A 69,024-nucleotide genomic window follows, 5' to 3' on the forward strand; every position below is an offset into this window, starting at 1 on the left:
GTTTTGGTTTCGGTATTGTTGGTAATTCGGGGCTTTGGTAGTTCACGAAGTAGCGGCAATTCGACTTTCGACAGTGATGGCAATTCCAACTTTGGCAGGCTCGGAATATTAGGAAGTTGAGGCAATCCAGACTTAGGCAGTTCGGGCACTTCGGGCAACGTTGCCTCTGAAAGTCGGTAATGCATGGAAAGGATTTTCATAAAAAAGAAAAATATATATTTGATGTCCACGCGCGCAAATAACGCAAAACATAATGCTGAACGAAATTCATGAAATGATGTATAGAACTTATTAGCTGATCTAGAAATACTCAAATACAAAAAGGAAATCATTAAAGTGGAAAGAGCTAAGCCTTGTCCAAAGGAGAGGAGTCATTGAACAAAAGAGTCATGAGATGACCGTAATGAGACTCGCGAATTGTCACTGCGCCTAAAGCTTCTTCTTGAGCTCCAACATGAAGTCATAGACCTTGTGCTGGTCGGGCAACGACTTGGCCACGCTCTCCCTCTACATGCAACGCTCGGCCCATCCCACCAACTTGGGGCACTCCTCCTCGGTGCTAAAGTCGGCCGATGTCTCGAAAGCATAGAACTAGCTATAGAACGGTTTTAGCGACACATCCACGTACCCAAACCTCTCACCTCCAAAGTAAGCCTCGTCACCGAGCTCTCCCTCCAGCACCTTCAAGTACTCGATGTACTCCTTCTTCGCTGCCTCCTGGGCCTCCCCCGTTGACGTCCACACCGCTCGCACCACTGTCCTCTACACCATCGTTTTATGTTTTGACATTAAGCACACTTAATAAGGAAATGTTTGAAAGATTGGGCGTCATCGTCTTACCTTCTTGTTCACGTGGTCAGCCCAGAACTTGGCCAGCGCCCGCTCATGAGGATCGGAAGGCAAGAGAGGGGACTCACGACCCCAGGTCTCGTCGATGTACTGGATGATGACGAGGGACTCGCAAACCGGCTTGCTGTTGTGGCTGAGGAGAAGGATTTTCTTGTGGACCGGGTTCATCTCCAAGAGCAGGGGGCTCTTGTTGCTCAGAACATCCTCCTCCCTCAGATCAAAGTCCACGCCCTTCTCTCTCAGGGCAATCTTGGCCCTCATCCCGAGCGGGCTCGGCCAGAAGTCCAACAATATCACTTCCTCCGCCATTGAAGCTATGGTAATCTGAACTCAAGAATGCTTTGTTTTATGTGGTGAAATGAGGTTAAAAGCAGGAGCCACTTTTATAGAGCAAAAGAGAAGATGGATGAGGCTTTTCATTCGCTGCAGTGCTCGGGGACTAGGAGAGAGGCTGCTTAAAGCTGTCACTGCTCGCGTCACTGTCAGCTCCAAATCTAGTCTCCATGCCCGGCCCGGCCGATTAGCTAATGGCTTAGGTTGTAACATGAACGAGAAATACATATCTTATTATTAGTTCGACTGGCAGTTGCTTCCTTCTTTCTAGTGCTTCCAGTTCTTCCCTACTGCATTATGTTCCATTTCTCATTATTCCTGAACTTAGACGGAATCATCTCGTTCTTGACTTTAAGCCAAGCTTTCATCTGTAAATAAACCGTAGTTTAAAGGCGCGAAAGTAAACAATTGTACATAATTATGGAATATAATATTATTTCTTGCTGATGAAGAAAAGAACAATCATATTTCTGTTGCCCGACTAGTGGTAATCGACGTGGCATTGTAGGAGTCTTTGGTCATGGTGATCTTTTTAAATTAGGGTTTTTGATTATTTGGAAGGCTAATGTCACGTAAAAACCCCACCTTTTATCTCATTTTTCCAATTTATCCCATGTTTCACGGTTGGCATAACAATACCCAACCTTTTTGTTTTCACTTCAAAAAATACCTTGCAGTGAAGCTCCTTTTCAAATCTCAAACATCTTTTTAAGTATTTACAGAATTTCCATTAAGGCCATAGTTCTTGAAAAAGCTTAACCTTTCGTTTGTTTATAAAAATCCAAAAAAATATATATTCTTAATAAGTAAGGATAGTTATATTTTATTGAGAAAACCTAGTTTTCCATTTTTTTCTTTTCACGCAAGATTGAAAAAATATTAAAAAAAAATTTAATAAAGGCCGGTAGAAGGCTAGATCTTTCTTCCTTACGTTATAACTCACATAGTGGGTTCAATACTCTGTTAACGAAATTCTTTGCTAGGGATGAAAGCAACGTTGCGACAGTAGGGGAAAATGCTCTTGCAAAAGAGATGGACATATTGTAAATGAAAGGCTTGATTCTGTCGTGAGAGGAAAGTAATTCAAATAGACCTAAAAAAGTTAGGAGTCAAGCTCCTAAAGCCAACTACTGGAATTTACCCTAATGGCCACCCTTCTTATTTGGGAAAGGAAAGGTGGGGAGTTCGATTCCTCACCTTCTCAGGAGGGGGTTAGAAGTGGAAATGTTTAGTATCGGATGTAGGTTTCGACTCCTGGCAAAAGTTTGAGAGTGAGTTGAGAGTTAGAATGAGAAAAATAAAAAGCCCCTAAAGCCAAAAAGTTATGGCAAGAAATGGCTGCACCATTTGTCCTTGATCTTGCGAAAAAAGTGGTTAACCTTAATGGCAATTACACCAAATCGTTACACCCAAGTTGTAGGACAATCCTTAGCACTGGCTGAGGAAGCATAAATACGTTTGGAAAACTCACTACTTATTTGAAGATAACAAAGCATTTTGCATGAAGTGGTATGTGTATATGCATGAGCAAACGAAATATCCAAGTGGTGAAGTACGCGATAAGGAAAGCGTGTACTAAATGTGCGCGCATAACAATCTGAGTGAGGAGTGCTAGTTCAAGACTTCGGGGCTCGCCCTCGCCCAGGCAGGGCCCGCCAAATCTGGCGAGGCCGCCATGGCTTGGGTGAGGACCAGCCTCGCCAGATCTAGCGAGGGGAGCCCTCGCTGGGGAACGCCCTCGCCCAGGCGAGAGTTGGCCGAGCCTTGCCTATGGCGGGTGACGGCGGCGTCCGAGTGATGGCGGCCTCGCCCAGGTGAGGCCTCAGCCATGGCCGGTCGCCAGTGTCCGGTCACCGGCTAAAGGTAGAACAAAGGGAAAGAAAAAAGGAAAAGAAGGAAAAAAATAATAAAAATCAGAAAAAATAATATTAAATCGAAAAAATATTAAAATATTATTAAAAATTATTTATGTCATCGCCGGCGGTATCATGTAGGCCAGCCAGCATCCACGTTAGCAGTATCCAGCCAAAATTAGCAGGAAGAACTGAATTGACACAAAGACAAAATATTTAGGACTAAATTGGCATCAACACAAAAGGTTTAGAACTTTTCTAATATTTTTCCCTACAAACCTGTGATAGTTTGCCATTGTGGAATTGACGCGCAAATTGAAAAGCTTTGATGAAGATGGTGAAGAAGCTGTGAATTTCCTGGAAAGGGTCGTGGCGTGTTTGGGGAATGGCTTGATTAAGAGGGGGGCGTGGAGATTGGGGAGATTGCATGTATTGTTTGGTAGGAAAATTAGCGAAGTGAAGTTCAACTTCTTGTCCAATTTCATTTTCATGTGTTCAACAAGATTTGAGCAAATTAATAATTCCAAAGGATCTAGCCAACTCTAGGCTTTTTAAGTTTGTCATGTAATCATCAGCTGTATCGTTTTAATTTAGAAGTATGTGTTATCTTCACTTTTATCCCTCTCATGTGACAAAATAGATTCGTAACCCAACTTAATCTTTGACTTACATCGGTTGGACCCAGTTGAAGCGGGTCGTCTAAACTTTTCACCAGATAGTTCGAAAAGCAAAACCCAACTAAATATGGTTCTTAAGAATTCAGAATAAATCCATTTTAGTCAAAGTAGAAATACATCGGCAATCAAAAGGACAAGGAAGGACATCTTGAGTTTTAATGGGTTTGGATCTAACCCATTTTAATCAAATGAAAAAAAATGTTAGTAATTAAACCTATTGTCCATGCTATCGCCAGCCATACCACTTAGGAAGGTCGGCATTTACATTAGAAATTTCTGACTAAAATTGGCCGGGTGGACTCAATTCGCAAAATGCGAAAATGTTTAGGACTGAATTAGTAAAAGTGTAATAGGTTTGGAACTTTTTGGATAATTTTCCTAAAGAACAAGCAAGAGGACTGAATGCCAAAAGCAGAGAGCAGCTCGTGAGCTTCTTCGATGCCAAACACCACTCAACTCAAAGGAGTAACCATCTTCAACCAGCAAAACGTTCTTCTACAACATCTAAATGGCAGCTTACCCAATTTGATCATTTCTTGCCCTATAGTTTATTCACCATTTGGAAGGTCGTTCCAAATTTCGACAGTTTCTCCATCGACTTATACTTGTTTTCCTTCCACAGTTGCAAGGTCCGATCCCCACGAAAGCAAGTGTAAACAATGCCATCGTTTGAGCCCCTCACTTGGATTTGGGCTCGCGTCTTATTCAGTCAATAAGGTAAGTAAGCCATTACATGGGAGTAGCCTTCAATCACTTTATTAATGTCGAAAAAACCTTACAAGGAGCTTTCCAAACATTGCCTCGCCCCTAGAGTGCAACGAGAATAGGTCGATAAGAGCAATCCTCACTCGACAGCTCAAAGCTGACCAATACAAAACCATGCGATCCGTCCTCGTGTACGGTACCCCACTGGCTTCCTCGTACCCTTTACTTACTACTCCCTCGTTCACTGGCTTCTATTATATTTGACTACCTCACTTCAGTGTCCCCTTAACTGGCTAGCTACCGTGAAGCACCTCATGGCCACACTCAATCCGATCTCCTCTCTCCTCCTCCTCCTCCTCCTCCTCCTCCTCCTCTCCTCAGCCATCCCGACGCTCGCCTCTGGCTTCGCGACCACCCTCGACCCGAGCCTCATGGGCCTTGACCTCGGGAAGGAGAAGCTCAGCCACTTCCGCTTCTACTGGCACGACGTCATGAGCGGCCCCCACCCCAGCTCCGTCACCGTCGTGCCCCCGCCGTCCAATGCCTTGGCCACCTTCTTCGGTCTCGTCAACATGATCGACAACCCCCTGACCCTCCGCCCCGACCCGGGGTCCAAGCTCGTCGGCCGCGCCCAGGGCCTGTACTCGTCGGCGTCGCAGGAGGAGGTGGGCCTGCTGATGATCATGAACTTCGCCTTCGTGGCGGGGAAGTACAATGGCAGCGGCATCACCGTGCTGGGGCGGAACCCGGTGCTCCAGAAGGTGCGGGAGATGCCGGTGATCAACGGCTGCGGGCTGTTTCGGTTCGCCCGCGGGTATGCCCGGGCGACCACCCACACGTTCGACCGGAAGACCGGCGACGCCGTCGTCGAGTACAACGTCTACGTGTTGCACTATTGACGTTCGGTGACGTGAATGATGATCGGGTTGTTTACTGTTTGGGCCTTTTCTTGTTCCTTTTCGCTTTCTCTTTTCACTGTTACCACCTTTTCTCTTTTAAATTTCTAGGATTCTAGTGATGGCAATCATAGAGTCTACGTGTTGCGCTATTGACGTTCGGTGACATGAATGATGATCGGGTATTTTAGCGTATGAATGATAATATTTCTCTTTCCCGATTCTATTTCTAGCTAAAAATTAAAAAATTTATTTCTCTTTTTTTGACGAATTTCTAAACAAAAAGTAGCATTTGATAATGATACAAAATTTCTATTCTCGAAATATAAATTCGTTTAATAACGACGTAAAATTTCTATTCCACCGACTGCGGCGGACAGCCGGCGAGCGGTGGTGGCGATGGGCGCCGGTGGATGGGCGGCGAACAGGTGGCGAGTGGCGGTGGCAACGGGCGATGGTGGATGGCCGGCGGACGGCTAGCGAGTGGCGGTGGCGACGGGCGACAACGAATGGCCGGTGAGTGGCAAGTGGCTAACAAGCAATGGTGGGGGGCAACGGGCAGCGGCGGCAGACAGCCGGCTAGCAGTAGGCGACAGCAGACGATCGGCAAAAGGCGACGGCCGCCGACTACCGGCTGACGAGCGGCGGTAGGCAACGGCGGTGGACAGCCGGCCAGCAAGCGGCGACGAGCGATGGCGGCGGACGGCTGGCCGATGAGCGGCGGCGGGTGGTAGCGAGTGGGCGGCGGTGAGCGGCAAGGGTAAGCAATAAAATAGAGTTGTTATTTCTATTTCAAATCTATTTATGAACCAAATTTATCTTAGAAATAAAAAAAATGAAATTATTTTATCAAACGGATTTATGTTCTAAACCTGTTTTTGAAAATAAAAAAATAAAAAAATAGGAAAACACAATAATTATCATTCGCGCCCTTACTTTATGGGCCTTTTCTTGTTCCTTTTCACTCTCTTTTCACTGTTACCACCTTTTCTCTTTTAAATTTCTAGGATTCTAGTGATGGCAATCATAGAGGCCACTCTTGATTTCCGGGTTTGCTTATGGTCTAAGCAAAATGGGGTTGGTAGGTGAGAAGTATTAGCCTATTTACTTCTTTAATAATTGTCGAGTATCCGATCCTAATCCGGAAACATCGATCATGCCATATTTTGAATAAGACTCTATTCACAGGTACGAGTGATCTCAATATTACTTTCGAAAAAAGACGGTATGATCGCACGACACACTTTACCACCTTCTGTTTGAACATTAACCCTCACATGGGAGCGGAGCAAGTTGAACCCGTGATATTACAAAGCCGAGCCCAAAATTAGTCAGTGCTCTTTTTGCCATCTCCTACTTAGAACTTCGTTAAAAAGGGTCTTCTGGCACTAATTAGGAAACTAAACAAAGAAAATCTGTAAATTTTCAATACACTAGCTATTTTCATGGTGTGCAAAATCAATGCTTTGAAAGCCTCGAGGGCATTTGTACACAAGACCACTTCTTTATTGTCTCATGGTAAATCCTAGAAAAAGTTGGTTCAACTAGAATGTGGAATTTTTGTTTGGAGTTATAAATTGGCCCTTGACAGAGTATATTGTCTCAACAAAATAATCGCATCTACTTGAGCATTCTCTTTTATAACTAATAATGTTCTTAAGTACCCAAAGCTGATTTACAGAACAAGGAATTGACTTGTGTGTGAATTAGGCAAACAATTTAGAAACACCCATTTAAGATTTGGCTCGCACCTTACCTGATTAATGAGGTCCGTAAGTTACTCTAGTGGACTCTTAAGTTTACTTATTTAGAAGTGAACTATCTTATCAGAAAAATAAAATCAAAAATAAAGAGAATGTGTGTGTTGAAGAATGACTGAGATGTAATCGATCTTCATAAAGGAAACAGCTACCTATATTTCCTCCCGAAGCATTTGGTGTGCGTAGCAGTCTGATTTGAAAGTCTCAATTTTGCATACTCAAAAGATGAAGGAGAAAATCGCAGACCACTCGAATCATGTCATAGGATTTACATGCACTTTCATTCACTGTTGTTTTGATAATTGGCAACTTTGTATATGGAATTTGCCTAGATTGTTTTTTCGTATTCTAGTTAGTTGTGTTCGGAGCTCTTTGACTACCAAACTAATCCCGTCCCACCCACCGGAATTGCGCCGGGATTATTAGAGACAAACAATTTATATTCCTGAAGATATCCCCAAAGAATACGCAAGTGTAGTGCTTTGACCCAAACCTTGGGGGGGAAATTGAGTTTGCCATTGGGCATCATTGGTATGAAGTTACCCCCATACTTTACTGCAAGACTAGTCAGTACAAAGAAAGAAAAGCAGTACATCGAATCAAAATTGAATACCAAACAAATACCAACTTTGGATAGAATCATTCAAATCAACTTGATTAGACATTTTGAGATATCAATATAAATTAATGTGCCGATTAAGAGTTAATATTGTCGGCCCAGCAACCAGTATCTTGCTAGATCTAGATCCGTTTAGAATTGTTTCCCATCCATATGATGAGGTGAGGCAAGTAAGAAGGGAAAAGAGAAGGACGGTGGAGATCACCAAACTACTTTGTCAAAGAAAATGATCTGCAAATGACATTGTGACAGTACACTCATGCAGTCATCTGCATTTATTTTGAAGTATGCGGAGCTTTGCCATCACTCCCAGTAACATATACAAAATGTCCATGTCTGTTCTCTACCGAAAAAAACAGGGAGAAACATAAACTCCTTAAGTACTTGGTTGGCTGTAGATCATGAAAAGACCTAAAACCAATAAATAAACGTTCTCTCGACTTGAAACCGAAAGCATTTTACCATTTAAAGTCGAAACGTTTTAATTTGTTCCTAGTACTGGAGCATGCAAAACAAGCACCACCGGAGATGCGCGAAATACTTAATAACGGCATAGAGATTGGAATGTATTCAACCTGGAAAGAATCAAAAGCGCTGCAGGATTACTCCTTGGTCAAAACACATCGTCTATTTATCTCTCATGTTCCCAGTGGCATCCACTATATCGAAAAAAAGCTGCAGACGAAAGAAAAGGCAGCATTACCATGAAAATCTTCGACTGTTTAAACATGACTGGTAGTTGCAAATTACATTATAAGATACCAAAATGCTACGATATTATGGTTCTTCAGTTGCTTCTGCATCTTGTTATCACTATAGAATAAAAACCATTGTGAACTGGACTACAATATTAGATTGGTCTTCATTGATGGATTAATTAACATGTAGAAGCCAGACTTGTAGGTGGATCATCTCATCAAAAGGTACCATCGAAATAGGATCCACACAAGGGACTTTGAATAGAATTGGTTTCTCACGTACTCCCTTTGTAAAAAAGATCAATACACCAAGCACTGCACATATATTTATTGGATTTGTTGCTAAAAAATCAGTATTAAATCCGAAACTCCTGTCCGTATGGAGCAGAAAAACTAAAAGATGATTTTAAACAGGAAGTAATAAGCGTGAGACAGGAGAAAATTAAACTCACAGTAAGCTAGTTTCCATATCCTCCCACGTTGACCTCTACCCTTGATTCCTCATGCTTGGAGCTGTCGTCAGTGTCAGCATATCTCGAGCTTCCATTAGACCCTCCATAAGATTCCACGACTTCAGAAATCTCAGCTGTCAGCTCTTCATGCTTCTTTCTAAGTTCGGGAGAATTCATTGCCTCGAAAAGCCTCTGCTTTATCTGCTGCTGCAGAGCATCGATCTTATTTTTTGACGACAAATCGGGCGTTTTTCCTGCTTTTACAATCTCCATCTTCAGCATCTCCATCATATTCTTTAGGTCAGATGAGTTGACCACTTCTTCGATTTTGCTATTTATTTCTTTATTTAGATTCCCCATTTTAGCACTAACTTCCGAGACTGAAGTTTGCGAACTAGTATCAATGCTGGCAGGTTTAATGGCCTCAACGTGCAGTCCGAAAGATTCAATGACACTGGCCATTTCCATGTCTATCTCTTTCTTCAAATTGACAATTTTCTCCATCAGGCCTTCATCTACATCCTCAGGAGCAGTTGCCCCAGATTCTTCAATTTCTGCATTCAGAGCTTCAACCTTCTCCTTCAGATCAGGACGTTCTAATACCTCTTTCAGTTTCCTATTGAGTTCTTCCTTCTGTGAAGCAACCCTTTCAGCACTCTTCACTTTAGACAACTCATTCAACATGTCAAGCTTACTCTTGAGGCTCTCGTAATTGGGAGCTCCTGACAAGCCTTGGTTGAACTCCTTCTTTAGCTTATCAATTTTATCCATTAAAATAGGATGCAAGGGTTGCTCCTGCTGCTTAGCTTTCACAAATTCTTCTCGTATCGTTGACATTCTTTCATCCAAGCCCATGGCCTTAATTGCCTCGGAGTACTCATGATCCACTTCCTTTTTGAGTTTTTCTATTAATTCATCCAAACCACTATCAGAAACTTCAGTGGATGATTCCTTAGCATTTACTATCTTCTGTTTCAGCTTTTCAACTTCACTCTCCAGTTCTGCTTCAGAAATCATTCCAAGTAGAGGTTCTTCTTTTATCTTCATGTTGACCTTCCTCTTGGGATCCACAGGGATTCCTTCTTGAAATCCACCAATTTTTCGGAACTTAACCGTGCGATGCTTCAGGAGTTCTTGTGTGTCCATTTTCTTAAGCTCCTGAAAAGATCAAGGACTCTGTCAGTAATGGTTCAGAATTCTATGGTGAAAACAAACTAAGTAATACTGACATTCATTGCTTCAACAACTGCAGCTTTTATCTGTTGGGAGGTCCAAGAGGGATCTGCATGGGCACCTCCAAGTGGCTCCTGTTGAACCATATACAAGAATGAAATCCAAATGGTCACAACATGCAACTAAAAATGCCAAGTTCGTAAAGTTACTGTCAAGATTTTACGATCGCAACAGCGCATAAAGAGAGCCAAAAACCTACATGATTACTCAAATAGCTTACATAATTGTCTCTAGGGAATATCACGTATGTCTTGATAGTCACTTCACTCGGGTGAGATTAATCTCACACAACTGATCCCAAGTGCGGATAAAGGAGTAAGGGAGGGGTGGTCTAGTCGACAGCTGGCACGTGTTTTCCTACCAAGTGTAAGTTCAACAAGAACAGAGCTCGAATGGTTTTACACCTTGACGCGATTTAAAGACCAAGAAGTCCACGATAGGGAGTGCTTTCCATCTATTGGGTCTATTTTGCAAAAGGATGGACAAAATGAATTGACATGTCACCCGTAAAGCACAAACAGGATGGTTCAGAGAAGAAGGTATTTTGTGCAAATGCCAAATGTCACTCAAGGGACAATTCTGTTGGACGGCAATAATTTATGGCACTGAATGTCCGGCAGTCAAACACCAACATCTGCACTCAATGAGTTTAGCAGAGATAAGAATGCTCCATTGGATGTGCAAACACACAAGAAAAGGCAGTACAAATTAATCTATCCGAGGAAAGTGGGTGTGGCTCCAGTCGAGAACAAGACGAGAAAAACTCATTTGAGATGGTTTGGACTTGTCAAGCAAAGGCCTTCAAATGCTCAACTAGGAAAAGCAATTGAGGGATGGAGACTTGGCTTAATAGAGGCACAGCACATAAAAAAAGTGAACGAAGCACTCAGAGCTTTCAGAAGACATGACACAGAATTAGATGCAATGGTAAAAGGGTTTATCTATCCAATCCCAATCAATGGGGTAAGGCTTCGTTTTTCCTTTTTTTTTTGTTGTATCTATCTTTTATTATATCTATCTCAATACTCGTGGTCCATATGAGATTATAGCAACTATTCTCCCTGCTACAGAATTATTTAAAGCATAGCTCATAATACCTAAAACACACTGGTATGACACACAAAAGCAGAGAGACGTGAAAAACTTACCGGGATGATCCCATCACAAATTTGTAACTTGCATAACTCTGTGGCTGTAATTTTCAGTTTTTCAGCTGCCTGCGAGGATAAGGGAGATTTAAGTGTCAACTAATAAAAAAATCTGCTCACAGAAAACTTAAGAATCAGAATTGTCATAATTGTTCTCACCTTTGGAGAAGCTTTTGCAGTCTTCCACAATATTGCAGCACAAGCTTCAGGACTAAAAATGAAAGCAGAGATAAAGATAAAAATCAGTAAACGCAAGGACTGGAAATAATCACACAACAAACAAGGCATGGCAAAGTCAATTTAACAAAATCAACTTGATAAGCTTCAATAGGAATGTGGTTACACTTATGAGGTACTACTCTCGCTAATTGTAGTTGCCTACTCTCGCGTTGGCCATCTACATGAGCTTTCTGATCAGATACCAATGAGGAAAACAAAATAAATGGTGCATACCTCAGCTGAGTGTGGTTACCTAATCTCATTATTTTGTGGGTTTTGAATTTGATGACCATAAACAATTAAGATTACAACTTGACCCTAAAATTTGGAAAGTGGAAATTACTAGAGAGGAGGCCCATCAATTGCTTGGTCCCCTATATGAGAATGATGTTTCAAAGAAAGTTGATGATAAAACAATTATGCAACATTTTAAAAATATGAAAACATGTATCGAACCATGAAAGAGGAAATAATTTTGTTTCTAACAATTTATGAAAAAAAAATACTAATTTTACTACTAATACTACCAAGATGCACCGGTGTAAGAATGTATTTGTTCTATCATTCCCAAATATTGGTGTCGACATGAATTTTTTTGCAAGAGCAATAATATGTAGAAAATAATAACAAAATAAATATTTAGACCAATCAAAAATACTCCACTAGAGTTTACGTGGAATTGCGTTTAACACGGATTTGAACCCCATAATGTAGATATATTCTCCGATTAACAGAAATCACCACATGGCTCAACCTTGTGCGAGCTTTACCCACTTTTATGTATAGGATGTTGTTAATTAAGGAAAGTCTGTCATTTCAATGCACTCTCTATCTCATGTTATGTGTAATCAGTGCATTGAAAATGAAAATATTTCTTTAATGAGTATGGTCAACAAGTGCCTTATGGGTCTCATTATGGTTAGTCATGGTGTTGCCATTGTACTTTGTTTACAGTATTTTCACATAGAAGTGTGATACAAGCACTACAGAAAATGTGCGAAAACTTAATTCCATTCTTACTTACTGCCCCCTACAGACAAAATATTCAAGCTCCAAACATATGATGATTTAAGACAAGAGACACCACATATACCATATCTAGCACATATTCTACAAAAAATGCACATGATATTGTGAAAACTTGGATGAAAGCAACTTCTTATATCAAAGTTTAAGCAGTAAGAAATAGATCTGAGAAAATTTGACTTAAGCACAACCTTTGATTTCTTAACCACCAATAAGACAAAGGAGGAAGAGGACATCCGACAAAGTAATTTGACACAATTGAAATGGAAGTGACGGCACTTAAATTACCTGGCGACATAGAAGACAGAATTTTCAAGCATTAACAATTTATTTGCACAGCCAATAGCAAGAGCGCCGCCGGAACCACCTTCCCCAATAACAATCGAAACAATGGGTACTTTCAGACCAAACATGGTCCTCAAATTGTGAGCAATTGCTTCACCCTAGAAATATATAAAGCAAATACATCATTGCAAAGATCAGGAAGTGCATAATGCAAATTGCAGCTAACATTAGGTGTTTTGCTTACTTGGCCAAGTTCCTCAGATTTCAGGTCTGCAAAGGCCCCAGGTGTATCAATAAAAGTGATGATTGGGAAGCCATGGTGGTCAGCATAATACATCATTCGTAGAGCCTTCCTGTAACTGAATTACAAAATGAACTAAAACTTAGGCAGTTGCTGAACTTTTGTTAACGGCACCATTCATATGCGAAATCGATAGTTGGTGTTTTGAAGATATTATTTATAATATTGTGCATACCCATGGGGAGTTGGCATCCCAAAGTTGCGCTGAATGTTCTCCTTTGTGTTTCGTCCCTTCTGGTGGCCCATGAACATGTATCTCTCACCGTCAATAGTTCCAATCCCAGTGACAATAGCGGGATCATCATAACCAGCCCTATCTCCGTGAAGCTCCACAAACTAGTGGACAACATGATGCAGAAGGCATATATTTTGCAAATCGTGTCAGCTGCCCATGATAGAATTAAGCAAGCAATAAACAGAAGCAAAAAGGCAAATTGAATTCGGCAAGTCAAAGTGAGCACCTTGTCAGTAATGTTAAATACATGGTCGAGAAATGTAGGCCGATTCGGATGTCGGGCAATATTCACACGCTGGATAGGAGTCAGATGCGTATACAAATCCTTCAAAGCCTGTGAATGCAAGGAAATACACCAAGACTAGAACATGTTAATAGCAAGAAAAAAATAAAATCTTACAAAGTATCGCAATTCTTAATGCAACTGAAAGTATCAAAAGATTGGCATAAAAGCGGCAGTGCTGATTGTACCAATATGAAAACCAGGGTTCAATCAAGTTGTCTTATACGTCAGATTCTAAATAAATTCACTATCATTATTTGTAAGGCAAGTAGACAAAAAGTATTGCATATGATTTGCAAGAGTCTATTAAACGTGTTTCCAATTCGTCTAATATACTGAACAGGTAAAAATCACCCAGACGAATGAAAGATGCTTTTTGAAGTGTGCCCTATCAAGATAAAAATAGTAACCAGTCAAGAAAATAAGTTATCTAAGGTCTAGCCTGTAGCAAACAACTTATCATCTATCTCGCCTTGAAAGTTCATATTGCATTAGACTAAGGTCTGATCAGAGAAACGTCCAATCTGAGCTTTTAGTAGGATTGATGATTTCATAGAGATGTCTGATATACTGCAAGCGCAAAGACAAAGAATGGCACCGTTTGCAGGATCCATTGCCAACTTTTATCTTTTATAAGAAAAGAGAGATAAGTCAACCTCCAAATAAAGGAGAACGACTTTTTTCGTCAACCAAAGTGCCAATTTGCTTTGGAGAAATACAAGCCATGCCCGTAATAGTGACAGTCGGTCTCAAAATTAACGAGACCTGTTATTACTATGAAGTGCTTATGGTCATATGCGCAGTAAGCTTTGCAACACCGGCACTTGAAATGACATTCAGGACAGGAACTGAACCGAAAGAACCGGCAAAAAAGATACCAATGCGCCAATTTGCAAAAGTTCTTTTTTCTATTTACCTTATGTGTGCAGCCGCCATGGAAGTAGAGAAAGATTAGACAAATCCCCTAGTTTTCTTTTAACATCACTGCATGTTCCAGTACCGATGATCACATCGATCATTTGCATCCCCCAGAGTTTTCCAGCTTAAGAACATAATTTCTTTTCGACGAGATACTAATATCCTATTGCAGTGTTATCTCTAGAGGTTCTACGAGAGAGAGAGAGAGAGAGAGACCGATTTGGTATAACTTGGTCATTAGCGAAGTTTAGGATGTTAAAAATAGGGGAATAGGGGAAAAGCTCCTCTAGGAATGGATACGGGCTTGCAAGATAATCTAATTCACGACCATTATCACCAGAGGTCCAGAACCAATTAACATGAGAGAGAGAGACGCAAAATACATGATTCGATGTAGAGAATTAGCAAAAGATTCTGCGAACTTAGCTACCATTTACTGCTAGAAAAAGCAATGATGCTAAAACCTGCTGATACTTGGTCTCCAATGAAATGATCTGATCACTGAAGTCCAAGCCAGTTTCATCGGCCATCTTTCTCACCTGAACAGGAAATAAAGAAAAAATTTTACATTTTCGAGCAATTAGAGAGGCACATTCCCGAAATCAAAAACCTCATTTTTAAAACCCGCCCACAACAACAAGACACGACAAGAACAGCAACTCACATCCATGATCTTCTTCTGGAACAACATGAGCGGCTTCTCGAACTCCAGCGTGACGGGCTTCGGCTTCTCCCTGAGCGGCTTGAAGGGCGAGAGGTGGCTGAGGACGCCGCCCTTCACGTTGGGATCCGGATCCTCGGGCCACGGGTACTCGTGCTTCTTCACCTTCCTGAGCTTGGCGGCCACCGCGAAGCCGCCCCGCCTCCCCCGAGCCCCCAGCCGCGCCCTCCCGAGGGCCCTCAGCGAAATGTCCCCGCCGCCGCCGCCGTTACCGCCGCCGCCCCCGAAAAGGTCGGAAGCCGCAGCCCCGGCCAGGGACACCGGCGGCCGAATCAGAGAAGCCATCATTCCCCCCCACCCCCGCGCGAGAGCTCAACTCAAGAACCAAATCAAGAACTCACCCAGGAAACTGCCGAGGCAGACAAAGCAAAACCCGCATTCACGTTAGCACGGCCCGCAAAGAAGACGAGGACGCTTGCAGGCAGGACCCTGCAAGCGAAGGAGGAAGCAGAAAGAAAATTTCCTGGGAAGAGGGAAGAGGGGAGAGGGAGTTAAAATGAGAGGGAGTACCGAGGTGGTGGGGAGGTGTCGTTATGGGAGAAGACGAAGTGGGTACGCTGGGGGAGAGAGAATTACAAAGGGGGGAGAGAGCATTGGAGAGATCGTCGCGGAGAAAATGAATCTTCGGGGGGTGTGTCGTTGGGCGGTTGGCGATACTTCTTATGCGAAGTGGGTCGTGCGAGGGAGAGAGAGAGAAACAGAGACGGAGGAGGGAGTTGGCGTTGGTCGTGTTAAAGGCGCGCATGAAATCCATTCTTTTTTAACGAACGCATTTATGTCGTGAACATAAATGCGTTTGTTAAAAAATTTTCGAAATGCATTCTGGAACAATTTTTGTAATCTGAAATAAAAATGCATTTAGTAAAAATACTTTCTCTTTCAGGTTCCAGAATCAAATTTTGATTCCAAAATGAGTTTTTACCAAAAAAGAGAAGCTACTTTTTATAGCTTCTCTCTTCCCGGAACTCATTATGGCCCTAATTTCTTTTTCTTTATCTTCCATCCCGTTCTCTCTTTCGAAATTCATTCTGGCCCTAATTTCTTTCTTTCTCTTCCATCTCGTTCAACTCTTCAGTTTCGTGCCCTTCCCTTCCCTCCTCGCGACTGCACCGGAACCGCCATTGCACGCGGCGGCGATCGATTTGGCCCTCCCTATATCCCCGCCTCTTCAGTTTCGTGCCCTCCATCCCTCCTCGCGATTGCACCGGACCCGTCACCTCACACAGCGGCGATCGATTTGGCTCTCCCTATATCTCCGGTGCTTCCGTTTTTTCATGCGTAGCTGGTGAGTCTTCGATTCCTCCAACTGTTTCACCTCCTCTCGTTAGCTTTTTCCTTCGGTGCAATCCGCGGTGTGCGACGCGGCCGTTTAGGGCACGCGGCCCGCGCGAATCTCGTTCGATCGAGTCGGAACGAGGGAATGAGACGCCGCGGAGTGGTATGGCGAGAACTTGATTAGCATGTTGCGGATTGAGGTTGAGGTTGAAGTTGAGCCGCGGGATTTCGGTTTCGAAAGGGCTATGATGTGTGGGTTGTGTGGCTAAATCGGTTTGTTTCGTTATTCGTGTTTGGCTCTGCGGTTCGCAACGAATTGCCGCAAGTAGTTGGCGCTTTTGTCTCGTTTTTATCTGGGTTATCATTTTTGAGCGGCATCTCGAGCACTGGCTTTGGTTTTAGCACAGGCACTAGATGATGGGTTTACCCCGGGAAGGTTAAATTTTATGGATTAGGAGGACGGCCTACAAGTGAAAGATAGCTTATCGACCTGAGATAGGTTAAGATAAATAATATTTTGCAATTGAGTTCGAACTATCTTTGTTGCGGAAATAGAACTGATGCGCCGTTATCAAATGTATTTCTCATCCAGAAGTAGAAATTTCCTCTTATTTTATCAAACAAATTTCTCTTCCAGAAATCAATTTCTGGAGCAGAATCAGTCATGTTTTATCAAACAAATTTCTCCTCCAGAAATCAATTTCTGGCAAGAATTTGATTTCTTGAGCAGAATGGTTACAATTCGCACCCCAAGGTGCCACAAGCACACGCACGTCCAGCTTCGTCCGAGTTGGCCGCTACCACATAGTTGAAGAGAGAGAGAGAGAGAGAGAGAGAGAGAGAGGTGTTTGAGAGGGGTGATGGTCGGCCCAACCAGAAGATGACAATCAATGAGCACGAGGTCTCGGGTTCGAGTCTAGGACGGGTCAGACCGTGTCGAGAAGAACGGAAAAAAAAAGAAAAGAACGGAATATGCATCGGACTCCTCCGTGTGGACGTTTCTCTTGACTCCCGGAGACCGGTGGCTCGGTCCGCAGAGACGATTCGATGATCGATAACATCCTCCTCGGCCGACACTCATCCCCGGTCATCCGAACGGCTCGTAAAAGGGCTTAGCGGCTGTGCCGTGATTTTAGCCATGATGTTATAGAAAAGAACTCTTTGACTTGTTAAGGGTTCGTATTTCATCAACCGATCGATTGGTATCTTATCGGAAATTATCATGGGGCCGACTTAGAAAGGCTCGCTTTTAATGTAAAGTGGGCATAAAAAATGGTACGGGTAGCCTTGACTTTGCATTTAATTTCCTCCCTAGATCACACGACTATAGAGGACTCCCATTCTAAATTATACGGCGGCTTTAAATAACTTCCGTTGTAGATTGATTCAACATCATTGCACTTAAGACGACCTTCCTTCTGACTCTTCTCTGTCTATTACCGGTCTCACAACATCTCATTTTTGTCGGTTCTTCTCTTTTTAAAATCAGTTTCGCATACCCTGATGGCACGGAGCCAATTCGTTCCGCTTTGTATATCTCTCGACACTCCTCGATCGTAATCCTTTTAGATGTTACGCTGCGGTAACTTGATTCTGAAACACGGAATGCTGTCGTAGTTAAACAATGGAAGGGGAAATTCAAATAGGATTTCGCATTAGCGACGTTGGAGAAAAGTTCTTGAGCACCATGCAGCATTTGGGGGTCGGTACGACAATGATGGCAGTCTTGCCCACGTTATGTTTTGGCTACAAAGTTCACGGAAAAGGATAGTCAAATGAAGAAAACAGTCAAACGTAACAGGTAAGGTGTAGCTCAACTAATGAGATTTTGTTTAAACCATGTCCCGGTCCACTACGTTATATGACCATATTTTGTGAGCCAGATGCAGGATAAACAAAGGCAAAAACTGCTAAATTATTTCTCCATCCCCCCCGTGTGTTCACCTATTTTCTGAACAAGCATTGAGGAAAAATGTCGGAAATTTCTAAGGTACATTAGTGTATTCATTCTGTATACGATTCAACATGTCGACTATTAGACAACTCAAGACACATGAGGACCCTAACCATATTTCGACTCGTAATACATCCAATTTTGTGTGCAACTATTTTCACACTTGGTTGTGACAATTTTTCCTGAAAACTACAATATTATTGTACTTAATCACGTCGTGATGTCGTACGGTACATCTGAAACACCGCAGCAGTGCCCAAGACAAGTCTACGTCGAGTTTAGTTCGTTCATGCATCGAGACCCTTTTTAAGCACGTTTGCACTCATTATTTTACTAGGGTAAGTTCTCTTTTTCTTCTTTTATTTCTCAATGCCTTGTGCATTTTCATGTCATCAATTGACAAAAATCTGAGATGAGGTCACGAAGCCGCAAGAAATATCGCTGATGAAATTTGATGTACCCTTAAACAGAGTCAAAACCGTGCAGTTTAAACAATGCCAAGTTCCCAAGTAATTGGGGGAAAAACCATTGTCAGTTAGGAATTTGATTTGGTTTGGTTTGGTTTGGTTTCATATCGAGTGGGAAATTGACTGGGCTTTGGGCGGGCCAACCCCAAGAAGGAGAATGTTTAGCCCAAGATGGCCCATTTTTTGCCCTTTTATCCGATTGGGCCTGGGCGGGCCCATCAAGCAGACCGTCAAGTGTCGCCTAAAGTTTATACACACTGCTTTCTTGAATTTCCTGACCGACAATATAGTACTTGAACGGGTATGATGCGTTTCAATCGTGGAAATAATGTCGTTCCTAGACTTTCAACTTATCTAATGCGGCCCGCTAAACTATTCTCGAATGTTCAATGTAATCCTATTAAATGAAGCCACAAATGAAGAACCCTGATTGATGAGCCGGATTATCATAAATCAGGTAGGATGTGACTGCGATATGCTCCTGCTTTTCTTCTGGGCCATCTTCTTCAATTCTTCAGTAGACAAAAAAGTTAGGGGTTTTAAGAAGAAACAAAATCCATTGCTCATAAACCAAGGCTTCATCTTCTTCCTCAAAATCAAACATTCAATATGGGATGATTGGCCATGACCGCGGAGCCGAGACTCGGACATGGATTGCTCGTAGCCTCATGAAAGCGGGAAGAGGAGTTTATGTATCGAGGCCGATGGCCACGACGGTGATGATCTAGGCGTCAGCGAGCATGTCTGTAATGCTATGTTGCACTTAGGGCCTAAGTGTACTGGCGTCGGCATCGATGAGAATGCCATGGGAGGTGCTCCAAGAAGGAGATCAGAGACGGACCTCATCTGATAATGAAATGCCACTTTTCTTTTTTCCGTTTTTTGTACTGGCGTCGGCATCGATGAGAATGCCATGGGAGGTGCTCCAAGAAGGAGATCAGAGACGGACCTCATCTGATAATGAAATGCCACTTTTCTTTTTTCCGTTTTTTTTTTCTCCTTCTGTCATGAAAGAGAGATACATCCATGTGTATCAAAGTTTTCCAAAATAAACTGATAATATGACACCTAAAACGGTCCACACGTTTTATTTCGACGTCCATCGTTAGAACTCAACAGATTGGAGTCCACATCAGCAAACTCTTTAAACTCGATGTTACATTGAAAAGATTAAAATAGTTTAAGGACAGTATTGACTATAGATCCGAGACCACATATTTGTGTCATTGTCCCTGTACATCATTATCCACTATGCGCATACCTTCCATCTCATAAAAAAAAATAAGACTACATTTTCAAAGCCAAACGAACCAAAACGAAAAAGAAAGACACAACTCTATATATAAGGCAACTCACAAGAATTTTATTGAATCGAGCGCAGTGTTTTTAAGTTATCACCATCACTCAGCACAACATATACAAATGTTCTCTATCTGTCATCTCATGGAAAGGAAAATTAAGTTCTCGATTGCTCGATTTCAGGTAGAAGGTGAATGGACTCTTTGCCGATAAACCGAAAATACTCTCAACATAAAAAGGGGAAGTATTTGAGCAGATAAAATAAGAAAGCCCAATCTGTCCCTGGTACTTGTGCGTGTGTAAGTGCAGTGGCAGGACTGAGATGCATCAAATGCTTAATAAGGGAGTGAAAATTTGAACGCATTTCAACCTGGAAATAAGTGCTGCGTTACTGCCCGGGTGAAAACGGGTGTCCGTTCCTTTCTCACTTTCCCAGTTGCATCCGGAGGAAGGAGACAATGCTGCACAGAAACATTATTGCAATGACAACTAGAGAACAGGGAAGCTATCCGCTGTCATCAAGGAGTTCGAACAGTGAATAGAAATAGCAAAGCCCTTCCACTATCGAACTTTGCAACTGGTTGTTGCTACGACACAATAAGATACTGAAACGGTAGCAGTTTATGACTTCAAGCCATGCCAAATTATTTTTATTTCCATTTGCAAAAAAAAAAATCAGAATAATTACACAATTATTCTATTTAAAAGATAAAAATGCAGCACCGCAGGTAAAAAATGAATAAACAATTTTTGAAAGGGAAGAAGTAAATTGAGACCGGAGAAACTTAAACTCACCCTAACTAGTTGCCATTTCCTCCCACATTGGCCCCTATTCTTGATTCCTCAGGCTTGGGACTTTCTTCACCGCTAGAATTTTTCAAACTTCCATTAGATACTCCAGAAGATTCCAAAACCTCAGAAATCTCAGCTGTCAGCTCTTCATGTTTCTTTCTCAGTTCTGTAGAATTTATTGCCTCAAAAAGCCTCTGCTTAATTTGCTGCTGTAGAGCATCGATCTTACTTTTCGACGACGAATCAGGCGCCTTTCCTGCATTCACGATCTCCATCTTCAGCATCTCCATCAAATTTTTCAGGTCTGTTGAGTGGACAACTTCTTCGATTTTGTTGTTTATTTCTTTATTTAGATTACCCAACTTAGCACTAAATTCTGAGACTGAAGTTTGTGGACTAATATCTCTGCTGGTAGGTTTAATGGCCTCAACATGCAGTCCAAAAGATTCAAGGACGTTGGCCATTTCCATGTCTATCTCTTTCTTCAAATTGATAATTTTCAACATCAGGCCTTCATCTACATCCTCAGGAGAAGTTGCCTCGGAGTCTTCAATTTCAGCATTCAGAGCTTCAACCTTCTCCTTCAAATCAGGACGTTCTAATACCTCTTTCAGTTTCCTATTGATTTCTTCCTTCTGTGAAGCAACCTTTTCAGCATTCTTCACCTTAGATAACTCATTCAACATGTCAAGCTTACTCTTGAGGCTCTCATAATTGGGAGCTCCTGGCAAACCTTCATTGAACTCTTTCTTTAGCTTATCAATCTTATCCATTAAAATAGGATGCAGGGGTTGCTCCTGTTGCTTAGCTTTCACCAATTCTTCTCGCAATGTTGACATTCTTTCATCCAAGCCCAAGGCCTTAATTGCCTCGGAGTACTCATGATCCACTTCCTTTTTGAGTTTTTCCATCAATTCATCCAGACCACTATCAGAAGCTTCAGCCGATGATTCCTTAGCTTTTACAATCTTCTGTTTCAGCTTTTCCACTTCACTCTCCAGTTCAGCATCAGAAATCTTTCCTAATAAAGGTTCTTCTTTCATCTTCATGTTCACCTTCCTCTTGGGATCCACCGGAATTCCTTCTTGAAATCCACCAATTTTTCGGAACTTAAGCATGCGATGCTTTAGGAGCTCTTGTGTGTCCATCTTCTTGAGCTCCTGAACAAATCAAGGAGTCAGTACTCATTCAGATAATGATGCAAACAGACTAAGAGATACTGACATTCATAGCTTCAACCACTGCAATTTTAATCTGTTGCGAGGTCCAAGATGGATCTGCATGGGCACCTCCAAGAGGCTCCTGTTAAACCACACACAAGAGTAAAACGTTCTTGTCATGACATCCAAACAAAAAAAATTAATGATGTCCCAACAACACAAGGTGATGACTTCAATAATTTTCTTCCTCATCAAATGTCTGCAAGAGAATATGACAGTATTCATTAAATTAGAAAATGACTCCGTGGCGTGAATATTAAAGCTTGACTGTTTGCTTTTAATGTGACATTCTACTAAACTATTTTATGAGTCTCACTTTGAGAAGCATTTTTCCATCATATTTACTTTCAACTTTTGTTCATTAGGGTCTCTGTCTCTGTAAGCTGTTATTTTCCATGCAAGAGTGACATTATTCACTCAGAGTTCAACTTATCAGTGAAAAAGCTCTCCGCCCAATAATTTTAAACTATTGACCAACTTCTTATTTAATTCATAATGATTTTGGAATACAAAAATGATCAACAAAATTATTACGAAAAATGGTAGCAAAATGGTACGTATAACTGTTGAAATTTTTTATCACATTGATTAATGCATCAATCACCATCATCAAATAAAGCGAAATCGCAAAGTATCATGACATTCAAATAATTTCTGCTAATAAAACATAAAATAAAATCTGCTATCTTCCATTTTCCGCTTGGTCTAAATCTCTCTGGCACTGACTATTAGATCAATATTAAGCATGCCAGAAAAGGAGTGGAATTTTTTCTTTCTTTTCTACATTATGAAAGTAAAAAATCCCTACAGAAAAATGGTATGTTCCAACCATGTTCTTTTAATCGAACAGCCATGTTGAGCAAATTCAAGAGCACCAAGAGGATAACAATTGCAATTGAAAAGGAGTAATCACATTATCCAAATTTAAAGTTGTGGATATATGCTTGTTTTTATTTTTTGTGTATACAGGGACGGACCTATGTTCATAAGACGGGGCTCTTGTCCCCACTCATTTTTTTCAAAACAATAAAAATACATTAAAGTTTCAAAGGTTATACTAAATGATTTTGACCAAGAAAACAACTTTTGCCTCCATTACATTTATCAAATAATAGACAACTAAGTCAATAGTAAATACTTTTATTTCAATTTGCCCCCACTAGTTGATGAAATTTTATAAAAAATCGTAGAATCATGAATATGTAGTTCCTATATATCTAGAGAAAACCTATATATAGTATTAATTTTAGCATATTTTTTAAGGGTAAAAACTATATTACTTACTAAATTATCAACCCAATTTTGCCCCAATTAAGAAATATTTCTAGATCCGTCCCCCCGTGTGCGTTTATACAAATTCTGGACCCCACTGTAGTGGCTCACAGAAGCAGAATATATAGGGTAAAGAAACATACTGGAATGATCCCATCAGCAACTTGTAATTTGCATAACTCCGTAGCTGTAATCTTCAGCTTCTCAGCAGCCTGAAGGATAGGGGATAGTTAAGTGTTCATCTATAAAACCTTTTCTTGCAGAGAAAATCAGCACTAAAAACATTGTGATCACCTTCGGAGAAGCTTTGGCAGTCTTCCACAAGATTGCAGCACAAGCTTCAGGACTAAAGAGAAAAGCAGAGAGAGGGAGAGACAGACAGACAGAGAAAGAGATAAAACCATTATTTTTAGGAAAAAAAATCACTTAGGTGCAAGAGATAGACATAATTGCAAAAAAGAAATGGGAATACAGCTTCGGCATTTCGAAAAATCAACAGCATACTGTAGCAACTTAGACTCAAACACTGGTAGGAAAATACTGGCATTCAGGAACAAAGACAAACAGAATGATCTAGGGCATTGATCATGCATGAGCATTAGGCAACCGTCTTGGTGATAATAAACGCATCAAAGTCCTTGTCATTGATCATGCTAATGGTGGTTATGAGCATCCTACTCTCTCTGCGTATGCATGTGTACATACACTTATATGCATCCATATATTTGCATAGGATTACACACACGCCCATGTGCAATTTACATTTTGCACAAATCTGTCTCTATGAATACATAGATAATGCGAGTACATGGTGAATGAAGGAAAAACTTTTGCCTGTTTTCTGCCTTTCCATGACTGAAGAAACAGAACAGCACTGTACGAATGGAAATCTACGACACCAAGACGAAATTCCGACAATTTCCTTACTTAACCAGAAAATATGTTCTTCGGGGAGACTGAAAGAAACAACTCTTAACAGTTTCTCAAGTTTACTTCTGAGTTCACTACAAGGAATTAGCCATCCCAAAAGTCTAGAAGTCATATCTCAAAAAAGCATACATATAGTGAATAATGTTTGCTACACGATCTAATCTCATCTTCAGGATTGAACAGAAAGAAGTGTAGGGAAAATCGACTGGAATGACATCTCTTATGCTAATCTTGGGAACTTAGTAGAGGAGGAAAGAAAGTCGAGGTGGTGAAGAAGAGAGAAATGAATGAAGAGGGACAGACACCTGCTTGCTCAATTTGTGTCCGGATAAAAATGATAGAAGAATGAAAAGTGAAGAAAAAGTTATAAAGGAACAGAACCAAAAGGAAAATTACGATGTCAGTTACAGTCATACTTCCAAGAGAGTAATCTGTGCAAGCATATATTACGCGTAATTTCTAAATCAGTAGTGGGCGAAATGGGCGAATGGAATTTCTTTCCATTTTGTTAGGGAACAAAACTGGTGTGCCCACTAGACAATATTTCTCCCAGAATCATCTATTTCATTTTCCGCTCTTATCCTGAGAATTGGGAAACGACTCTTTCATCTAACTTTCCCTTCTCCACATACTGTCCCCTCTCTTTTCCCTCCTCCCACCAAAACATGCCTTCCATGCTCATAACAGCATAAATAGAATTTTGAAAATAAAAAAAGACACTTAGCATTCATTTGCCCGAAGCCAAAGCATATTCGTTATTGGCAAAATGTAGAGTTCCCCTATGTGTAGATGAAAAACAGAAGCAAACAGGAGAACAGCACAAGTTGAATGACTAAAATATGGGACACCAAATCTGCCCCATATAGCACATGATCACCAACTCATGCACATGATAATATGATGAACATACTTCCAAAAGAAAATTCTGTCATAGATTAAGCTGCAAAAAACAGAAGTATGCGTGTTTAAATTGACATAACAACCCACTAACATTTCTTAGCCATCTATCCATATGGAAAAGTGAAGCAGGAAAAGGACATCTAGTGATGGAATTTATTCCCCATTTGCAACGGAAGCAATGATACTCAAATTACCTGGCAACATAGAAAACTGCATTTTCAAGCATTAACAATTTATTTGCACAGCCAATGGCAAGAGCACCACCAGAGCCACCTTCTCCAATAACAATAGAAACAATAGGTACTTTCAGACCAAACATAGTCCTGAGATTGTGAGCAATGGCTTCACCCTGCACATAAATGAAGCAAACAGAACTTTGCAGTTATATTTGGAAGTGAACAGTGCAAATTGGGATAAAAGTGTATTGTTTCACCTACTTGGCCAAGTTCCTCAGATTTAAGATCTGCATAGGCCCCAGGTGTATCAATGAAAGTAATGATGGGGAATCCATGGTGATCAGCATAATACATCATGCGTAGAGCCTTCCTGTAACTGTAGTAAAAGAACAACTTGATTTAGCATAAAAACGTTAGTTTCTGAACTTTTAGAAATGTAAAACACAAGTAAGTGACACTGCACTGTCCAGATGCCAAATCTACTCTAAGGTTGGTGGTCTATTGAAGGTATATCCATCTTATTGGCATTACCCATGAGGAGTTGGCATTCCAAAATTGCGCTGAATATTTTCTTTTGTGTTTCTCCCCTTCTGGTGGCCCATGAACATGTACCTCTCCCCATCAATGGTTCCTATACCAGTAACAATGGCAGGATCATCATATCCAGCTCTATCTCCATGAAGCTCCACAAACTGCAGAACACATAAATCTTGAGTAGTATGTAAGCATCGCAGGAAAGAATCAAGCAACATATAAACAGAAGCATGAGGCCAATTTCCAATCGATAAGCCAGAGCATGGACACCTTGTCAGTAATGCTAAATACATGGTCAAGAAAGGTTGGCCGATTGGGATGTCGGGCAATATTCACACGCTGGATAGGAGTCAGATGAGTATACAAATCCTTCAAAGCCTGTATACAAGACAATAAACCAAGAAAAGAACATTTTAGTAGCATCCAAAAGATTAACAAGTTGAAAAAAATCAACTTTTAATGAAACTTAAAATTCTAAAAATTGGCAAAAACTGGGGTATATGTCATAATCATCTGAATCTATGTCACACAAGAATTGTAGGGCATTCGACCCGAAAGAGTCTTTTCATGTCTTTTGGGTTTCCCCCAACCCGTCAAATACAATATCACTTAACTGTATGAAACAAGAAATCCAACAAGCACCCCATCTGAAAAAGTAATCTAAGGTGCGGCCTATAGGTAATGCAAAAGAACTTAGTTTTTCTCCTTCCCTCGAAAGTTCATGAAGAGGAAAACAGTATGCTTCCAAAGTCATTCATAGTCATGTCAAGACAAGTCGAAAACTCATCAGGGTATATATCTAAGCTAGGTCATAGAAATACGCGTTCATTTTCAAGCCAAGGTGACTGGTTAGGTTTACGCTCAGGTCGATAATTTTCAGAAAATCTCAATGTAAGGCACTAGAAACAAGCACAAGTCCCAGTTTTTGTGGGAAGTTTGGTTCGCCTCCATGTTTTTTTCCCCTCTATGTTCATAATGTATGCTTTAGGTGAGTCACTCTCCAGATCCTTCTGTTAAGTTTTCTAACCATGTCATTTCGAATTTTAGATCCTTCGTGGCCCATTGCCAATAAGTTTCAGTTCAAAAGACTCCATTTCATGTCCATCACACTCTAACTGAGTTTTTAGAATCTATTATCGATCTAGGCAAGATTACTCCATCCATGATAAACCATTAGCAACAGCAACCATATTCCTTTTTAACTCTACAAATCCACTTTTACAGCACTAAACATGGGAGGAAAAAGTTTTGACAAGTCTGCTAATATTTCTTCGCACCAATTCATGTTCACATACCAATAATTCGCATCAAGCATTTGCATCCTCGAGCCAGGTTGCTACTTTATAAGATACAAATAAGTTGATTGGTGGTGCAAATTTAAAGTGCAAGAGAGAGACCAAACTGGTAAAACGTTGATGTTATTGGCCAAGTTTTAGGAGCCAAAAACGGGGAATATCTAATCCAGAATTGTAATTGGTTTGTCCAGGGAAGCTCTCTATTTGTTTCAGATTAGCTGGCCATTGTTCCGGCATGTCAAGACGAGGACAATTTAATTTTAATTCAGATTGTGAGCATCAGATTCTACTTGTTAACCTGCAAAGCCATAAGCAGTAGAAATAAAAAAAAGATTCTGGGTCAGGAAGTGGCAGAAGCACCCTAGGCTATATAACTGGTTCCTAACCAGTTATAATTCATTGCCATTAATCGTATGATGATTGATACTAGTGAGTGAATCTAATATATGGCCATACTCCCAGAGCACATTAACATAGTGATGCGAATTACATGTTACCGTGTGGAAAAGGTTCTACACAAGAGCAGCGATGCCAAACCTGTTGATATTTGCTCTCTAATAAAGCAATCTGATCGCTGAAGTCCAAGCCAGTTTCATTTGCCATTTTCCTCACCTGCAAAGAGACCGAAATTCGCGATTTTCCAAAGCAATCAGCTCACGGCAAGGGCGGTCACCGATGATCAAAATCACACGCCCCACAAGATACACAGAAGCAAACTCACATCCATGATCTTCTTCTCCAGCGCCAGGAGCGGCTTCTCGAACTCCAGCGTGACGGGCTTCGGCTTCTCCTTGAGCGGCTTGAAGGGCGAGAGGTGGCTGAGCACCCCGCCCTTCACGTTCGGATCCGGATCGTCGGGCCAGGGATACTCGTGCTTCTTCACCTTCCTGAGCTTCGCCACCACCGCCCCCGCGGCGCCGCCGCCCCCGCCCCTCCTCGTCGTCGTCCCGCCGCCGCCGCCGCCCAGCCGCGCCCTCCCCAGGGCCCTCAGCGAGAGGCCGCGGGCGCCGCCGCCGCCGCCGCCGGGGCTTCCGAAGAGATCGGAGGCCGCGGCCCCGGGGAGCGACGCCGGCGGCCGGGTCAGGGAAGCCATTATTCTCCCAAGGGCTAGAGAGAGAGAGAGAGAGAGAGAGTAGAACTAAGCGACGGGTGAGGAAGAGAACATCGGGGAGATCGTCGGATTGCTGAGGACGATTTTGGAACTGCGAGAGGAGAGAGATAGAGAGAGTGTGTGTGTGTGTGTGTCGATACTTCTTATGTTGTGGGTGGATTTGATTGGAGCGGGGGGCGAAATTCGAGTCGGCTCGCGAGCTCGAGCTGTGGGTTCCGATTCGGCCGTTAACAACGGGGATTGCTAGTGGCAAGGTCGAGGGACCTTGGGTTCGGGCTCGAGTTGCGGGTAGGTGGTGCTGGCGCTCGGGTCAGAAACTCTGCGTTTGGATGTAGGAATCCTGACCCTCGTTCCCAAGTCTAAAGGTCGGGCCAGGTCTGCTAGGATCTATCGAGGGCAAGCTCGGGTCTATCGAGGCCAGGCCCGAGACCCCAGCGTCCAAAACCGAAGCCACGACACTCAAGTCACGGTGACTCATTGTAGAATAAAAACCCAATTTTAAATTGACAATACTATTTATTACTTTTCTTTGTGCGGCATGTTCCTGTATAGCTTATGCGCATCCAGTGGTGCCAGTCTCGTATGACATTGAACATCCAACGGTGTCGTGCCTATGTATAATTGCGAAGTTAAGAGCTTGCTTTTCTTTATAGCATTAAACATAGAATTTGGATCGTTTTAGTAGATGAATTAAATTATTAAAATCTAAACTTAAGAGATTTACAAAATTACACTCACGGTTATCTTTAGCATACCTAACTTGCAATTTCGTCTATTTTGCAATAGAATCCCATTAAAATTCGCCTTAACATGGAGGGCGAGTTTTAATGATTCTTTTTGGAAAGTGTAAAATTTAAATTTTGCCTTACCCAGGGCACATTAGTCTTCGAGTACAATCAAATTTTCCCATCAAATACCCTTACCCAAGCTCGTCCAAAGGATACCTTCAAGTCGAGCCTGCCGGGCTCGCGAGGCCATCAAGCTCATGATCAGGTCTGCCTTTTGTGCTTTGATTACTCTGATTACGAGAGTTTTCTCGCCTTTCTTGGTTAATCAACCATTAGAACAAAACCTATTAATATTTACGAGCTACTTTCATATACAATATAGAACACGAATAAATCTGAGAGAGATTTCGAAAATCTTGAAGGAAATTAAATTCTGAGCAATGACAAAAGAAATACCAACTAAACAGAGATATATATATATCACAAATTGATGAACCATGTCTTTACACGTTAGAACTGACTCATGAGTGGAAAATTTGAAACTAACAAAAGCATTAAAAAAATATCAAAATAAAAAAAATAGAGTGATGAAAAATAAAAAGAGAAAATTAAAAAAAAAAGGATGCCATTATATTATAGTAGAAGAGTCTTTTTTTTAAAAAGGGTAAATACCACGTAAAACTCCAAATTAGTACATCTATGACAAATTTACTCCAAACTAATTTTTTGATAATGAAAAACCCCAAACTAGTACACGCATGACAAATTTACCCGTACTAATTTTTTTGATCACCAAAAACTCCACAGTTACCCTTTGTTAAATTGAATTAATACCACGAAAAATGACAAAGTGGTACATATGTGATAAACGGAGGGTGAAACCCCAAACTGGCACAAATGTCATCCAATTCAGGATTTTAATGGAAACTAACGGATGGCAAAATTATCACAGATGTATCAGTTTTGAGTTTTTTGTAGTTAGCAATGAGGGGATCTATGCTGAGAGCCAGGGAAAACCGGGTCAGCTTAAAGCAGGTGTGCTATTCCACATGGGCGAACCTCTTGTTCAAGCCCTTCAGGAACTGCCTTTTAGCTGCAAAACTACCCGGAGATTTAGCTCAGAGCATAGAGACACTCAGAGTGACCAGGATGATGTTATGCCCAACTGACCGAGTTGCATTTTTTAGAGGATCATGCCAAGCTTTGAAGAAATAGATTTTTAGAAAGGCATGGAAAGTGAGAGGATTTAGATTTCACAACTTTTCCTCCTATTCCAAACCGAAGGATTACATGGCCTTATATAGGCGTTAGGGAATACATGCTGGACGACGGTCCAGATAAGACAAAACACACTTAGAATGAGTACATTATTGGACTTCTGTCCGCATAAAACAAAACTCACCTAAACTAAGTACATTATTTGGCACACCTACAACACACTCGTAGAACACTTAAAGCCTATTCATAGGTGAAACAGGACCCGGCTATGATATGCTAGAATGATGCCGGTTAGGTGGAATAGTACAAGCTTATCTCCATCCAGAGTTATAGTCATAATCCGAGCTGTCTGAACTGTTTGCACGTTCGTATTCTGCTATCTGTCTCTGTGTCAGAATGTGTTCGAAATTATCTTCAGTGATGACTGGCGTTGGGTTCGAGGAAGAGGATGCATGTGTCGAAAGGTCTGGAAAAGCAGTATTTGGAGTGTTTTGTGATAACAGGAGGTCATTCCACATTCTGATGCCAAGGCTTGGTTGTGGATTTGGTTCAGGTAAGACTGGCTGAGGCAAAACTGGCTGGGGCCAATTTCCTAGTTGTGTGTAATGAGAGGAAGAGCTGGCATCAAGTCCGACGGATAAGGACAATGGTCCATAGTCATAGGGGTCTTGAGAGAGTGGTCCACCCCATGGATCCTGAGATGACTGCACCGGATCTTGAGATGACTGTGCTGGATCTCCTATATCTGACATTTTGTGATCTTGTGATAATCCAAGCTGTGCCTGTGCTTGTCCGTGCTCGTATTCTCTGAGTGCTTGTCTTGTTGTAGAGGAAGATCCTTCGTGATCCCATGAGACGGGTGTGAAGTAATCCCATGCTTCTTCTGGAATAATGCGATTTTCTTGACATAAGATCCTTTGGAGTTCCCTGTAATTATATTCAACAGAACCAATGCGACTGGGGAACGATTTATAAACACGTGCAACCTGGAGTTGTGACTGAGGCTTGTAGGTAGTAGTACCTACTGCGGCGGGAGTATTGGAAATGGTACCATTATTATGCACAAAAGTCCAAGGACGGTGGAAGAGTACAATAGTGTGTGTTTCTGGATCATCTCGGACTTTTTTCACTTCTTCGAGAAAGAGTCGTTTCTAATAAACAGGAGGGTAAAACCATTTGAGCACAGTTAAAAAGTTTTTCTCGTATTCATTTAGTTGAACGTAATCAGCCAGAAGCAAGTTGGTCAATTGGAGAATAAATTTTCTGGTGGGAAACTCAATAGCTATTACGTACTTGTTGGTTAGATACCATAATAGCCATTTAAGTTTGTCAGTAAAATCATTTTTTCTCCAAAGTAATGGGTGGATAAAAGGGTACCTCGAGTGTAATCTAGAAAAGTCAAGAATAGATCCTCCATGGTGGCGAAAAAGGTCTGTGTGGCATTGCCACATGAGATTGTCAAGATTTTCAATGAGCTTATCTTTTTGAATTTGCTCAAGTATTTCTTGAGGATATTCTAGGCTTGGCCAATCTCGGAACCGTTCAATCTTGTACTTGTCTGCTCGGAACGGGAAGGAATGCCTGAGAATATACATGTTGATTTCTGCCGATGCTTTTGGTCTGGAGAGAAAGTCTGCAAGCACATTTTTCTTTCCTGCAATGTGTTTGGTTTCGAAAGAGTATTTCGAAAACCATTCAGCCCATCTAAGTAGCTGAGGAAGAGGGATCTGCTTCTACTTGAATTTGGTCATTTGGGGAAAAGAAGCCATATCCAGTTCTACCAAAAAATGGTGGCCAATAAGATGGAATTCAAACTTTTTTATTCCATTCTTTACTGCCAAAATTTCCTTGAAGGTAGAATGATAATGCATTTCTGCCTGAGAAAACTTGCCACTTTTGTAAGCGCAAAGATGTCGCTTACCATGAAGTTCTTCGAACAATATGGCCGCCTAATATTCATCACTGGCATCAGTCTGCAAGATTCTCTTACCTGTGGATGGAATTTGCAGAGGGGGAAGATCTTGCATAATTTCTTTGAGTTCCACAACTGCTTTAGTTTGTGCCTTTCCCCATGGCACTGGATGCTTTTTTAACATCAGTTGCAAAGGAATTAACAACCTTGCAATATTTGGAACAAAATCTCTAAGATAATTTATTATCCCGAGAAATTGTTGAACTTGCTGGGTTGTAAAATTCTTTTCAGGAAATTTAAGTAATTCCCTGGCAATGTGCTGTCCTGGATAATATGTACCTTTGTTAAGGTGCATGCCAAGAAATTCAACTTCTGTCTGGGCAATGGTCATCTTTTTCTGAGAAAGCATGATGCCATGTTTCTTCACAATTTTTACAAACTACTCAAGAAGTCGACAGTGAGATTCTTCGTCTGGGCTGTAGAGCAATATGTCGTCAATATAGACAGCTGCACTAGATAGGATCGGCTGGAATATGCGACACATAGCCTTTTGGAATAAGGAATGAGCAACCTTGAGACCAAATGGAAGCACTCGCCATTGAAAGTGTTGGTTGGGGATACAGAATCCCGTCTTTGGTCTGTCATCAGGATGAATGCCCAATTGCCAGAATCCGGCTTTGAGATCAAACTTTAAATAAATATGGGCTTTAGTGATTCCCGCAAAAAGGGAATTTCGAGAAGGCAAAGGGAATTTGTCATCTTGGAGGAAAAGATTAAGAGGCTGGTAATTGATAACCAATCTCATTTTTCCTCGATTTTGATCAGCACGTTTATTGACAAAAAAAGCTTCACAAGCCCATTGAGAGTTTGAAGTTTCAATAAGGCCTTGTTGCAACAATTCTGAGCATTCTTTTTTAGCAAGAGCCAAATGCTCTGGATTCATTCCCGAATGACTTGCCTTTGTAGGATTTATATCCTCATTTTTCTTGAAGGGGAGTTGAACATAGAATTCTGGGTTTTTCCACAAAGGATGAGAACATTTTTGGGAGAATTCGAAATGATTTTCTGAGCATGATTCCAACAGTTTCTGCATGATTGGATCCAACAGGCTCATTTGAATGGAAAAGACTCTTTGGATATTGACGAATTCGGAGAATTGGTCTTTATACCTAAGTCCTTTTCCAGGAATGATTCTCAAGTCTGGAAGTTGGGTCATGATATCCCACCCAATAATCAAGTCTTTATTAGGAAGACTAGATCCAAGAATTTTAACACTGAGGGAAAAACTGAATGGACACAGGTGTGGTGCGAACATTTGTAGAAAAAGTGTCTCCTGAAGCAGAGTTGAAATACCGAACACAGGAAGTCCACTATTCTTCAGGGAGAACTTTAGTGTCTAAGATTGAAGCACTAGCACCAGTATCTATGAGGGCAATGACTGAAATTGGTTTGGCAAACTTTGAGAGATAGATCTTGACTGGGAAGTGGGGACAATGAAGTTGACTGGAATGTATACTGAGGTCCAGATTTTCTGGTTGGGATGATAGATGGAAAAGTTCTTCAGGTTCTGAGTCAGAGTCTGTTTCACTGGGGGTGAGATAATAAGGAATGATGCAAAGTGTTTGGTCAGTGGGATTTTCATCGACAGAGAACAGGGATTCGATATCATCATTATCAAGAGAGATTCCCGTCTCAAGTTCGATATTATGAATGAGATGATTCTGACCTTTTTTTGCCTGGGGGCAATTTTTGGCAAAGTGGCCCTTCTTGTTGCAAATGAAGCAACGATTTGGTTTCTTGCGTCCAGTAAAGTTTCTTCGTTTCCGTAGGAATCGCCATTTCTTCCTTCTTCTGAAGTGCTTGGATCTTTTCACTCGATACCTTTTGAAGTGCTTGTTTTTCTTTGAATATTCTCCATAGGATCCGTCACAATCTTTCTTTGAACATTTGATCTTCAAATATTGTTTGGAGCAAGCACCATCGAGTTCACGATTGTCTCTGATGTAGTTTTTCATCATCTGTCTTCGGAGGCAAAGTTCATCAAGACAAAGATGAATTTCTTGTTGCAGTTCTCCAAAGGGAATATCAACAATTCTTCTTTGCTTGTTGAGAAAAGATCTCTCAACCTGTTGGGAGAGTTCTTTAGGAATGGAGGCTAAGAAGACTTGTTTTAGATTTGGATCAGCTCCTAGGCCATAAAAGAGTTTAAGCATCTCTCTGTAATGGCGATCTAGGTGCCTTTTTTGAAGAGAACAACATTTTCTTTCGAAATATTCTCGTCTTTTGAGCTCAAGAAGATCAGCAGGTTTTCCTATGAAATATAGGTAAATGATTCCAATGGCTTGGGAAAAGTCTTGCAGAAGAAGAAAAGTCATCTGATCTGTTTCAGAAGTTGATTGCCACCAGTGTTTAAGGCTTCCAGTAAACCTTGTAGCAAATTCTAGAAGAACATCATATTTGCTTTCAACAGTAAGAGCTCTGGTGTTCAACCAAGCATGGAATTCATCCAATCTTTCTGGCCATTTGGAATAAGGAATGTCATCAAGAGTGAAAAACTGTTTGGATGGGGAAACAGAAATATGAGATGGGTTATTGATTTGGATAACCTCTGGTTCAGATGGATTTGGTTCCATTTCTTGTTCTGGTGGGTCAGCCATGAAAATCGGAGGAGTATTTGGTGGTACTTGGAAAGATTCAATGGAAGGAATTGGGAAAGTAGACGAAGAGGAAGAGGATAAGGAGTCAGATTCTGAATCTGATTTTAGCAAATTTGATACCTTTGAGAAGTACACTCTGGTAGATGCTGGTCTGAATCAGCTTTTGGATTCTGTTGTTGATCTTTGCTTAAATCCCTCAGAAAAGATTCCAAGGGGTTTGAGATCATCATCTGCTGATCAGAACTCTTTTCAGGTTCTCCAGAGGGCTCAGCAACAGGTTTTTCTTTCATTCTCTCCTTTCGGAGCTTCTCCATTTCCCGAATGCGATTGCGCATTGGTCATATCACTTCGTCTCGTTGAGTAGAAGTTTCGCCGCAAGAGCACCGCAAAGAAAACTCGGAGAGCTTTGCGGTGGTGGAAAAGAGTATCCGATTCTCGGAATAGAGAAAAAATCAATAGGCTTAAATTTTCCTTCTTCAAGGAGACTGATTTGCCTTCTGAGTTTCTCTATTTCATTCTTCGGACTTTCAAGATAATGGTAGCCAAGATGCTGGCCTGATTCCAAAGCATGAAGTCTTTTTTGGAAATCCACAAGCATTTTTTGATGGACTCGTCGTACCTTCGGATGTCTTGTTGCACATCAATAATTTTGGAGTCAAGTGTTCAAAGCCTCGATTTTGTGCCAGGAGAGTTTCCGATCGCGGTTTAGAACAAATTTCAGGGGCGTTCTTTTTGGCCTTCCACGTTCATCAACATCAGTGGGAGAAGGAATTTTTGGAGCATGAAGGTATCGTCGTTGTGGATCGGTAAATTCTTCAGTAGCAGGAAAAGAAAGCTGAGAACTTTCAGCAGGATTTAGAGGAGGGAAATCAGCTTCATTGAACATGGAGATAAATGGAAGTTGCCCGATGGCTGGGTTTTCAGGAAAGACTGGAATTTTAAGTGGATAAGAATTTTTCTTTACCCACTTATAGATGGGTTTGTAGAAAGGGGAAACGACAGATTTTTTATATGGGGGTGAAGCTGGAGGTGATGGTGGTGATGGTGGAGATAATGAGAATGATGGAGGTGATAAAGTTGATGAAGGTGATGGGGGTCCGTATGATACCATAAACTGGTATCCACTATCTTCTCCAAGAGTATCAATGGTAGAGTCTCCATCCAAATATCATTGGTATCAGAGCGTGGTTTTATGCCTAGCTTGGTTCGTTCCATGCGCTTAGTTGGTGATTGTTCAGTGCTGCGAAGAATCCTTTCTCTTCATCATGACCGATCCAGATACAACTCCAATCGCTCTTACTGCTTCTCTCACTCCATCGTCTTCTTCTTCATCTTTAATCGAGTTTCGTACTTCACATGCTTCTAAGATAGACTATCTTTATGAAGTCTCTCTTAGTGATGAAACCAAGATTTCTGAAACACAACTTCCTCTCATGAATCCATACTCAGCATTTGCTAAACCCGCTACATCTTTTTCCCCCATCAGGTCAATAAAACATCTCATCCGTCAAACCCCGAAAGAGGTCAAGGAATACGTCCAGTCTTCCAAATTTGACCAGCACCCTATTCCTACCTCTGAAAAGGAGTACTTTGTTACTCTTCAAATTCCTCCTGAATTTCCCAAACAGTGGATCAAAAAGGGTATTCACATATTCACTATGGCGCAGTCCGTCTTGCTCTTACCTTTCATGGGAGAAAAGGTTTACCTGTTGTAGCAAGAATGGCTCTTTTGGATACTAGGTTCCTAGAATACCAGCATGCTTGTATTGGTACTGTCCAAACTACTTTAAATGCTGGAACAGTCTTTGTAACCCTTTATCCAAATTTTAATATTGCCATTTCCGATCCCCAGCTACTTTCTTTCTTGAAAGTGCAACTTCAGCTTACTAGAGCTCCTCAAACTGCCAATTCTATTGCTGCAACTCTTCATTACCAAATGGTGTATAGAGTCCAAAATCATGCTCTAGATCTGAATTTCCAACTTGGAAATGAAGATGCATTGTTCATCTCCATGCAAAATGATCAGGCCTCTTGCATTCATGTTCCTCGGCAGATCCCAAAAGAAAAGTTAGCCAAGCTTCTTCCTGAATCTTGGATAACAAATTATGAAAAGCTCCACCAAATTAGCCAACCTCTCCAGTCTTCAGACTCTGAATTTGTCAGACAAAGAGATGGTACTGTAACCATCAAATTCCGCAAAGAGAAGGAAGAAACTCCTTCCATCTTTCCTACTATCTTTATGATAGAACCCTGTGTTCCTAATCCAGTTCCTGAGGAACCAGACCCAAAAAAGCTGGTCCAATACTTCAAAAGTATTAAGAGCCATAGAAATTAAGGACTAAAAGCCTTGTTCGGACCTCCATTTCAGAACGCAAAGCATTCAGCAGCATTATCCAGTTCTTCTTCTTCACTTCCGCAGTTGCTCGACTTCGATGGCGGAGAAGCCTCTCAATGGTGAATCTTGCAACAGAGAAGGTTTCTGTGTAATGCCACCATTTATGCTTTGGAGTGGGCGGTTTTGGCAGATTGAATCCAAGAGCCTTCGACGTCTCTTATAACGGTTTTGGGAAGTTGAGGATTGTGATTTTTGTTGCGGTGTGCGGTGGCGCCAGCGACGACAAAACTAGAAGGGTATCTCTACGAGTCAAGAAGTCTGCGTATCCACAAGTCTAGCTTGACGTGCGTTCTAATAGTTGATCTCAAGGAGCATATAATCATTCAAAAGGGATGGAATTAGGGTGAGCAAGATGGACCGCCCAAATCGGAATCGGACCGGATCAGACCGGACCAACCTGTTTGTTTCGGTTCTCGGGAATATCGATCTAGTTTCCGGTTCCTAAAATTGGAACCGGTTTCCGGTTCTAGGATGGGAACCGGACTGGACCGGACCGGACCGATAAATATATATATTTTTCTAATTTTTTCATATATATATATTTATTTATTTACTTTTTAAATTATTTGAAAAAAATAGAAAGCTTAATCTAATTTTCCCAATTTTCATTTGCATTTACCAATAAGTGATTGGTCCCATTGAAACCGAACCAAATCATCGGTCCGGTTCCCGGTTCTTAGGTTGGACCGGACCGGACCTGGAACCGCTCTTCCCTAGATGGAATTGGTCCTCTATGGAAGAAATTCATTTTCTATGGGCTTTGCTAGATGTGATCTTCAGCAAGTTTGGAATGCTTTGCTCTTTTTATTTTTTTTTGTGTACTTGTTTTACTAATTGTTTAGAATAAAGATGTCGAGGTGCAAGAGGACACGTGTGAGGTGTGTGGCTGTGAGTATCTTGATGGTATTTTCTGAGTGCGGCTGAACATTGTTTTCACATTTAATTTGAATGTAAAAGCATTGTGAATACGATGCTTCAGATGCGCGCATATTTTGTGCGTCATTTTGCAGAGCAAAATTGAACGTGATTGTTTTGAATTGCTCAAATTTTTTTTGTTCAAAGAAGTGCTCTATTGAAAGAGTAAATTCGTTAAGTATAACGCTGAAGATAAGAGATCACCAATTATATATATTCAGTTGACTCTGATGATGTAAATAAAGGGGCGAGTGCTTCAAATGATGATGTATCTCCTGACATAACACATTTACGTGATCAAATAGCCATGAATTTAATAAATATTTGAAGAGATTTGTAATATTTAAGGATAACATATTTCTTTTTTCGAAACATATGTGATCATGTCTATTATAATGAAATTACTCTCTTTTTAATTGAGAAAGATCCACTTTAATGTGTGATTTTTTTTATTTATAAATTTGTTAATATGATTGTTTTACGTTATTCTCAACAAGAAAATATAAAAATTACAATCATTATTTTTTTTTTCAATTTTGAACAAAGTAAATTAAAATACTTAAATTGATAATACCAAAAGCCTTTTCAAATATATATTTACCAAACAACATTTCTCCAGAGTCACGGCACTTTTCAATTACAGTTACAGTTTACCAAACCGTCTTTTTATTCCAATGAAAAGCCGAACCATGCACACCCTAAGTGCGCTATATAAAGCCTCAAGAGAATGTTTAGATGGGGCAAGCCAAGTCTTCCTCGCTGTTTTGTTCATCAATGAGATCGGTCGACGCAGCGGAGGGTATCCCATGGCGCTTCAGAATTGCAGAGGTGGCAATTTTAGCCTCACGATAGTCGAATATAATTACCTTCTCATCTTCCAAATCAAATCGTATGCTGTCGCCGTTGTGGTGCTCCACAAGCCGGTACAGATGGCTCAAATTTTCAATTTCAATTCCATTCACCTTCCTCACCTGTCAACCCCAACATAAGAGTAATAGTTAATACTCAAGACTCACAAAAAACCAGGACAAACTTCCTAGTGGAGAAGAAACCAGCGGCCATAACCCACTGAGATCAGATGCATATCGGCTTAAAATTGATACCCCGGAGCAATTTGTAAGTTGGCCGGGCTCAAAATTGGCAGCACTGATTTTCTTCATAATGCTTGTTTTGATTTTCTTTTCTACCTTCATTTTTTTCCAATTGGTCGGTACTACTATTAAAATGGCGAGATTGACTGTACGCGTTACAAAGAAACCATAACCGTTGAATTCTACCCTTCCAATTTCTTGAAGTGACCCCGGGGAAATTTCCTCTGTTTTTTTAAAACCCAAGTTCAATAATGAAATTCATCAATCCCAGGATGCAGGTACCTGTAATTTTGCAAGACATCCGTACCCCGCATTGATGTCATCCATGAGGACCTGTGGCAGTCAGCATTTTGTTAGTAATTCAAATATAGCCTTTAGACTTACCTTTCTAGTCTTCTTTCATGTCCTATAATAATCTCAACAGATACATTTTTTTGGGACATTATAATAGTTTGAGATATCTGGCTATTCCCCCCACTGCCACCTCTTGCGCATAATGAAAGGGAGCATGGATCCCAACCAGTATTACATCTTGCAGTCACAATGACAAAGTATCAGACTCAAAGAAAGGCTTCTCATATCACTTACAACATTCATTGAGTTCAGCATATACGTCCCTCATAGCTTTTAATCAAACACAGGTTCTCGATCATCCTATCTAACAAAAACTTACTGCTGATAAAAGGAGTCAACAGCCTCTAGTAGAATGTGAAAGAATACAAACCTGTGAAAGAATAACAAGTTGTTCGCCAGCATTTCTTGGAAGTTCCCTTAGTGCACGTTCACGCAACCGTCGAAGCGATGTGTAATAATACCAGTTTTCACCATATTCGTCAAGGAAGGGTTGGGTGAGTGGAATGAATATCAGACCCGCAAATATGTAATAACTTGGAAGCTTGTCAAACTGATGCACTGGAACTAAATGTTGCAACTGCGAAATCCATTATTTTTCAAATGTTAGCATCTGTAACAGTCTTCCTAAATTCTCTCTTTGCTAACAAGGCAAGCATGTCATGACCAAAGTGGAAACTACAACGAAATTGAAACTGAGAATAATAAAAGAACACACAGATTTACGTGGAAAACCCTTGCCAGAAAAACCATGGGAAGAGGAGAAACAAAATCCACTTTGGAAATTCAAGAATTACAAAAGGTGGCTTGTAAAACCTTAAAACTTTTTCTGCCTCTACTTCTAAATCTAATAACTAGAGAAAAACAATATTTATACTGCTCCAGTGTTGGTAGAAGAGGGCTTCGGTAAACCTCCATTTATTTTTTCTCAAGTCGGATCACCACAACTTTCATTTCGGGTATCAAAACTCAATTTGGGTCAAATACCCAAAACAGAATTCAAGACACTCAACACACACACACACACACACACACACACACACACATATATATATATACAAAGATCAATCAACATATACTTAGTACACAAACAGGTGGTAACTGTAGGGGCTACTGAGTACATCCATCATTGCTCCATGCTATGCAGTTAGAATGGGCTGATGTGAAATGCAAAGAATGACAGAATTATCCCATGAGGGCGAGCCTTGGAGGGTAGCAAGTTATTTTGATCATTCTTATGCTCTACTTCAGTTAGAGATCGATGAAGTTAAATCCAAGAAATCTTTCAAACACTTCTGGAAATATCATGAGTATAAGGGAATTGTGCATTCTGATTGGAATAAAGTGGTGACTGCATATCCAACGTATTGCTCATTGCTCATTAAAAAAGAGGTTTTTTTGGTTCTGTGCCTGCGAAGTGGAAATGAAAAAGCTTGAGCTTGCTGCTGTCCAGCATGCTCTTAGGAGTAATCACTCTGAGAGTTTAACTGAGGATGAGCAGAAAATCAGACTTGAATTGGGGCATCTGCAGCAAGCCGAGGAAGCTTTCTATAAACAAAAATCTAGAATTACCTGGCTAAAGCTTGGTGATCCAAATACTGGTTTTTCTCATTAGTTGGTGAAAGTGAGAACTTTGGGGAATGCTATTAGATCTCCAGTGGCCAGTTATGGAAGTATCATATTAAAAACATGATGAAATTGTGGCAGAACCCGCGGGCGTTTAATAAGACTTACTGGGTGCTCCAGATGTTAATTGCTCCAGTGGAATCATCTCTTAGCTGAAGGAATTGCTCGACTATAACCTTTCTGATGATCTACAGCATTTCGTGGGTGCTCGTATTACAGTTGAGGAAATCCAAGCCTCTCTTTGGTCTGGTCCTGATGCGTATTCCTCTCATTTCTTTAAAGATTCTTGGCCTATCACTGATAGGGATTCTAGTGCTGCTATACTTAGCTTCTTTCAGGATAATCAATGGGTGAAAGCAGCTAAGTTTACTGGTATCACTTTGGTCCCTAAAGTCCACAATGGGTGAAAGCAGCTAAGTTTACTGGTATCACTTTGGTCCCTAAAGTCCACAATGCCTCTAAAATGGCTGATTATAAGCCTGTCTCCTGCTGGATGTTGTCTATAAATGCATAACTAAAATCCTCGTCAAAAGATTGAAGATAGTGCTCCCTTATTTTGTTAATAAGAATCAATGAGCTTTCATTGAGGGTAGGCAAATCGCTGAAAATATCTTGCTTGCTCATGAAGATGTTAAGCACTATCACAAGAAAGAAGTTGTCTTCTGGAAGTGTTATAAACGCAGATGTCAAGAAGGCCTTTGCTTAAGTGCATTGGCCTTTTATTTCAATGCCATGGCTGCATTGGGTTTCCCTAATAATTTTACATTACTTCTGCATGCTTCTCTGTTACTATTAATGGTGGCCTTGAGGGTTATTTTCAAGGTGGTAAGGATCTCAGGCAAGGTGACCCAGAGTTTTCTTATGGTGATTGAAGTGTTATGTAAGGCTGCTGAGCGAGGAAAGCTCAAGTTTCATCCTTTGTGCTAAAAATAAAGCTCACTCATCTTTGTTTTGCTGATGACATTTTGATACTAACTGATGGGAGTGATGGGGCTCCAAAGAAGACATTGGAAACATTTCAGTGCTTCTATAACCTTTCAAGGTTAAAGTCGAATCCAATGAAAACTGCATTGTACACTTCTGGAGTCTCTGAAGCTAATCTGGGGGAGATGGTTCGGCTGAGTGGTTTTAAAAGAGGTTCTCCACCTATTAAGTATTTAGGGCTTCCTTTAATATCTGGGAAGCTATCTGAAGCTGATTGCAAAGCCTTAAATGAGAGACTTTTGAGTTGGTTAAGAAGCTGGACTGCTAGGAGGCTGTCTTTTGATGGCAGATTACAACTCACAATAAGCTCAGTCCTATATAGCATTGTCTCTTATTGGTGCTTTATCTTTATTTTGCCCAAAAAAAGTCATCAAAACAATAGAGAGGTGATGTAATTCCTTTCTTTGAACTGGTACTGATGATAAGTTGAGAGGACTGAAAGTGAAATCGGAGGTTGTTTATCTACCAAAGAAGTAAGGCGATTGGGATTGAAGCAAATATACCACTGGAATAAAGCTGTAGCCACGAAGTTAATTTGGCTGCTATTGGTTGAATCTGGATCCCTTTGGATAGCTTGGGTTAAGGCTCATCTCTTGAAGAATAATAGCATACGGCAGGTTGCTTCTTCTGCTAATTCCCCTTATGCTTAGAGGAAATTGCTCACTCTTAGACGTGAGTTTAGACCTTTTATTCGATATGTAATTTGGGATGGAAAGAGTACATTTCTGCTGCAGGATCCATGCCATTCATTGGGCACTTTGTTGGAAATCTTTGGAAGAAGGATTGTGTATGATTCTGGTCTCTCTCTCCAAGCCAGGGATGCTGATGTTATTGAAGATAGCAGATTAAACCGGCCTATGGCAAGATCAGATGATTTGGTCTTGATTCAATCATCTTTGTGTGACTCTATCTACCAACTCAAGACAGCCTGATAAGGTCCATTAGACTATTTTATCTTCAAAGAAGCAAAGAAAGTGGAGTGGCACAAGCTAATGTGGTTCTCCGCTAATGCACCAAAGCATAGCTTCATATGCTGACTGGCCATTTTGAACACACACTATCCACAAAGGATAGGATGAGAAAGCGGTTTTCTTTTATGAATAACTGGTGTGTTCTTAATGAATCTCACTCGGAGTCAAAAGATCATCAATAATGGACTGTGTGGTTTCTGAAGAAGCATAGCAGCAAGTTTATAGCGGATGTGTTGTTAGATCTCTGCAATGTTGGAATCAAGAATTGCAATGGACTTCTAGAACTTGGAGCGTTCAAACTGATTCTCATTTTTGTTCCCAGAATCAAGAAGCTACTTTTTTTTTATTCTTGATTCTGCTCCAAAACTGATTCTGGGCACAAATTTGCAAGAATTTGTGCCCAGAATCAAAAAATTAAACAAACGGATTTCTATTCCCAAACTGATTCTGGGAACAAAAGAACAGAATCAAACACTATTTGGCAAGTTGCCATGCGCAGCCTAAACGCATTCTTCTGCTCAAAAACTCGTTTAGGAAATAGAAATAGAAAAAATTATTTCTGAACAGAAATTGTTCCGGGAACAGAAACGTTACTAAATAGACCCTAAATGGAAATAGAGTTGCTTAACAAACCACTACCCCTTTGTCACAGAGAGAGAGAGAGAGAGAGAGAGGAATCACAAAGTTTTAACATGAAAAACACTATCCGAATGTTCGGTGTGAGTCGTAACTCTTGCTAATTTTGAGTGAGGCCGTCATAGGTGCGCCACAGGATAAGTTGGGATAGAAGTAAGCCTTATACCACTCAGCCAACCACCTCAGTGGTAAAAGCTTTGCTCCTCATTATGCCCCAGTGTGACTAAATCTATTCATGCCTATGCTCCAAGGTCATTTTAAACAGCAGTGTAACAAATTTTGCAAGTACCAGATCTGTCAATGTTCTAGTTCCAAGCATAGTCCTCTTGTTGTTCACAGTCGCCTTTCAGTATTTGCATGAGAATGATTTCTATTTTATTAAACTCGTTAATGATATCATTCCATCATAAGCATAAATAATAGTTTCTCCTAGCCAATCAAAGAAACTAAACCTCCATCCTCAACCCAAAATCATCAATCCACAAGATGAAGTAGGGGATCATCAAGCCGCCTGCTATTTCTCGCTGTAGAATCATCTAAGGTGAACAAACTTTTCACTATTTTAATTTGGCTTTACATGTTAGGAGATATTAAACTTTCTTTGCCATTCATGAACAGTACCTGCTCACAAATATGTGGTATCATACAGCCATAACTGAGACATACATCCGAAAGAAAACAATGTCAGAATGACTCACTGGTCGGAGGGTTATGCTGAATTCATTCTGTTTTCCATCCCGAAGAACTTTGATTAAGGCCGTTTCATTGGGCTTCTTCATGGATGCCAAATGATCAAATGCAATGCGCTCTCTGTTCCGGAAAGGAACTGCAATATGCATCGCGTGAGAGGAACATTAGGTTCAACAAAAACACATGCCAAAAAAAGCACAAAAAAACAAAAAATTCAAAACCAAAACCATTAGAAAAGCCCAGTGTCACATAGACGAAAAGCCAGGTACACGTGTCTAACTAGTACAAACTCAAAATGATGAAATCACTGAGATGCCAAAGACCAAAAAAATGCATGGCCCATTGAGGGTGGATACGAGTAAAGCCAGGGTGGTTATGAAATTCGTGCTATCCGTGTATTTTGACTAGCATGAATTATATTAACACGAATATATTCACAGCTATTGCCATGATGGTAAACTACTGCTGAATGCTATAATTGTATAAACATACTTGTTCCGTCATTTGCCACAGGCACACCATCAAACGCAAGGATGATATCATCCTTCTTGAGGATCCTATAAGCATCTGAAAGAGGCTTGATGTTGTTTACAAGAACTCCAGTCATTTCTGGTAGCATCCCGAAGTGGTTTCTCAGTTGAGAATTTTCAGTTGGCTGGTAATGCAAGCCAAGGGAGCATAATCCTGGGTATTCTCCACTTTCTTCAACACCAGAAATGAAGTGTTTGATTACTGGAACCGGAATTATGTATCTACAAACCATAGATAAAAAATTAGCAGAGAACTAAGAGAAACAATTTATGAGAAATACAAGAAAAAATACCTCCAAAATAGTGATCACAACTTCTTAGCAATTCCAACCACCTACATTCACTATTTCGGCTACTAGAAGGATGGTGACTTCAAAACCAATCCAAGATAGAAAGAACTATCTTTTAAACACTCACATGTTCAGTTGTTGAGATATATATAGATGTGATCTTCAAGATATACGTACTTTATTCTATGGCATATAATGATGATGATCTGCATGAAGTACTCATAGTGATATAGTTTTGTGACGGCAATTAAAAAAAAGAATCCATTAAGTATCCACATGATGCCTTTCTAGGTACACAACCATGCATATGAAGCTAGAAGGAGTGCAACAGCAAAGGCAACTCTATGAGGCAAATCCAAACCCTCGGTTATATGATAAGAAGCTCATGCTAAGAAGTTGCTCTATCCTTAATGTTGCAAAGAGTGATCTGCTAGCCAAGCCTCAGTACTGGAACTTTTTGCTTAAGTGACGTCCGAGAGGGGGGTTTTAACCACAGGAACACTGGCAGGATACAAGAAGGTCGATGATTTGCTGTTGAGTGGATAGCTTTCTCCATCCTTGAAACAGGACAGATATCCACATGATCGTGTGAAATAGAAAATATTCATCAAGTACAGTTATACAGAAGCGGAGCATGAATCAACAACTCAAGCATATTTTGTCTAGGCTTCTCGATGCATACTAGATGACAATCAAATAGGACAAAGAGGAATGAAAGGTTTAAGTAAGTTCATCTCATCGAAAAGCAAACAGCTGATTCTACTCAAATGAAATTGAAAGTGTCTGGGGGAAAGTCAAAAAAAGAAATTATTCATGTACGGAAGCTCTGCACAGAACACAAACTGAGTGAATTGGAAATCAGCAAGATAAAAGGTGTAGCATAATTTTTAAGTTCTAAGAATATGAGGATGTTCTAACAGAATAAATGCTTACATGAGAAAAGAGGGAATAAAGCAAGGTCATTGCAATAGATGTCCGGCATGCAGGGCGTGACCAATGTTCTCACCATAAAAGGAACAGAAGAACTCACCCAATATTCTCAGAATCGGTTAGGTTCTGGAAAGCTACACCGACAACTTTATCACCGATGAGAGCAGGGCCCCCACTATTTCCCGAGTTTATAGCTGCATCAATTTGGATTGCCATAAGTTTAGTCGCTCCGTGTGCATATTTAGTAGGCTCAACTCTGGAGACGACGCCTTTGGTTATGGAAATATTGTCCCCACCTACAGCGAAGTAGGATTTAACTTGTTACTCACTAATAGTGTGATCTAGGTCAGGAATTGAGCGGCAAGTACCTTGAGGATACCCAACAACAGCTATAGCTTCTTGCAGGAACGGGATATCCCCGAACTCCAAGAAACTCATGCCCTCCCAGAATTCTTGACTGTCCACCACCAGAATGGCCAAGTCACATTCATGACCAACAGCAAGGACATGGGCCTTAAACTTGGTTGGCGAACCATGCTTTCTCACTTGGACGAATGTATGGTTTGCAACTACATGAGCGTTGGTAATAATTCTTTTCCCAGGAATGACAAATCCTTCAGTTCAGTCAGCAGGGAAATAGAATAGATTTTAGATGGGAGAGACAACAATGGTCAAACAGGAACAAGAGGAAGGGTACCCACCAGAACCCCAAGTATCGCTAGGGGGCTTGTTCTGCCAGGGCAGCAAGTAGTTGGGGCTGCTGACGACGGTGAAAACCTTGACCACCGAGTCCAGTACCGGTTCTATCCCCGAATATGCGGCCCTGTCGTCTTCACTTGCGTTGCTCGAGCGGGATCGCGAGGTAGAAGACGGACCCAAAGTGGTAGTGGTGGCGAAGGCTACACGACAAGGCTCGGGAATGGCAGAATTACACAAGGACCTCCTGCAATCGCCGGCATCATCGCCGTCGGACAGCGGTAGCCGTGTCGGAAATTCGCGATCCATCTTCCAACGAGTCTACAAACTAGAAGCCGGTGTTTTGAGATGTTAAAGATGGAGGGTGACCCGGCTGGCAAGCTGAAATACTTACATGGGAAAGCAAGAAAACGGTGAAAAGGCAAGACAGCGAAGAGCAAACGATCGTGGTTGACGAAGAAAATCACCAACGTGGGGGGGGGCCGGGCAGCAAGAAGTCAAAAGTTGTGGGGAACTATCTCGTACGGAAGAAGAAGAAAAAACGTGGCGCTGTCACCTCTCATCCCACAAAATATTACGTACGCCGATCAGGAGGAGGCGCCATCTGTCGTCCCCGGGTCCCGTTCTCTGTCCATTGAAGCGAAGCGAAGACGTCTGCGGTCTCTCTCTTCCTTCATTCCAAAAGACTTTTGATCACCAGAAAAGACTGAACCGTACCTCCAGAGAATCCATCCACCGACAGCAGCGTGCATGACTACTTGTTTCGGGGAAACAGAATCCAATGCAGTTTCTCATGCTTCGTCTGTTCATCTCTGTTTTTATGTTGATGAGGATAAGTGGAGTTGCACAAATGAGAGATGATCGCACAAATTATCACGAAAAACTCTAAACTGATATACATATAATAAATTTATCACAAATAATTTTTTGACCACCAAAAATCCTGAACTGGTATATATGTGACAAATATACCACAAACTTATTTTTTGACCACTAAAAATCGCAAACCGATGCACTTGCGATAAATTTACCCTCCGTTTAGTTTCCGTTAAATTGGATTAATATCACAAAAAATCACAAATTGGAACACTTATGTTAAACGGAAGGTAAAACCCCAAACCTGTGTACCCGTCGACTGCCATGCGTCATCCAACTTAACAATTTAACTGTAAAACTTAACGGAAATTAATAAAGAGTAAATTTATCATGAGTGCACCAGTTTGGGATTTTTAGTTTGTGGTAAATTTATCACAAGTGTATCAGTTTGGAGTTTTTCATGGTATTGACCCATAGAAGAAAAATACTATTAATTGCATGAGGTTTTATATACTTTCTTTACAAATTCCGAGCCTTTCACTTAACCGGTTGTACTTTGGGATGGAAAATATTTATCGGGTCCGTTTGTTTCGCTGAAAATTAACGATTTTCCTTAAAATGACCGCCTGCATTACTTACAAAAGTGAATGAACAAAAAATATTCGTATCGTCGACGAAAATGGTTAAACGTAAATTGCTGTTAGTAACGAAAACGATTTCCTTTGACTATTTCTTTTGAGCGATAGAAACGATTATTTTTAGAAAAATATTTTTTCATGTCATTCATTTTTCATAAAACAAACGGAGTTTTTCAGTTGCGCGTATAACTAGGTAATAATAGCAACACATAAAGCAACCAAATAATAGAATAAATAAGCAAATACAGAAGAAAGTGCAATCAGAAAATCTACTCATCCACCCCCGTCCATTCCTCTCCTTGAATTCGCTCGAAAGTTTTTGCCCAAAGGCCCAATTTAAATTTGCTTTAAATTGTAGGGTCGAATTTTCTCATCAAATACCCTTACCCGAGCTCGTCCAAAGGACGCCTTCAAGTCAAAGCCTGGCGGGCTTGCGGGCCGCCGGACTCATGATCAAGTCTCCCTTTCGTGCATTGATTTCTCGAATAACAGGTGTTTTCTTGCCTTTCTTGGTTAATCAACCATTAGAACAAAACCTGCTAATGTTTACACACTACTTTCGTAGATGATATAGATACACGAAGAAATTGTGGGAGATTTCGGAAATTTTGAAGGAAATTAAATTCCAAGCGATGATTAAAAAAAAAAGAGAGAGTTAATATCACGAAAAATTCTAAACTGGTATAGTTGTAATAAATTTACCTCAAACTAATTTTTTGGCCACAAAAAAATTTTAAATTGATATAATTATGACAAATCTACCCCAAACTAGTACAGCCCTCCATTAGTTTCCGTTAAATTAAAGTAATACCAGAAAAAATCACAAAACGGCTACAGTTATGACAAATGGAGGATAAAGCCTCAAACTGATACACCTGTCAACTGTCATGTGTCATCCAACTCAGTAATTTGATGGTAAAATTTAACGGAAACGAACGGAGGGTAAATTTATTATAGATGTATCAGTTTATGGGGTTTTTAGTGGTCAAAAAATTAGATTAGAGTAAATTTATCACAACTGTACCAATTTATAGTTTTTCGTGGTATTAACCCTAAAAAAAAAGACTATCTAAACAAATATATATATCACAAATTGATGATATATATATATATATATATATATGGAACCATGTTTTTACGCGTTAGAACTAACTAGTGAGTTGAAAATTTTAAAATTGACAAAAAAATAAAATATTAAGATAAAAAAAAAACAAAGTGATGAAAAATGAAAAGAGAAGATTAAAAATAAAAAGATGCCATTATATCTAGGGTTAGTACCACGAAAAACCTTAAACTGGTACACCTGTGACAAATTTACCCAAAACTAATTTTTTGACCACCAAAAATCCCAAACTAATACACATTTAACAAATTTACTCTTCGTCAGTTTCCATTAAAATTTACTGTTAAATTGCTTAGTTAAATGACACGCGTTAGTTGACGGACGTATCAATTTGAAATTTTACCCTCCTCCATTTGTCATAGGTGTATTAGGCTGCGAATGGTAACCATTCTATTTCAGAAATTAATTTCTGGCCAGAAATTGACTTTTCTATTTCTGTTCCTAGAGGAGTTTCTTAGCAAAAAAACACGTTTGATAACGACACAAAATTTCTGTTCCAGAAACAGAAATTTGTTTGATAATGGCACAAAATTTCTTCTTCTCGGGTGGTCGGCAAGCGGTCGACGGGCGGTGGATGGTGGCGGGAGGAGGGCGGGTGGCGGCAGGAGACGGTGGCCGGCAGTGGGAGGCGGGCGGCGGTGGGAGGACGATGGCCGACGGTGGGAGATGGTGGCCGATGGACCGCGGGCGGCGGCCAACGGTGGCCAGCGATGAGAGGTGGGTGGCGGCCAAAAGAGGGCGACCGGCGGTGGGAGACGGTGGCCTGTGGATGGCGGCCCACGGCGGTCGGCGGCCCACGGCGGCCGGCGGTGGGAGGCAGGTGGCGGTGGGAGGAGGGCGACCGGTGGTGGGAGATGGTGGCCGGTGGACGGCGGTTGGCGGTGGAGAGAGGCCGGGGGTGGGAGGCAGGAGACGGTGGCCGGCCTACGGCGGGCGGCGGTGGTGGGAGGAGGGAGGCCGGGGGTGGGAGGCGGGTGGCGGCGGGAGACGGTGGTTGGTGGTGGGTGGCGATCGTAGGCCGCCGGTAGGGGGAGGAGGGTAGGCAGTGGCAGGATATGGTGACCGGTGGCGGCGGCAGCCGGAGACGGGTAGCGGCGGTCGACGGGTGGCGCGGCCGGTTATGGGCGGCGGGTGAGCGACCGGCTAGTAGTGAGGGAAAGTGATGAGAAGAACAAAAAAATTTTGTTTCTCATTTCTCTTCCAGAAATAGAGAAGCAAAAAATTTTAATTTCTGATTTCTATTCCAAACCTATTTCTATAATAAAAATTTATTCCAGAAATAGAAATTGGAATTTCGTTACCAAACACATTTATGTTCCAAACCTATTTCTGAAACAGAAATAGAGAAACAGAATGGTTACCGTTCGCAACCTTAGTTTCTAGATTTATTTAACGGATGGTTAATTTGTCATAAATATACCAAATTAAGATTTTTGATGGTCAAAAAATTAGCTTAAGATAAATTCGGTACACCTTATGATTTTAATTTAGAATAAATTTGTCAAAAGTCTATTAATTCGAGGTTTTTCGTGATATTGAACCTTATTTGTATCATAGGAGAAGAATGAATTAAAAGGGTATAAAAACCCATAGAAAACAAAAGAAGCCTTGTTGCCTCCATTTCGGAACGAAACGGCTTCCTCCCCTCACCTTCGCAAAGCATCCAGCAGCATTATCCGCTTACTTCTTCTTCACTTCCGCAGTCGCTCGTCTTCCATGGCGGAGAAGCCTCTCAATGGTGAATCCCGACCTCCTCTCTCTCGATCTCTCTCGCGTTTCTGCTTCCCTTCTTCTCCGGAAGCTTCGCCCTCCGGTCAATCTCCCTGCGACCGGGGGTCCTCCTCCTCCTCCTCTTCCGGTCATGGCTGAAATCGAGTTTTTTTCTTGTGCTGCGGTGGGGCAGGGAGCGTCCTCGAGCAGCTCCGGGACGGCACCGCGAGGTTCGAGCTCCTCTCCTCGCCGGCCCCTTCGATCTTGGCTCCCCGCCTTCCCGCACCGCCGCCGCTGGAGCTCGCGGCGCGGGGCGGCCGCCTGTTCTTCGCGAGGATCGCATCGTCCGCGTACGGTCTTTTTTTTTGTTAGGCGCTCTGGCCTTTTTCATAGGGTCGAGATTGCGCGCCCGTGCGTGTTTCGTGTCGCGATTGCGTCTTGTTGGAGCTTGCTTTTTGTTCGATTCGTAATCGGTCGGGTGTAGGATTTGAGTCTGCGTGCGTGCGTTCGTGATTCGTGCCGTTTTGTTGCCTCTTTTTTTTCTTTTTTCTCCCAGGCGAGGAGGATCGCCACCGCCGGCGGCGAAGAAAGTCGAGCATTACTCGGTGCAGAAAGTCACCGGAGATGGACGATGTATGTTCCGTGCCCTGGTAATGTCAACTTCTCAGAGGGTTTCAAGGCTATCTTTTATTGTGCTGTGGTTTGAATGGGCAGCTTCGTCGAGAATTTTGGCCGTAGTTAATAGCGAAACACCTTCTCATTATAGAGCTAAAAGGCTACATTTCTTTTTCCGAGTGACCGGTATGGGCATATTAGCTGATAAATTCGCGGTGGATGTTTGATAAGTTGTCATTTGTAAATAGTCCTAGATCCTTATTGGAAGCCGTCGTCTTTTGTTGATTGCTACAGATTGTTTCTTTATAGACGCTAGAGATTCAATTATCTCATTTCCAGCTTCAATGGGATCGCCGTTTTCTGTCCTTCTCTGTGAATACCTTGATTCTACTGCATCATAGTGGGACTTAAGCCTCCGTGGCATGTCCTGGGGCTTTAAAGCCTGCGGTTCAAAGCATGGTCACCACACTGTAATTCCTTCTAGAAAAAGCAACCAAGTGAACCGGTTGAACTCTCTGATATTACTGGTTCAATTTGATTGGGTCAGTGTTGATTTAATCCTCTTTTCCGCCGTTAAAGGTTTGATCATCCAAGCCAAGTTAGACCTCAATCCAAGGCATAGTCCAACTGATTGAACCGAGCGGTCTGCTCCAACATTTAGGACACTTGGGACTTGGTAAATAATTTTTAAAAGTGCATCATGGCCGGATATCCATTCTGAGAGGTTTCTTCCTATATTAGCCGCCTGTAATTCTCAAAGTGTTGCTAGAATGGCCGAAAAGATTCTGAGCTAGCTTGTGAAAGTTATTAGTTTCTTGATTTTTCTTGTTAGAGAATTTCAATGTGAGTCCATTGGCATTTAAATGTAGGCAACGCCTTACTAGTCAAGAATATTAGTCAATCGTATCCTGAACCATAATTTTTGACTGGCGGTTATGATTCCCATGGACCATAGCTGCTATGTCACTCAAGTGCTCTTTCCTCTCCAGTCTCCTCCAATGTTGTTTCTGCTCATATCTTATAAATTGACTTGGGTTGGACTAAAAGAACTTGACCTCGCCTCAAAATAACTTCTGCTACTGATAATATCAGGTCAAGGGAATGGCCTTCAACAAAGGTATAGGCCTTAACCCACGAGAAGAGAGAGAAGATGCAGGTATATTCATCGTGCTAGTAGCAATATTAATTTTTTTTAGGATATCATTTCTCAATGGTCTATCTCCACCATCAACTATGTAGATGCTGGAATAGAACTGAGCCTATGGTATACCATGATCTAATAATAACAGGATCACAATTCTTTTTCTATTTAAACATTTCCAATACTTTTTCTTCCTGCCAAGCATTTCCCTGATATAATTTCTGGCGTTCGTCTAGTTTAGCCATAGTCACTTTGATTACTTGTCTTGGATTTCGTCATACTGTTATTCGGTCATTGTGGTGCAAGATCTGTCAAACAAGGGAGAAACTTTTTTTATGCTGTATATAAATATATAGCCTAATTGGTTAGATGTTCTGTAGTAATCAAGTTCGTTAAAGTCAAGTTAATGCGAGAACGGTATGTAGTTGGAACCTGCTGAAATGGATCCCTGCAAATAAGATCAAGGATATGGTTCAATTCTTTTACCTTGGTACTTGAGCAGTTATCAGAGAATCTACTTAGCAGAAGTTGAACAAAGGATCTTCTCTCTGCAACATATTTGATTAATGGACTGCCTGAAACCATGGCTGGGGAATTTTTTTTTTTTATGCATGGTTGTCCTGGTTAGTTGAGCATTGTCATGTAAAATCCACTACTTGTAGTCCTGTGGAAAGGGGAAAGGGTTTGAACCTGCTTTCTCATTTCTTTCTGAATGTCAAAATTACTTGATTCATCGACCATTCTTGCATGTTCTTGAAACAGGAGCTCATCTCTCTGTTGGTTAGAAACAAGGAATACATCCTTCTCCTTCTTGGTTTTAAATAGAAAAACTGATTCAGAGGAAAAAATAAAACTCTGTTTCTTCTTGCAAATGCTGTCTAATTGAGATGAAAGTTGTATGCTTGCTTAGTGGTTGAAACTCAGGTGCTTACAAACTTCAGAAAATAGCAATGTTCGATTTTTTATTTTGCATGTTGTCATTGTGGGTAATGCATATCAATCACATGAACATCAAATTCCAGATGAATTACGGATGGCTGTTAAAGAAATTATATGCGACTCTGGTGAAGAACGTCGTCAATATGAAGAAGCATTGGTGGCAATTACCGTGGACGAGTCTTTAAAGCGGTAAGGTGCTCCATCTCACTTTTTAGTAGCTTTCCAAGTGCTTAATTAGTATGTTTTGATTGATGTATGTCTTGCCACATTCTTTACAGAGATAATATTGATGCTCTCCAAATCTTCTTTAGGTACTGCCAACGAATTGGCCGACATGATTTTTGGGGAGGAGAGTCAGAGCTGCTGGTTGGAAACTGTTTCCATTCTTGTTAAACATAATCTACTCCTCTGTATAGCTTACATCTGTCTCCCTATTTTGTTCATTGTACAAAGAACTGCAAACTGATCAACTATGCCCTTGGTAAAGACAGAAATAATAGGGGTTGGCTTCTTTTCTTCCTTGTCTCTCGGGTAGAATTAAGAGTTGACTATGGTTTCAAATCGAGCAGTACGATGGATCATCTGGGGACAAATGTAGTAGTCTTTTGTTTCTGTAAAGTTTTCTAGGTTTCTTAAGCGCTAATTGGAGCTGGTGTTGTCTTCTTATTCTCTACATTTTGACAGTGTCATTTGCTACCAGCACTCCCTTTATTTCTTCTTGAGCTTCTGACCAGTTCCAATCATAATTTCATTTCAGGTCATCTCGAAATTATGCAAGCAGCCAATCGTTGTTTATATTCCAGAGCATGAGGTGAGTTTTTTCTAAACTTACATGGTCTCTCACATTTGTTGGATGGTAGAGCAGATTGAATTTAGAAACCATTTATCGCCAAAAAAATTCCTCAAACCCAGTAATTGTATTTCCAAATTCTCCTTTTAATAGGAGATTGCAATATATAATAGTGTCATCGAAGTAAGTACTTCTCGGCTTAAGTTGGTACTCTAATTGTCATGGAAGTAATATAATGGTTAAGATAGGAACAGCAAAATCTAGAGTGCTTGAACTGATCTCACTCTGACAAAAAAAAAAAAAAACAGAACTGATCTCATTGACATTGAAAAGTGACCAAATCTGCCATTTTCAGCTGACTGAGAGTTATTGTGGATAAAAAACTCAAGCATGTTCCCTGGTCCTTGGAGAGGACTTGGAATTGGTTTCCTGATAATAGTGGAAAAAGGATTATCAAAATAATCATCTCCCATTATGGTAATTTCTAATAGTTTTCATGCTGTACCACCAATCAGTCACTCTGTTGTGACTAGATCAGTTGTGCTTATAGAATTTAAGTATGTTGGTTATCGCATATAGACGCATTGAAAGTTGAATCTGCGCGTGTACTGGTATATTATCGGTGGATAAGATGCAATGCACTAGGACAGTAAGATTGAAAGTCTTATCTCAAGATGCTTATATGACAGTGTTCAGGACTTCTCTGAGCAATAAAAACTATATGGCATACTCTGATGTTGAAATTATTATCAAGTATATTTATGCAACAGAAGATAAAGCGGCTTTTTATTTGCCAACCTTGACGGATCTGTGTTTTTTACTATACCGCAGCATACAAGGGGCGGATGGGGCTCAGGTTTTATCCCCATTGCAGAGTATGGATTAGAATTTCGGAAGGGTTCAAGAAAGGGAAAACAGAGGGAAGTTGTGAAGCTTCTCTACAGCGGTAGAAACCACTATGATCTGCTCGTCTAAGAAGAGCGACATAGATTTGCCCATGGTTCCGAGCTATAACATAAGGAAATGGAGGCCCTATTCTTGCAGAACTTACACAGGATTTTTAATTTACCTTAAACATTTCCTGAGGAGATCGATCTACACATTTATCCTGGAATTCCAGGAGGTTTCCTCTTCACGAAAGATTTCTTTCTGGTAGGTGCATCTTTAACCGCTTATTGTACTGGAGCAGAAAAAAAATACCCAAATGATTCGGCATTCTGTATGAGTCATAGCTTGCACAGATTTTGCCAAAAAAAGTTCGGGCTTTTGCCGGTTAAGAAGCAATTGTAGTGCATGAGTTCTCAAACTGATTTTCTTATGATTCAATGAGATCGTCTTTCAATCACGAGTCGAAGTAATAGGCTTTGTTATTTCGGCACTGTGCAGTGCATAATGGGGATCTGTTGCGAACCTCTTCATTTTTGTTCCTCCTCGCACACTTTGAACGATGACTTGGAGAACACTTGAATTTTTATCCGATCTGTTCAGTGCTAATCTTATGAATCTTTCCTCCAATCATGCTCGTGATGGGCTCTCAATCACCAGCTTGAAGACCTTGTAGAGCGCATGTGTTCACCGCCGGTGAAGTAAATCTGACTGTGATGAGAAGTCCAGTTTAGTGTTATGACTAACTCAATTGAAACTGTATACCCATCATTTTTGTCTCATTGCTTGTCCTGTCGAATTGTAGCAGCTAGCTCTAATGCAATGAAATTTTCCAGAAATTTGATGTAAGATGAAAGTGTTTGTTTACTCGACGGATTACAACATCTCCACCTCGGCCTCCGACGGGTTTTGTGATTACAGATTCGACTTTTGCTACAACACCGATTCCTTCAATACAATCGAGAAATCACACAAAAACAGTAAATGAGAAGACTTACATTAAATGCTAAATCTAGTCATATTATTTATCGCACTCTATCTCTTATTAAATTCAATAGAATTTCATACCGTATGACAATTAAGGGTGCGCATGACAATATTTCTATGCCGGGAAACTATTTCTATTTAGAAATGGTTCTTTTTTATTCTGTGCCTAGAAACAATTTCTAAGTATTTGAAGGCGTTTGGTAATTGTCCAAAATTTCTATTCCTGGGATAGAAAAGAACAGAAATACATTTGGTAACTACACAAATTTTTTTTTATTAATAATATTTTAAATTGTTTAATATTTTTTTTCTTTCTATCCTTCCTTCTTTGGCCATGGCCGGTCGCCGACGTCGGCGACTGGCCACAGGCCAGGGCGTCGCGGCCCTGGCCGCCGCCGGCCTCGCCATTGCGACCCACGGCGAGGTAGGCCTTGCCCAGATTTGGCGAGGCCGAGCCTTGCCGTCGCGACCCACGGCGAGGCTCGGCCTCACCCGATTTGGGCGAGGCCAACCTCGCCATGACCGACGGCGAGCCGCCTCGCCCTCGCCGGCAAGGGGGACCCTCGCCTCCGCCGGCGGCCGGCGAGGGCCGTGACGCCTTCGCCGGCCCTGGGCTATGGCCGGCCACCGGCGGCCGGCGATCGACCACAGCCCAAGAAGAGCAACACAAAAAGAAGAAAACAAAAAAAAGAAAAAGAAGAAAAAAACTGATTCTCAAAATTGTGCCGAGAAACAAGAAGCAACTTTTTTTTATTTTTTGTTTCTCTTCCAAAACTGTTTCTCGGCACAAATTTTTGCAAAAATGTGTTCGGGAACAAAAAGTTTACCAAACGCATTTCTGTTCCCAAACTATTTCTGGGAACAAAAAAACAGAAATTTTTACTATTAGGCAAGTTACCAAACGGCCAGAGTTGAAAATTCTTCCCCTCGCCAGCATTTAAACTAACGCTATATCTCAATCCCTCCAAATTTTTATCCTTTTTTTCCCCTTTAAATCACTCGTTCACTCCAACCAAATTAATTGTATAGAGACCTCTCTCTTCCTTCTTAATGTCATCTACCAAACGTAGTGTGAAGAGTACGATTCGCTTAATATTCCAGGCACGGTACATTTCAGTGGGGATGTAATTCTATGATATGATCCTTTCATCAACCGGAAGACTGAGAGATAATAATGGTGATTACTTGATCATCTTCTAAAACCAGAAAGCTCTTGCGAGAACTGCTATGAAGTAAACAGTTCTTGATACTACTTTTGAAGCTTCGATTGTCTCTCACTTTTGTCCGAAACAGAAATAAAAGAGGATGAACTGAACAATCAACACGTGAATGGAAAGATCACCGGAAGAAAGAACAACAAACTTGCGCACCACCCGCAACCCGAACTACTATGTGAATACAATAACGATTTGACTCCACGCTTGATATCTCGATTTCAAATTAGAAAATATCATTTCGTCGCATTTTCTTTCTTCTAGCATGTTCCCGTACGATGCATGCGCATCCGGTGGTACCAGTCTCCTGGCCCTTCTCGCACTAGATGAGTCGGTATCGACCCTGGGCCCGTCCCGATCCATGATTACACGCGAACCAGACTAAGATAGGATATTTTTTTGGGGACGAAAAGTATCGAGCGAAATTCACAAGCGAAGAAAGAAAGAACGGAAGGAAAGAATGGCGTGCCACTTTGGAAAAGACCAAAGTCGGAGGAGCAACAACGAGCGACAAGCGATTCCCTCCATTAAGCGACCGACCGGCCAAGGACCGACCCGACCCGACCCGACCAGAGGAGGGACTGTTGCCTCGGGCACGTGCCCGGCACGTGCCGACCCGCGGTCCGCGACGTCCCGGTGGGGGAAAAAAATCGGGGGAAAGGAAGGAATCGAATTGATCGTTGACGATAAATACTCCCCCAAAAGAACAAAATCGCCGATCAGCTTCGCATCAAATCGCAGTCGCATTCGAGAGTTTCCCCCGAATCCAAATCCAATCCGCTAGGGTTTCGTTCGATTCTTCGTCCCCCGATTGGTTCTTGCGGAAATGGAGGGAGCGAGCAACGGGGGGATGCTGTACCACGAGGTGCAGGAGTCGAAGCTGTGCGCGGTGCACTGCGTCAACACCGTCCTCCAGGGCCCCTTCTTCTCCGAGTTCGACCTGGCCGCCCTCGCCTCCGATCTCGACCGCAAGGAGCGCCAGGTCATGATGCCCCAGGGCGGCGGCGACTTCCTCTCCCAGGAGTCCCACAACGTCTCCCTGGACGGCGATTTCAGTATCCAGGTTCGCTCCCTCCTCCTCTTCTCCCTCCCCCTCCCGAAATCGAGCTCCTCTGGACCGTGATTCTCAGACGGGGCTCTTGGGAATGATATCGATCGGTTGAGTTGTCTTTGTTCGTTAGAGCTCTCACTGCATGACGGATGAACAGGTGGTTGGTTTGTGATCGCGTTGGAAATCCCTTGTTAGTGCTCCTTTCGGTATAGATGGAGCTTTCGTGGTTTTCAACTGCGGGATGAGTGTGAGGGTGATTATTCATGCAGATGTCAGTCCTGTGGCAAGTAATTAGTTTCCGGCCGCTCGGAATGTCTTATTCTGCAAGTGCGCCCATATGTCGGTAGTTTGGATCGTTTAGATCATCCTAGTAACTAATTAATGTCTTGTGCGTGCCGTTCTCCGTATCGTGGATATAAATGTTTTTTGGCCGTATCCGTGTTATATCGAGCACATGGTGTATCGGGCTCCTAGATTCGCACTTCCAATGCTTGTAAGCTAGTCCGTGAAATTGTTGGTATCGGTGAAATGGGTGCTATATTTGACGATCGTGCCGAAGAAAAATTTTGGTACGTGACAACACTAATACACTTGCTGTCCTAGATTTTGGGGCAAAATTGAAAATGTGCACTTCACTAAATCAGAACTAAGTCAAGTATAGAATGGCTATAAAATATATTTGTCTTTGGATGGAAGAATACGCCTCAATGTATCAACATAATGCGGAGAACTTCCAAAAATCAAGAAATGGCAGTATCTTGCTCATCAATTGCTTAATAGCAGGCTTCTCTCCGTTCTTTGCAATGTGACTATACATAAATCTAAATGCTCCTCATGCAATTGTAAAATTGTCAAATCAAAGAAAAATAAAAATTTTATTTTGTTTCGGAAGTCTACACAATTGTTTGTTGTCTTATCGTTTTTTGTCCATCCATAGGGGGTGGAGGAGTTGAATACAAGCGAACTAATTTATTGAAATCGTGGAATTGCATGACTCTTTGCCTTACCTTTTAGATTATATTTAGGCTTTGTTTGGGAGAGAGAGGAGAGGGAAAATGAGAGGTGGGCGTGGAAGATTTTGAAAAGAAAATTGAACTTTATGCGAGAGTGAATTGGAAGGCAAGTGTAAAATTTTCTTCTCCGACCCCATTCCTAGCCTCTCCTATCTCCCGAACAAAAGTTAAGGTTTCAATGCCTAACGACTAGATATGCAACTTAACTCGGTGGATGATGTGGATGTTTTGACAGGTTATGTTTAATATGCTGTCTTATAGACTTATATGATGACACTTTGAAAATATGGGTTTGTTGACAAGTAAACATGGGAAAAGCATAGGATTTTTTTAAGGATATACTAATTCAAATTGCCCAAGAAATTGCGAGCGACAACTTTATGGTTGTGGAATTTATAGCTCTAGTTCCGCCTTTAGGCACATATTCTCATATGCACAAGAAAGCATTCTTTGGTTATTTATGGTTGCATACATCTGTCTTAGAGTGCGGTTCATGTACGCACGCGTATGCTCTTGTGCTGGCTGTGCAACCTGTCCAATTTTTATGTTAATTATTATTCGTTCGTCTTTCTTTGGAATGCAACTTATATGCCGTCCTTTTTATTCCTGGAATTCCACCCCTGTTTGTTGTGCATGTGGCATTTGTAAGGTTGACTAGTGTTTTGTGCTTCAGTTAGAATAACAATCCTTTGGTGATAGATATCTACAGAAATTAATCACTTGGGCTTGTTTGGTGGTTTAAAGCATCCCAAGAGTCCTTTCCCAATTTTTTCTCTTATTGCCCTCACAAACCATATATTGAACTATACCTTACCAAAAAAAAAACCATATATTGAACTATAAGATTCTCTACATATTGTTGGGCAAAAGAAGTGCAAATGAAGATAGTTGCTTAAGTTCTACATTATCAGAAGAGAAGACACATATCGGTAGTTGAGTATATTTATTTGTATGGCACTAACAAACTCAAGCGGTGCATCTCGTGAAGAAGCTGTGGGTATAAATTCAAAAGTAACTGAATTTCGTGCAGAAGATTGGGGAACTCCTCATTAATGTCAGTCAGTCTGAGAGAAAAGGGACAGTTTATTTTCCTGGAAAAAGAAAACGAGCGTATTTGTCAAATTATATATGAATATCGTGAGGAAAGACAGGTGTCATTATGAGAGAGAGAGAGAGAGAGAGAGAGAGAGAGAGAGAGAGAGAGAGAGAGAGAGAGAGAGAGAGCATTTGAAATCTGAGACATAGAAGAAAGTTGCTTTTTTCTTCATTAGGATAGACTGACTGATCATCATGTTTGACTTACTATAGGTGTACTTGTGATTTAACTCTGATCTGCTCGATAGTTCTATTGCTACCAATTCTGAAGTTTTTATCAATTTTTGTTTTTATCAACTAAGAATTCTTGTTGCTTTTATCTTGATATAGTTGAGGTTTTGTGCAATTGATTTCATGAATATTAGTAAAAAGATGCTGTGGACATCGCAATACTAGCTTTGAGTAAATGATCATCTCTTTGGGCAGCTTTTTGAACCAGTAATTTAATGCGTAAGTAATCTGACAAGATCTTTTATTGATGGAATTGAGATAGTGTTATTTTTTTAACTATGATGCCTCTCTTTCTCTCTCGTGGGAACATTTGGAGAAATGATAGGACATACGACTATCTCTTGATTTGTACATACGATAACGATGTTGCCAAGAGAACTCCTGCATTTGAGTGATTGAATGTGAAGATTAAAGTGGTAATAGTTGCATTGCTGATTCTTTGTTGTTTGTAAAAGTGATCGTCAAAGGAGTTCATCATGAGTCATTTCTTCAGAGTTGCCTATAGACAACAAGGTTTTGTAACGTCTCATTTTAAATTTAAAGGTGAACCCCACCCCTTCTTTCCTTCTGTCCTTTCGTTTCCGGAACCTCCTTCCTCCTCTCTTTTCTTTCCTCCTGATATTCCAGTTGGATTCTGAGGAAGATGTGCTGACCTTTTCTGATTATTGGGAAAGGATTTGTCTGTAAATAGTTATAGGTTGTTTCGACTCATTTGATTTTTCGTTTGGACAATCTTATATGATGTACACTTGACACCAATCTTGAATGTGGGCATACTGCAAATACATTGAATAAAGCTTAATTAGTGCCCTAAGGGTAGTTGATAACAAATTCCATATACTTGAGAACTGGCTGACCAATCTTTGCACCGTAAAACGTTCATCTGGGCGCTTGCACTTACATTGTTCTGGTTCTTAAAACAATTTATGAATTTGGGTCAAGTATTTAGAGTGTATGCTTCCAACTTCCAATGGAAGTGTGAGCTTCCTGGCCCTGCAATTAGAGCAATAATTCATGTACAATGGTTCAAACATGATGGTACACATTAACCGCACCTCTGCCTTTGGATTCTGATTTTGTGCAGTGTTAATTGATGTCACTACTTTCTGCATGACATGGTTGTTGCATATATAGCTCTAGTTCTGCATTTAGGCACATATTCTCATCTGCACAAGCAAGCATTATTTGGTTTTTTATGGTTTTACGCATCTGCCTTACAGCGCAATATGCCAGTGCTCTTGTGCAGGCTGCGCATCCTGTCCAATATGATGCAAGTAATTATTGTTTTGTCTTTCTTTGAATTGCAACTTGTATGAAGTCTTTTTTATTCCTGGAATTTTGCCCTGTTTGTTATGCATGCAACATTTATAAGGTTGACTAGAGTTTTGTGCTTCAGTTAGATTAACGATCCTTCTGTGATAGATAATTTGCAGAAATTAATCACTTGGGCTTGTTAGGTGGTTTAAAGCATCTTGAGAGTCCTTTCTCCAGTTTTTCCTCTTTTTTTCTTCACAAACCATATATTGAATTGTACAATTGCCTACATATTGTTGGGCAAAATAAGTGCAAATGAATACTTGCTTAAGTTCCACATTACCGGAAGAGGAGAAGCATTTTGGTAGTTGAACAAATTTATTTGTATGGTATTGACAAACTGAGGGAGGGAGGGAGGGAGCATTTGAAATTTGAGCGCATAAGACCGACTGATCATCATGTGTGACTTAGTATAGGTGGAGGGAGGGAGGGAGCATTTGAAATTTGAGCGCATAAGACTGACTGATCATCATGTGTGACTTAGGAGGGAGGGAGGGAGGGAGGGAGGGAGGGAGGGAGCATTTGAAATTTGAGCGCATAAGACCGACTGATCATCATGTGTGACTTAGGAGGGAGGGAGGGAGGGAGGGAGCATTTGAAATTTGAGTGCATAAGACCGACCGATCATCATGTGTGACTTAGTATAGGTGGAGGGAGGGAGGGAGCATTTGAAATTTGAGCGCATAAGACCGACTGATCATCATGTGTGACTTAGTATAGGTGTACTAGTAAACTAACTCTGATCTGCTTGGTAGTACTATTGCTACGAATTCAGAAGTTTTCTTCAACCTTTTTTGTCAATTAAGAATATTTGGTGCTTTGATTCTGATATGGTGGAGGTCATGTCATGGAATTCCATGAATATTAGGAAAAAATGCTGTGGACATCTTTATAGTAGCTTTGAGTCGATGATAGTCTCTTTCAGCAGCTTTGAGCAAGTAGTTTAACTCGTAAGTATCTGACAAGTTCTTGTTTTTAGTTAATGCATGCCGACAGTGATCCTTATTTTCTGTTTCCCCTGGCTCAGGAAAAGATTTTAACACTTGTAGCGTTTGCTCATTTATCAATGAGCTAGGCGGTATAGCTATATTGTGAGGCACTTAGAAGAGAACTTTTACTAGAAATAGATATCGATGAAATTGAGATACTGTTCCTTGTTTTACCGTGATGCCTCTCTCTTTCTCTCTCTACTGATTTGTGCATGCAATGCTGTTAAGAGGATTCCTGCATTTGAGTGATTGAATGTGTAGCTTAAGGTGGTAATATTTGCCTTGCTGATTCTTTGTTGTTTCCAAAGGTGATCGTCAAAAGAGTTCATGGGTTACTTATTCAGAGTTGCCTATAGTCAATAAGATTTCACAATGTCTCATTTTTTAACTTAAAGGTGAACCCCACCACATCTTTCCTTCTGTCCTTGCGTTTCCTTCCTCTCCCTCCCTCCTCTCTTTTATTTCCTACTGAAATTCCAGTTGGAATCTGAGGGAGATGCGCTTACCTTTTCTAATAATTTGGACAGGATTTGTCTGCGAATAGTTACTTATAGGTTGTTTTGACTTGTTGGATATTTTCGTTTGGACAGTCTTATATGATGTATACCTGATACTACTCTTAAATGCGCTCATGGGTAAGTAACTATTACACAAATCTTTGGTTGCAGGTTTTGGAAAAGGCTTTAGAGGTGTGGGACCTGCAGGTCATCCCCCTGAACTCACCAGTCGCCGAGCCGGCGCAGATAGATCCGGAGCTGGAAAATGCCTTCATATGCCATTTGCAGGACCACTGGTTCTGCATTAGGAAAGTGAATGGAGAGTGGTACAACTTCGACAGCCTATATGCAGCGCCACAGCATCTCTCCAAGTTCTATCTCTCTGCCTATTTGGACTCTCTCAAAGGCTTTGGGTGGAGCATTTTCCTAGTGAGGGGGAATTTCCCGAGGGAGTGCCCAATTTCGTCATCCGAAGCTCCCAGTGGCTACGGCCAGTGGCTATCCCCTGAAGATGCTGAGAGGATAATAAAGTCTTGCAATACAACACAACCTCCTCCTCCTCCTCCTCAAAGAAGCGATCAAACTGATCAAACTCTTTCTGCTATGGAATTAGAGGACTTCAATGCTGCAGTAGCTGCCAGCTTGATGGATTTCGCCGCCGTGACCCCTCAAGCAAGTGAAGCTGCAACCAGCCAAGCTGAGAAGGAAACAAGATAGAAGGAAAGATTGTTTTGACTTTCTTAATTTTTTGGGAAGAAACTGCGATATTCGAGGATGTAGAATTGAAATATTGCATGCGCGAGGCACAAAGTTCATCATAACTGTGGAAATAATCTACCGCAGCTGCTGATAGTAAATGTCTTCTTTCTTACGTATAATTCTGAGGGGAGGCGTGAGGGTGAATCTTGGGATCATCTTTAGCAGATTACTTTACATGGATAGACCCAAAAGCTACCTAGCATCCGACTCCATTGTCTGTTAATCATGCGGGTTCTACGTGAGTTCCGTAACGATCCATGAACCATGGTCTACACAAGTGTTTTTCCTGTCAAATTGGGACGAATTGATAGCGAGCGTAGTTGGTCCAGGGATCGCCGAGTCCATGACCGGACCGAGAGAGCACGCTCTTCTGAATGAATCATCCTTCAGTAATTTCGTCATTTCCTCATATAGAAAAGGCAAGGGAGAGAATATTCTACTGCGGTTCACGGAGAGTTGTGGCACTCAGTGGGAGAATAATGCATTGATGGGCCAGTGGGTCTTCTTCCCCGATCTTGAACCCATGTCAAGTTGTTCAATAAATGAACTGCTGAAGCGTCGTTGATCGAGCAAACTATGTCCCCACCTGACCATTGCACGATCCCAGCTTGCTTAATTCTCAGTAATTTTGTTAGGAGCTTGTGGTTTGAAGAAGCACTGCTTCCCTAAAATCTCTACACGGAATGTCAACAAAAAACGCTCAAGTTATTGGCACGCGAAAGAACTTAATTACGCAACGAATCACATGTTGCGCATCCGATAACAGCTGTATAAATTATATTTTACGGATCGGGCGGACTTAGAAATGGTATCCCGGCATTTATTTTCAATAGGTAAAAAAAAAAAAACAATGGAAAAGTTGGATGTGAATGTAGCTGATCATGATCACCCTTATTAGTGCACTACTTCTTATTAGTTTGCTCACGAAGAAAGGAAAGAGAAAAAAAGAGAGGATGGATCGAAGCTGAGAGAGAGGTCATGAATGATGATGATGACCGGTGCTCTTTTCAGCTTTTAGGCTGGAAATGGGAGACCACCAACCAACCAGTCACAACTTTCAACATTCATTCATCCCCTGTTTCTGTTCTTTTAAGATTTCCGAGCAATACTTTAATTCCATACCACTAAAAGTCAGTGGTTTCAATAGACAGGAAACAGGGAAAAAGTACGAAACTTCAGAGAGAGTCCAAGACATGGCATTACGGCTGCTCCTCTGTACTGGTCTCGGAACCACGCGCTGAAATGTTCTAGGACAACGGGTCTCCGAGGATTCGATCTTTCTTCGGAAATGGGTTCGTCTGACCGATTGTTCAACAGGCAGAGAACTGTCCATGAGGTGCTTGGCGGAGGTCTTGGTATGACTTTTCTATCTTGTTCCTCGTTCCAATCTGTCTCTGGTTTCCGATCATCGGCGGTGCGATCTTGCCCAGCTGCAGATAGTTTCCTTCATCCTCTTTTCATTGGTAATCGGCGCACTTGACTGTGAATGCAGTGTTGTATCGTTGATGGGTCTTTCTTGATCTTGTCAAGCATTGATCTTTCTTTGCAATTGATACTTACCCGATGAATGTATTATGACTATCATGGATTATGCCTCTGATCCATGCGTTTTGGCTTTATATGGATTTGAGAAATTAATGGTGGATTTCCGTTTTTGTTTGGTTTGAGTTGGAACAGTTGCGGATGTTATATTATGGAGGAGGAACAAATTGACATGGGGGATACTGGTAGTGACTCTAGCTGCTTGGGTTGTGTTTGAAATATCTGGATATACTCTATTATCGCTATCCTCCAGTGTTCTGCTCCTACTCACCACTATTCTCTTTCTTTGGGCCAAATCTGCAGCCATACTCAATAGGTAAGTCTAATGTAAAGTGCTTTTGTTAACTGCACTAAGCGTAAATGAGCATTATTTTCGTTGTGCTCTGATATATCGGTGTTTATCAAGCTGCATCTGACAGAAACATGGTTTTCCTTCTGGTGGTTGCGTGAGGCATTAGTTATGCGATGGCTCGGATGTGAATCTGTTGTTGTCTATGTCTGCAATATGCAGTTACAATCTTGAATGATATTGGTCGAAGAGATTCTGGCGGTGCATTAATTCTGATTGAGAACCTGCAAAATTAGGATCTTACCATTCACTGTTTCCTCTTTTTGATCCACTACCACAATAATAGTCTTTGATCTGAGTATATTCGCTGTGTAAGCCTTATAAATCTAGACCACATTTGCTACCTCTACCTACTACAGATCATTTAAAAGAAGAATAAAACAAAAAGAAAAGCGGATGCTCAATGGTGTAAGGGATTCATGGCACAATGGACTGATCAATTGAAAATTGGGAGGTTTCTAAAGAATCAAATACCTTGGTACTCTCTTCTACTTCAAAGTTCTACTATGTACATTGTAGTTAGTGATTAGAAAGCATTAAACCTGCAAATCCGTATTAAAGTCCTCCAAGAAGAAGGTGCTTACTGCTTGAAAATGAATCAACTCGATTACTGGTTAGTTTTAAATTCATGCTGCAAAGTTTATTAATTCAGGATCCTGATGACAATTAACGAGCCATTATGATTTGCTCAGCAGCATGTTTGAGCTACAAAGAATATCTTGAATAAGGAAAGGCATTGGGCATCTAATCCAACTGTTACCAGAAGGCATAGTCTACACTGTGTCGTGAACACTTGATGTGCTGAGGTTGCATCTAAGATACAGCTTCCCAATGACATTTTTTGCTATCGATTCAATGAGTCAGAGAAGATTTGTTTCGCAAGTGAAGTTGAGATGCTTAATTCTTATTGGTTACATTTACCTCATGAATGAAATTGCTGCCGAGTAGTATCTCCTTTTTGATGACATATGAGCATGGAACCACTGATGACATTGTACATATGAGCATGCCACTGATGACGTCAAAAATTTTATTTTATGTTTGTTTTTTCTTTTGCAGACCTTCTCCACCCCTACCAGAGATGCACATATCAGAAGATATGATGAACGATGTGGCAGCTTTTGCCCGAACTCATATAAATGCTCTGCTCTTGGCTTTCCAAGATGTTGCCTTGGGTAAAGATACGTGGATGTATTTTAAAGTCGCTATATCCTTGTTGCTGATTTCCATAGTTGGCAGCTTAACTGATTTCCTCACATTGGGATACACTAGTAAGTTTCATTATCATTATCTTTTTCCGTGATCGGTAGTAGAAATTGAATTTCAAAATGTGTATTGCTATTGTGTTGTATTAACTGACTCATTCCTCTTTAAATGAGAATCAAGAAGAAATATATAACTCTCATACCTACCAAATGGCAGGCCTTGTTGTCATCCTCACGGTTCCAGCTCTCTACGAGAAGTATGAAGAACATTTTGATAAGTACGTCATGGCATGTTATGGCAGTGCCGTGCAGTTTTACTCAAAATTATCTGAAGGTTATATCAGCAAAGTTCAGCAATGGATTGCAGAGCAGAAAAAACTGAGTTGATGTCCTACATCTCTCGCCTTTATTCCCGTTAGATGTGTCTTCTCTGTAACCACTGTATCTTCCTTTTCTGTCTCTCTGTCTCCCATTCCATTCCATTTTTCCAAGATGCTGGGGTGGACAGGATTATTAGTGAGTTTTGAGTGCTTTTTTTTTTTTCCCTTTCTCTATATGCCTATTTTTTTGTCAATATGTTTCGTTTATCGAGTTTTAGTCTGGAGCTTCAGGGTTATGAGGAGTCTGTCTTCCAACAGTAGCTTTCAGCTGGGGCAAAAATGTTGTGTTGAGTATCTGGAGAGAATCCTTCTTGTTAGCGGAACAAATGAAAAAGGAAACTTGTATGTACTTACGATTTGTACAGATTTTAATTTCTTTTGGGGCTAGGCTTGAAGTATGATACACATTCGTGCCTCTCTTACTCTTAATGCGTTATCTGACTGACCAAATTGCTTTTGCGATTGATCAACTGGTGTGTGAACATTGGATCGTGCGAGTGCAAGTAGATATCCTTGGGATTGATATTTGTGATGGTTTATGTAGGCGAACTGCCATAGACATTGTGAACTAGAAGCTATCTACAGTTAATTTCTGTTATCGTTCCCTCCCTTACCCTAGATTGGAATTACTTATGGAGAAGTACTAACAAAACCAGCGGTGAAACATTTTCAGTCATGTTGAACA

General features: G+C 41.1%; 7 protein-coding genes and 1 pseudogene across 8 annotated transcripts; 4 read left to right on the top strand and 4 right to left on the bottom strand.

Annotated features, from left to right (window-relative positions):
• Positions 1 to 257: 257 nt before the first annotated feature.
• Positions 258 to 1,183, bottom strand: LOC115672214 (glutathione S-transferase U25-like; annotated as a pseudogene).
• A 3,067-nt stretch (positions 1,184 to 4,250) lies between these two features.
• Positions 4,251 to 5,385, top strand: LOC115672394 (dirigent protein 19-like). The gene has a single exon (XM_030594203.2). It carries the CDS (start codon positions 4,732 to 4,734, stop codon positions 5,314 to 5,316), a length of 585 nt encoding a protein of 194 aa, XP_030450063.1. The 5' UTR covers positions 4,251 to 4,731; the 3' UTR covers positions 5,317 to 5,385.
• A 2,520-nt stretch (positions 5,386 to 7,905) lies between these two features.
• Positions 7,906 to 15,868, bottom strand: LOC115672388 (acetyl-coenzyme A carboxylase carboxyl transferase subunit alpha, chloroplastic). Its single transcript, XM_030594194.2, has 11 exons — positions 15,155 to 15,868; positions 14,955 to 15,029; positions 13,516 to 13,623; positions 13,230 to 13,390; positions 12,998 to 13,112; positions 12,757 to 12,911; positions 11,383 to 11,434; positions 11,224 to 11,292; positions 10,072 to 10,149; positions 8,843 to 10,000; positions 7,906 to 8,367 (listed from the first exon to the last, which is right to left on the bottom strand). Exons 1-10 carry the CDS (start codon positions 15,497 to 15,499, stop codon positions 8,849 to 8,851), a joined length of 2,310 nt encoding a protein of 769 aa, XP_030450054.1. The 5' UTR covers positions 15,500 to 15,868; the 3' UTR covers positions 7,906 to 8,367; positions 8,843 to 8,848.
• A 4,380-nt stretch (positions 15,869 to 20,248) lies between these two features.
• On the bottom strand, positions 20,249 to 28,558 carry LOC115672215 (acetyl-coenzyme A carboxylase carboxyl transferase subunit alpha, chloroplastic-like). The gene is made up of 10 exons (XM_056316775.1): positions 28,047 to 28,558; positions 27,863 to 27,937; positions 26,301 to 26,408; positions 26,028 to 26,188; positions 25,758 to 25,872; positions 25,515 to 25,669; positions 23,785 to 23,836; positions 23,634 to 23,702; positions 22,223 to 22,300; positions 20,249 to 22,158 (listed from the first exon to the last, which is right to left on the bottom strand). Exons 1-10 carry the CDS (start codon positions 28,416 to 28,418, stop codon positions 21,007 to 21,009), a joined length of 2,337 nt encoding a protein of 778 aa, XP_056172750.1. The 5' UTR covers positions 28,419 to 28,558; the 3' UTR covers positions 20,249 to 21,006.
• A 10,237-nt stretch (positions 28,559 to 38,795) lies between these two features.
• LOC115672389 (protease Do-like 10, mitochondrial) lies at positions 38,796 to 47,467 on the bottom strand. Its single transcript, XM_030594197.2, has 8 exons — positions 47,062 to 47,467; positions 46,729 to 46,974; positions 46,461 to 46,656; positions 45,103 to 45,362; positions 44,619 to 44,746; positions 40,077 to 40,283; positions 39,635 to 39,685; positions 38,796 to 39,232 (listed from the first exon to the last, which is right to left on the bottom strand). Exons 1-8 carry the CDS (start codon positions 47,363 to 47,365, stop codon positions 38,993 to 38,995), a joined length of 1,632 nt encoding a protein of 543 aa, XP_030450057.1. The 5' UTR covers positions 47,366 to 47,467; the 3' UTR covers positions 38,796 to 38,992.
• A 3,775-nt stretch (positions 47,468 to 51,242) lies between these two features.
• On the top strand, positions 51,243 to 56,173 carry LOC115672392 (OVARIAN TUMOR DOMAIN-containing deubiquitinating enzyme 3). 2 transcript variants are annotated; one of them, XM_030594199.2, is made up of 8 exons: positions 51,243 to 51,371; positions 51,537 to 51,693; positions 51,900 to 51,993; positions 53,051 to 53,114; positions 54,122 to 54,227; positions 54,350 to 54,404; positions 54,796 to 54,849; positions 55,660 to 56,173. In XM_030594199.2, the coding sequence occupies exons 1-8, from the start codon at positions 51,350 to 51,352 to the stop codon at positions 55,801 to 55,803; spliced, it is 696 nt and encodes a 231-aa protein (XP_030450059.1). In that variant the 5' UTR covers positions 51,243 to 51,349; the 3' UTR covers positions 55,804 to 56,173. The 2 variants fall into 2 exon arrangements, with proteins under 2 accessions (XP_030450059.1, XP_056172462.1); XM_056316487.1 differs by having other exon boundaries at positions 51,335 to 51,371; positions 51,537 to 51,573.
• Positions 56,174 to 58,497: 2,324 nt separating this feature from the next.
• LOC115672390 (ataxin-3 homolog) lies at positions 58,498 to 65,075 on the top strand. The gene is made up of 2 exons (XM_030594198.2): positions 58,498 to 58,977; positions 64,276 to 65,075. The coding sequence occupies exons 1-2, from the start codon at positions 58,741 to 58,743 to the stop codon at positions 64,819 to 64,821; spliced, it is 783 nt and encodes a 260-aa protein (XP_030450058.1). The 5' UTR covers positions 58,498 to 58,740; the 3' UTR covers positions 64,822 to 65,075.
• Positions 65,076 to 65,794: 719 nt separating this feature from the next.
• On the top strand, positions 65,795 to 68,789 carry LOC115672393 (reticulon-like protein B12). The gene is made up of 4 exons (XM_030594201.2): positions 65,795 to 66,218; positions 66,541 to 66,721; positions 67,814 to 68,025; positions 68,177 to 68,789. Exons 1-4 carry the CDS (start codon positions 66,152 to 66,154, stop codon positions 68,344 to 68,346), a joined length of 630 nt encoding a protein of 209 aa, XP_030450061.1. The 5' UTR covers positions 65,795 to 66,151; the 3' UTR covers positions 68,347 to 68,789.
• The last annotated feature ends 235 nt before the right edge of the window (positions 68,790 to 69,024 follow it).

This window comes from Syzygium oleosum, unplaced genomic scaffold (assembly GCF_021117445.2).
Source record: "Syzygium oleosum isolate NSW1041296 unplaced genomic scaffold, Sole_v2.1 Sole_v2.12, whole genome shotgun sequence".
NCBI lineage: Eukaryota > Viridiplantae > Streptophyta > Magnoliopsida > Myrtales > Myrtaceae > Syzygium > Syzygium oleosum.

Excerpts from the sequence above, each read along its gene's own strand:
- LOC115672390 (XM_030594198.2), top strand. The coding sequence starts at position 58,741 with ATGGAGGGAGCGAGCAACGGGGGGATGCTGTACCACGAGGTGCAGGAG. Across the intron at positions 58,978-64,275 it reads ACGGCGATTTCAGTATCCAG|GTTTTGGAAAAGGCTTTAGA; the intron begins GTTCGCTCCCTC and ends CTTTGGTTGCAG.
- LOC115672392 (XM_030594199.2), top strand. The coding sequence starts at position 51,350 with ATGGCGGAGAAGCCTCTCAATG. Across the intron at positions 51,372-51,536 it reads GGCGGAGAAGCCTCTCAATG|GGAGCGTCCTCGAGCAGCTC; the intron begins GTGAATCCCGAC and ends GCGGTGGGGCAG. Across the intron at positions 54,228-54,349 it reads GTGGACGAGTCTTTAAAGCG|GTACTGCCAACGAATTGGCC; the intron begins GTAAGGTGCTCC and ends AATCTTCTTTAG.
- LOC115672393 (XM_030594201.2), top strand. The coding sequence starts at position 66,152 with ATGGGTTCGTCTGACCGATTGTTCAACAGGCAGAGAACTGTCCATGAG. Across the intron at positions 66,219-66,540 it reads GGTGCTTGGCGGAGGTCTTG|TTGCGGATGTTATATTATGG; the intron begins GTATGACTTTTC and ends GAGTTGGAACAG. Across the intron at positions 68,026-68,176 it reads CCTCACATTGGGATACACTA|GCCTTGTTGTCATCCTCACG; the intron begins GTAAGTTTCATT and ends ACCAAATGGCAG.
- LOC115672388 (XM_030594194.2), bottom strand. The coding sequence starts at position 15,499 with ATGATGGCTTCTCTGATTCGGCCGCCGGTGTCCCTGGCCGGGGCTGCG. Across the intron at positions 13,113-13,229 it reads GGGATGCCAACTCCCCATGG|TTACAGGAAGGCTCTACGAA; the intron begins GTATGCACAATA and ends TTTGTAATTCAG. Across the intron at positions 10,150-11,223 it reads TTTGTGATGGGATCATCCCG|GAGCCACTTGGAGGTGCCCA; the intron begins GTAAGTTTTTCA and ends ATGGTTCAACAG.
- LOC115672394 (XM_030594203.2), top strand. The coding sequence starts at position 4,732 with ATGGCCACACTCAATCCGATCTCCTCTCTCCTCCTCCTCCTCCTCCTC.
- LOC115672215 (XM_056316775.1), bottom strand. The coding sequence starts at position 28,418 with ATGGCTTCCCTGACCCGGCCGCCGGCGTCGCTCCCCGGGGCCGCGGCC. Across the intron at positions 25,670-25,757 it reads AATCTGAGGAACTTGGCCAA|GGTGAAGCCATTGCTCACAA; the intron begins GTAGGTGAAACA and ends ATTTATGTGCAG. Across the intron at positions 22,159-22,222 it reads CAGTGGTTGAAGCTATGAAT|GAGCTCAAGAAGATGGACAC; the intron begins GTCAGTATCTCT and ends TGATTTGTTCAG.
- LOC115672389 (XM_030594197.2), bottom strand. The coding sequence starts at position 47,365 with ATGGATCGCGAATTTCCGACACGGCTACCGCTGTCCGACGGCGATGAT. Across the intron at positions 46,657-46,728 it reads TGTTGTTGGGTATCCTCAAG|GTGGGGACAATATTTCCATA; the intron begins GTACTTGCCGCT and ends ACTTCGCTGTAG. Across the intron at positions 40,284-44,618 it reads TCAGCATAACCCTCCGACCA|TTGCAACATTTAGTTCCAGT; the intron begins GTGAGTCATTCT and ends TGGATTTCGCAG.